At 43.5% G+C, this 72,089-nt stretch overlaps 2 protein-coding genes across 2 annotated transcripts; both read left to right on the forward strand.

The window, feature by feature from the left end:
- Positions 1 to 687: 687 nt before the first annotated feature.
- Positions 688 to 12,762, forward strand: LOC139416907 (tumor necrosis factor receptor superfamily member 14-like). The gene is made up of 12 exons (XM_071166082.1): positions 688 to 1,386; positions 1,974 to 2,073; positions 2,168 to 2,293; positions 2,403 to 2,558; positions 2,705 to 2,792; positions 2,926 to 3,157; positions 3,287 to 3,376; positions 3,536 to 3,578; positions 5,737 to 5,918; positions 6,615 to 6,694; positions 11,857 to 11,920; positions 12,572 to 12,762. The coding sequence occupies exons 1-7, from the start codon at positions 1,357 to 1,359 to the stop codon at positions 3,329 to 3,331; spliced, it is 777 nt and encodes a 258-aa protein (XP_071022183.1). The 5' UTR covers positions 688 to 1,356; the 3' UTR covers positions 3,332 to 3,376; positions 3,536 to 3,578; positions 5,737 to 5,918; positions 6,615 to 6,694; positions 11,857 to 11,920; positions 12,572 to 12,762.
- A 23,551-nt stretch (positions 12,763 to 36,313) lies between these two features.
- Positions 36,314 to 39,984, forward strand: LOC139416912 (tumor necrosis factor receptor superfamily member 14-like). The gene is made up of 6 exons (XM_071166092.1): positions 36,314 to 36,343; positions 36,609 to 36,708; positions 36,799 to 36,924; positions 37,061 to 37,216; positions 37,450 to 37,537; positions 37,664 to 39,984. Exons 1-6 carry the CDS (start codon positions 36,314 to 36,316, stop codon positions 37,860 to 37,862), a joined length of 699 nt encoding a protein of 232 aa, XP_071022193.1. The 3' UTR covers positions 37,863 to 39,984.
- The last annotated feature ends 32,105 nt before the right edge of the window (positions 39,985 to 72,089 follow it).

Consider the following 72,089-nt stretch of genomic DNA (forward strand, 5'->3'; position numbering starts at 1 on the left):
AAACCGGCCGATTAATCGGTATCGGCTTTTTTGGGTCCTCCAATAATCGGTATCGGCTTTTTTGGTCCTCCAATAATCGGTATCGGCTTTTTTTGGGTCCTCCAATAATCGGTATCGGCTTTTTTTGGGTCCTCCAATAATCGGTATCAGCTTTTTTGGGTCCTCCAATAATCGGTATCGGCTTTTTTGGGTCCTCCAATAATCGGTATCAGCTTTTTTGGGTCCTCCAATAATCGGTATCAGCTTTTTTGGGTCCTCCAATAATCGGTATCGGCTTTTTTGGGTCCTCCAATAATAAGAGTTGGGAAAAGAGGTCAACCGATTATGATTTTTCAACCCCGATACCGATTATTGGAGGACCCAAAAAGCCGGTACCGATTATTGGAGGACCCAAAAAGCCGGTACCGGGGTTGAAAAATCATAATCGGTTGACCTCTTTTCTCAACTCTCAAATTCATAAAACATCGACTCAAGAGCACCCTATCCTACGATCTCTTGGAAGCATTTATTCTGATGGCAACTGAAAAGGAAATCCTTATGGTCCTGGATACAGATGATGTCATTGACAGGGTGACAGAGAAGAACTGCTGTGACACCTGCTGACAAAAGGGTAGGGAGGGCAGAGTGACAGCAGAAGAGAACAAGAAGAGACAGGCTGACAGACTGACAACAAAGTTACAGACAAGGAGAATCACAGACAGACAGACAACTGAGGAGAATCACAGACAGGCTGACAGACTGTGACAGATCAGAACAAGGTGAATCACAGACAGAGGGACAGTGACAGCAGAGATGCAGAGACAGACAGCACAACAGGGATAAAACAGACTCAGAGGCCCAGTTATAGTGATGAGTTGTATCTCCAGACTCCAGTGGTGTTTTAACATGTATTGTTTTAAACATGAGCTGGTTAAAAAAAAGAGGAAGACCATGTTTCTTCACTCACTGGTACAGTAAAGGTTCTCTGTACTATAGTGTACTACTGATGTTATATAATGCAGGTTAGGAGAGTTAGGTTAAGGTTAGGAAAGGCGTTGGCGGAAAGGCTCTCCTCACCTGCTACAAAAATCACTTCCAGTCGTAGCTTTATCAAGTGTCAAAGATGGCAACATTCTCTGATAACTACATGCCTATTTCTGTTTCATACTTCTCAAAGTTGATAACTAGCTTGTTCATTTTTTCTTCAGTGATTCAATTCAGTAAGATATCATCATTTACTAATTGAAAGAATTATATTGACACGTACTAAAATACATTAAGTCTGCAGGTCAGTTCATCTGGATACTTCAAAACTCCTAAGAACTTCACAAATCCAGTGTGTGGGTCTTTCAGTGAGTTGGAGAGGATTGAGGAACAATGGCACCGTTTGAAACCTTGACATGGACTGTGAGTGAAACTTTTCTGTTTTATTTGGCATGTTTAAAAAACTATTATCAATGTAAATATTTCCCCTATGAAATATAAATCAGAGTTATTATTAGCCTAATCGTTCTGTCCATTTTAATGAAACCCTTTAGAAAAAAACGTGGTGGAGAGATGTACATTTTCACTAGGTCAGCGTTTCCCAAACTCAGTCCTGGGAACCCTAAGGGTCCTGGGAACCCTAACATTTCGTTTTTTGCCCTAGCACTACACAGCTGATTCAAATAATGAACTCCTCACCAAGCTTTGATTATTTGAGTCAGCTGTGTAGTGCTAGGGCGACAACCAAAACCTTCACCCATTTGGGTCCCCAAAACCGAGTTAGGGAATTGCTGACCTAGATTATCTTGGGGTTTTTGTCACACATTTAAAGACAAATTAAAAACACGCCAGTTGGCGCCACCACACACACTCACAAAATACTCTTTAAAATGGTCCCACATAATTACTATCATTGTTTTTGAAATGTGAATATTTCTGTAAGTTTTATAAATACACACCATCAGTTTACATTTTTGTGATTTGTTTTGTGACATTTTCTCTACTTCCAGATAACTATTATATTGGTGTTTGTAAGCATTGGATCCTGTATTGCATGTGGTAGAGCTGAGTACAAAATAGGGGATGAATGTTGTCCCATGTGTTCACCAGGTAAGGACCGTCTCTTTACATCGTATGAATCACCAGACGTCAATACATCATCAACACTAACAGAAAAACATGACATTGTGATTCTCTTCCCCAGGAAATCATGTACATAGGCATTGTACTGAATTCACCAGTACCAGCTGTGTGCCCTGTGTTGATTCTACGTTCCTTGATGAGCCCAATGGTCTCATAAAATGCAAAGTGTGTATCAACTGTGATCCAGGTAAGAGTGGTCCTGTGTCTGTACTGAAACCCAGACACAAACACTGATATGTTCTATGCTGTTAGGCTTTTATCTGCATCAGATAATACATGCCATGTTTTCTCTCTAGGTTTGGGTTTGAAGGTAAAGCAGCCATGTAGACCTTCATCAGACACTGTCTGTGGGACACTGGAGGGGTTCTACTGTCTAGACCCAACTAAGGATGGTTGTAGAGCAGCCCAGAGACACAGCAGCTGTAAACCTGGTCAATACATCAACCACACAGGTTGGTCTTCTGTCTCATCATAATACTTATCGTGTTGTCATAATTCAATTTAGTCAAGTTGGTAACTTCAGTGTGAATAATCATTAACAGTTAATGGAATTAAATTAGTAGGGGAAAAAACAAAATGCAATCATATTTTTCTGCAGGAACAATATCTACAGATACTGTGTGTTCTGACTGTACTGGTGATACCTATTCAGATGGATCATTTACATCCTGCCAGCCACACACACAGTAAGTTCACATATGTTTACATACATCAAAAGTGTAGGATAAATAATACAATATACTACAGTAAAAATATACAATATCATGGAAAGTTGAATGATCAAATTGCTGTCTCAGACTGTTATATTATGTGTTACAGGTGTAAATCCTTAGGTCTTCAAGAACTTAGACCAGGAACTCATTGGTCCAATTCTGAATGTGGACCACAATCCTCAAGAATAGAACCTAGAATCATAATTGGTGTTGTGGCATCAGTCCTAATAGCTCTTGCAACAATAACAATAATAAGAAGAAGGATAATTGTAATTCTAAGGAAGAAAAGAAGTCCAACAACAGTGACTTTTTCTCCAGTGACAGTAAATGCTGTAGAGGTATGTTGATATAATCTACATGTTGAACAGTCACTGTGCTAAGGTTAGCTGAGCAGATGATATTATTGCTCTACTTCCTCTGGGCTGAACTAGAAATGTTTCATTGAGTAATATGTTTCCTTCTATTAGGCATCGTCAGATTTAGAGGAAACACCAAGCAATGTAGTACAATGAAACAGAAGAAAGTACAGCATCTTGCAGGTGTTAGTTTTGGAACTGGTGAGTTGTCAAGAACTTCAGCCGTATGACTAAAAGTGTATGCTCTATTACTGCACGTTATCAATACAATGATGACAACTAAGATATGGTCAAAGTGCTATGAAACTATAGCTTCACTTTCACACGGTCCTTGTTCATTACTGGTTTATTCTCCCACAGATTCAAGCTCTGACTGCACTCATCATTACAAATGCTACCTGAGGTACGTCCAGACTCTGCACACTGTGGTAAATGTGATCTACATTCAATTATTTCTTGAAGTTGGTTTCTGGCATATTACTGTTGCTAAGTAAGATTTTATGAGGGTTGCCAAATTGGAGTAAAACACTGTATTTGTCAGTGTTTTTTGTGCACTAGTATCCCAAAGTATTAAGTGAAATCAAACATAGAAAACAGTATTGGCAGCAATGACATTTTTTTTAAAGGTAAGGCTACTATTATATTATAATTATTTCGGTGACAACCTGGTTGACTTGGCGCTCGGGTACAGCTTGCTATGTGGTAGCAGAGAGAACAGTCAATGACTGGGGTGGCTGGAGTCCTTTTTAGGGCCTTCCTCTGACACCGGTTAACCAATGCAAATGAATAGGGAAACATTGAAAGCTTATTAATAGGACAACGTTTAGCGTAATTGGGAACACATATGGCGCGGGGAGGAGTCAAAGGATCCTAGTCAGGCTATTGTTTCAGAGAACCTCTAGGGCTTCATGTGTATCAAATCTGTAGGCGCTAGTGGGCTAAATCAATGACAAATATAGCTGAAATGTGCAGGCGTTTGTCATGATCTGTGATCAAAATAGGCGGGGGTGTTTTTGGTTCTGTTTAGGCTATAGGTTACGCATAAGAACTCAGATGCACTGAAATTAATAGCCTGATTCAATGCGATTCTCCTGAATTAAAATCTGTTAAACTGTTTGGTCTATGAATACCGCTTCTATACCGATTCTATCTTTTTGGTCTCTTTCTATAGGCATATCGTACCACTACTATTCTAAATTGCGGAGATTTAGGATTACCAAGAACCCATGTTGAGTGTGAGCAAGACCTTCGATCGTCTAGTGGACTATGCAGAAATAATCGCGTAATTCATCATTGTTAAAGACTATATCGCTTTATATAATCTGGACTGTTGTTTTTACTAAGGCTTAGCAAACAAGGGGCAGCATATGCTTTTTACCCATTTCTATAACAATAGTTAGGCCTATATCCTCACATACCCACTCAATTCAAGCCCTACTTTTAACCATAAGACATCTCAGTGATTGTGTCTGTTAAACATGGCGCGTGCATGATACACTGAACCCACACATGGTGCCTGCATGATACACTGAACCCACACATGGTGCCTGCATGATACACTCAACCCACACATGGTGCCTGCATGATACACTCAACCCACACATGGTGCCTGCATGATACACTCAACCCACACATGGCACCTGCACGATACAACATTAGAATACAAGTAGTACTAATCATTAAGGTGGTTGTCAGCATGACTTTCAACTGCACAATATGCATGAGTTCAAAAACGTTCTGCTGAGTTTGCCCTAGAAAATGTAGCCTAGATAGTATCACTTCTTTATGTCCCTTGTGAAACAGGTTCTACTACCAGCAAGTAAATACACTTCTCTCCACAGTTCTGAGGGAAATACATTCACCCAAAACAACTTTTTACTGAATTACCTTAGACATATAATTTACAATTGATAGTCTTTTAACATCCCCCACAAACCAAATAGTTGTAACCTACAACTAGATGCGAACTCATCGAACTGAACAAATCGAACTGAACAAATAAAAGAGCAATGGACTTTTAAAAACGTCCCTAACATTCCCTGTATACAACTGAACATGTTGGTTTCACTCTAAGGAAGGTTTCCTTCCTCATAAAACCCCTTTCTTCATGTTTTATGTCTCTACAATCAATGGACAAATGGGTTTAGTTAAATACATCTAACACCAATACAACTATTTGCAGTTTAGCAGTATTATCATGATGAATTTGTCAGACTACTCAGACAGATGGTCAACAGAATGTAAATCTAAACCTGCAAGCCTTGGCTACTTTCAATTCTCTGCCTGTTTCATTAAATAAACTGCTAAAATACTGCAGGGACTTTCCTAGTCATATAACACATGCAGAACATGCTCTACCTGTCCCACCATGCCTTCCTGCCCTCCTGATCTAACAGAACTGGACAGGGGAAAACAAATACCATAATGCTTTCACCTGTCTCCTGTTTAGATCAATGACAATGAAAGAAAGGAGATAGAGGAAGCCACTGTAGACTATTGAGGTGTACCTCTACAGTAGGCTGTGGCTGCCTTGTTATCAGTCTTGTGTTTCTCTCCCTCAGGAATGGCAGACCAAGGAGCTGCTCTCACTTATGACTCCACTGTCTGATGAAGGAACAAAGCCGCTTGATGACAATGGATCCTCCTCAAGAGGTCAAAGGGCAGACTAATCTCTCAGGCAGTAACATCCCAGTCTGCTTCAGTGGTCCAGAAATCAGGAGCAAACCCAGACTCAGCCCGATAGGTAAGAGATAGCAGTATCATAATCAAACCCAGACTCAGATATGGATAGGTAAGAGATAGCATTATCATAATCAAACCCAGACTCAGAGCTGGATAGGTAAGAGATAGCATTATCATAATCAAACCCAGACTCAGAGCTGGCACCTCTTGTTACACACTACAAATATGAACGTAAGGTTCTGTGTGAGACTGAAGTTTTATATTTAATTAAAATCCTCACCTTAATTCAGTTTAATAGGGCATGTTATAGAGCTCACCAGATTGTAGTCCTAAAAAACTCTGGTTTGTTCAGACATTCCTATGGGGAAGGAATAGGGTTTTAGGATAAACGCTTAAAATAAGGTCTGAGGTTAAAACAGGCTTAGGAAATCTTATACGTTTTGTTCTATGGGATAATTTGATTAATTATTAAGCATTTATGTGCTTTTTATGGTGACATAAATACTTAGAAATTCACAAAAAGTGACTTTAGCTGATGATTATCTCATAGACAAAACTCCTAAGCCTGTGTTTACCACAGACCTTACTTTCTACACTCATCCAAAAACCCTACCAAAACGCCATTAATTTCCCCAGAGGCTTCGTCCAACGAACCATGGTGGAGTTAATGCCTACAAAAAGACGCCATTGCTATTTCTCTATAGTAGTGTTGTATTAACTAGGCTTATTGTCCTTGTCCTGTGTGTGTATGAACCAGTGATGATTCGCTCACCCCCTGCCATGTCAGCTGACCAGGAATGAGGCAAGCCGCCTCGTTACCCCGAGACTGTCTGGAGGGTAAGATACAGAATATAGGTCTCTCCATGGGTGGGAGATTGATATTTAAGCTAATCAACACTCCCTGTCATGTACTGTCATGTTGTGTCTTGTCTCTGTCCTTTCCCTTCATCCTGTCTCCCTCTGCTGGTCGTTGTTAGGTTACCTTTTCTCCCCCTCTTTCCCCCAGCTGTGCCTTGTCTCCTCCTAACCACCTCGTCACCCCTTTTCCCACCTGTTCCCTTTTTCCCTCTGATTAGGTCCCTATATCTCTCTCTGTTCCTGCTCCTGTCCTTGTCGGATTCTTGTTTGTTGTGTTTCATGCCTGAGCCACTATCGTCATGTTTGCTGTAACCTTGTCCTGTCCTGTCGGAATCTGCCGGTCTATCTGAGCCTACCTATGTTTGGTTATTAAAGAAGCTCTGTTTAAGTTAGTTCGCTTTTGGGTCCTCATTCACTCACCATAACAGAAGAATCCGACCAAGAATGGACCCAGCGACTTCGGATCCTCTCCACTCAGCCGTCGGGATCCAGGGAGCGATGCTAGGCAGACACGAGCAGGAAGTGTCTGCTGCTCGACATGCCGTTGAGACCCTGGCCACCCAAGTCTCCAACCTCACAGAACAGGTTCACCATCTCCGCCTCGATCCACCGGCCACTTCCAGGGCTTTCGAATCTCCGGAGCCCAGAATCAATAACCCGCCGTGTTACTCTGGGGAGCCCACTGAATGCCGCTCGTTCCTCACCCAGTGTGATATTGTGTTTTCTCTCCAGCCCAACACTTACTCCAGGAGCACTGCTCGTGTCGCCTACGTCATATCTCTCCTTATTGGACGGGCTCGTGAGTGGGGCACGGCAATCTGGGAGGCAAGGGCTGAGTGTACTAACCAGTATCAGGACTTTAAGGAGGAGATGATACGGGTTTTTGATCGATCTGTTTTTGGGGAGGAGGCTTCCAGGGCCCTGTCTTCCCTGTGTCAAGGCAATCGATCCATAACAGACTACTCTATTGAGTTTCGCACTCTTGCTGTCTCCAGTGGCTGGAACGAGCCGGCCTTGCTCGCTCGTCTTCTGGAGGGTTTCCGCGCAGAGGTAAAGGATGAGATTCTCTCCCGGGAGGTTCCTTCCAGCGTGGATTCCTTGATTGAACTCGCTATTCGCATTGAGCGACGGGTTGATCTTCGTCACCGAGCTCGTGGAAAGGAGCTCGCGCTCTCCGTCGCCTCCCTCTCCGCATCACTACCATCTTCCTCTGCCGGCTCGGGTGCTGAGCCCATGCAGCTGGGAGGTATCCACATCTCGACTAAGGAGAGGGAACGGAGAATCACCAACCGCCTCTGTCTCTATTGCGGTTCCGCTGGTCATTTTGTCACTTCATGTCCAGTAAAAGGCCAGAGCTCGTCAGTAAGCGGAGGGCTACTGGTGAGCGCTACTACTCCTGTCTCTCCTTCAAGATCCTGCACTACCTTGTCGGTCCATCTACGCTGGACCGGTTCGTCAGCTTCCTGCAGTGCCTTAATAGACTCTGGGGCGGAGGGCTGTTTTATGGACGAGACCTGGGCTCGGGAACATGACATTCCTCTCAGACAGTTAAAGGAGCCCACGGCCTTGTTCGCCCTGGATGGTAGTCCTCTCCCCAGGATTCAGCGTGAGACGCTACCTTTAACCCTCACTGTTTCTGGTAATCATAGTGAAACCATTTCTTTTTTAATTTTTCGTTCACCTTTTACACCTGTTGTTTTGGGCCATCCCTGGCTAGTTTGTCATAATCCTTCCATTAATTGGTCTAGTAATTCTATCCTCTCCTGGAACGTCTCTTGTCATGTGAAATGTTTAATGTCTGCTATCCCTCCTGTTTCCTCTGTCTCTTCTTCACAGGAGGAGCCTGGTGATTTGACAGGGGTGCCGGAGGAATATCACGATCTGCGCACGGTGTTCAGTCGGTCCAGGGCCACCTCTCTTCCTCCACACCGGTCGTATGATTGTAGTATTGATCTCCTTCCGGGAACCACCCCCCCCCGGGGTAGACTATACTCTCTGTCGGCTCCCGAACGTAAGGCTCTCGAAGATTATTTGTCTGTAGCTCTTGACGCCGGTACCATAGTCCCCTCCTCCTCTCCCGCCGGAGCGGGGTTTTTTTTTGTCAAGAAGAAGGACGGGTCTCTGCGCCCCTGCATAGATTATCGAGGGCTGAATGACATAACAGTGAAGAATCGTTATCCGCTTCCTCTTATGTCTTCAGCCTTCGAGATCCTGCAGGGAGCCAGGTTTTTCACTAAGTTGGACCTTCGTAACGCTTACCATCTCGTGCGCATCAGGGAGGGGGACGAGTGGAAGACGGCGTTTAACACTCCGTTAGGGCACTTTGAATACCGGGTTCTTCCTTTCGGCCTCGCTAACGCTCCAGCTGTCTTTCAGGCATTAGTCAATGATGTCCTGAGAGACATGCTGAACATCTTTGTTTTCGTTTACCTTGACGATATCCTGATTTTTTCACCGTCACTCCAGATTCATGTTCAGCACGTTCGACGTGTCCTCCAGCGCCTTTTAGAGAATTGTCTTTTTGTGAAGGCTGAGAAGTGCACTTTTCATGCCTCCTCCGTCACATTTCTCGGTTCTGTTATTTCCGCTGAAGGCATTAAGATGGATCCCGCTAAGGTCCAAGCTGTCATTGATTGGCCCGTCCCTAAGTCACGCGTCGAGCTGCAGCGCTTTCTCGGCTTCGCGAACTTCTATCGTCGTTTCATCCGTAATTTCGGTCAGGTGGCAGCTCCTCTCACAGCCCTTACTTCTGTCAAGACGTGCTTTAAGTGGTCCGTTTCCGCCCAGGGAGCTTTTGATCTCCTCAAGAATCGTTTTACATCCGCTCCTATCCTTGTTACACCTGACGTCTCTAGACAGTTCGTTGTCGAGGTTGACGCGTCAGAGGTGGGCGTGGGAGCCATCCTTTCTCAGCGCTCCCTCTCTGACGACAAGGTCCACCCATGCGCGTATTTTTCTCATCGCCTGTCGCCGTCGGAACGTAACTATGATGTGGGTAACCGCAAACTGCTCGCCATCCGGTTAGCCCTAGGCGAATGGCGACAGTGGTTGGAGGGGGCGACCGTTCCTTTTGTCGTTTGGACTGACCATAGGAACCTTGAGTACATCCGTTCTGCCAAACGACTTAATGCGCGTCAGGCGCGTTGGGCGCTGTTTTTCGCTCGTTTCGAGTTCGTGATTTCTTATCGTCCGGGCTCTAAGAACACCAAGCCTGATGCTTTGTCTCGTCTCTTCAGTTCTTCAGTAGCCTCCACTGACCCCGAGGGGATTCTCCCTGAGGGGCGTGTTGTCGGGTTGACTGTCTGGGGAATTGAGAGGCAGGTAAAACAAGCGCTCACTCACACTCCGTCGCCGCGCGCTTGTCCTAGGAACCTTCTTTTCGTTCCCGTTCCTACTCGTCTGGCCGTTCTTCAGTGGGCTCACTCTGCCAAGTTAGCCGGCCACCCTGGCGTTCGGGGTACGCTTGCTTCCATTCGCCAGCGTTTTTGGTGGCCCACCCGGGAGCATGACACGCGTCGTTTCGTGGCTGCTTGTTCGGTCTGCGCGCAGACTAAGTCCGGTAACTCTCCTCCTGCCGGCCGTCTCAGGCCGCTTCCTATTCCCTCTCGACCGTGGTCTCACATCGCCTTAGATTTTGTCACCGGACTGCCTTCGTCAGCGGGGAAGACTGTTATTCTTACGGTTGTCGATAGGTTCTCTAAGGCGGCTCATTTCATTCCCCTTGCTAAGCTTCCTTCTGCTAAAGAGACGGCACAAATCATCATCGAGAATGTTTTCAGAATTCATGGCCTTCCGTCAGACGTCGTTTCGGACAGAGGTCCGCAATTCACGTCTCAATTTTGGAGGGAGTTTTGCCGTTTGATTGGGGCTTCCGTCAGTCTCTCTTCCGGCTTTCACCCCCAGTCTAACGGTCAAGCAGAACGGGCCAATCAGACTATTGGTCGCATCTTACGCAGTCTTTCTTTTCGTAACCCTGCGTCTTGGTCAGAACAGCTCCCCTGGGCAGAATACGCCCACAACTCGCTTCCTTCGTCTGCGACCGGGCTATCTCCTTTTCAGAGTAGCCTCGGGTACCAGCCTCCGCTGTTCTCATCTCAGTTCGCCGAGTCCAGCGTCCCCTCCGCTCAGGCTTTTGTCCAACGTTGCGAGCGCACCTGGAAGAGGGTCAGGTCTGCACTTTGCCGTTATAGGACGCAGACTGTGAGGGCTGCTAATAAGCGTAGAACTAAGAGTCCTAGATATTGTCGCGGTCAGAGAGTTTGGCTCTCCACTCAGAACCTTCCCCTTAAGACGGCTTCTCGCAAGTTGACCCCGCGGTTCATTGGTCCGTTCCGTATTTCTCGGGTCATTAATCCTGTCGCAGTTCGACTTCTTCTTCCGCGATACCTTCGTCGCGTCCACCCGGTCTTCCATGTCTCCTGCATCAAGCCCGTCCTTCGCGCCCCCGCTCGTCTTCCCCCCCCCCCCCCATCCTTGTCGAGGGCGCACCCATCTACAGGGTCCGTAGAATTTTGGACATGCGTCCTCGGGGCCGTGGTCACCAGTACCTCGTAGATTGGGAGGGGTACGGTCCTGAGGAGAGGAGTTGGGTTCCCTCTCGGGACGTGCTGGACCGTGCGCTGATCGAGGATTTCCTCCGTTGCCGCCAGGTTTCCTCCTCGAGTGCGCCAGGAGGCGCTCGGTGAGTGGGGGGGTACTGTCATGTACTGTCATGTTGTGTCTTGTCTCTGTCCTTTCCCTTCATCCTGTCTCCCTCTGCTGGTCGTTGTTAGGTTACCTTTTCTCCCCCTCTTTCCCCCAGCTGTGCCTTGTCTCCTCCTAACCACCTCGTCACCCCTTTTCCCACCTGTTCCCTTTTTCCCTCTGATTAGGTCCCTATATCTCTCTCTGTTCCTGCTCCTGTCCTTGTCGGATTCTTGTTTGTTGTGTTTCATGCCTGAGCCACTATCGTCATGTTTGCTGTAACCTTGTCCTGTCCTGTCGGAATCTGCCGGTCTATCTGAGCCTACCTATGTTTGGTTATTAAAGAAGCTCTGTTTAAGTTAGTTCGCTTTTGGGTCCTCATTCACTCACCATAACACTCCCTTTATTTTACTGACTTGTTGAATGATTGATCCATTCATCCTTCCATCCCTTCCCAGCCTTCCTCTCCTCTGAGGACCCAGCGAGGGTGGAGCACAGTGAGACACTTCTACAGCCAGAGAGGTGAGAGGTCACATGGTTTAAATGGTAAATAGTTATATCACGTAAGCAAAAGCATGTATGTTTCATCATCTACAGTACCAGTCAAAAGTTTGGACACCCCTACTCATTCAAGGGTTTTTCTTAATTTTTTAAAACGATTTTCTACATTGTAGAATAATAGTGAAGACATCAAAACTATGAAATAACACATATGGAATCATGTAGTAACCAAAAAAGTGTTAAATATTAATTTACATTAGTGAGAAATTGTCCACTGATTCATGTAGTTTCTCTCCCCTTTTGACAGTTGATTTCCTCTCAGGAACCCACATTTGTTCTTTGTTATTCTGAAAGTAATTTGTGTAGCGTGTACATTTCCCCACTCATTCACCCCATCTCTTTACATAGCTTATACATATTTGGTGGCCTGATTGCATCCAGACTATGTCAAATTCTGAACACAATGCCCATCCTGGCAGATCTGAACCTAATGCGAGCACAATGTGACTTTCGTGAATCCAGACTTAATGCAGCTTGGAGTGATCGGATGACAGGAGTCACCTTTAAGTGCCTTCAAAGTAATAGATATGTAAGATGCTACATATCTATTACATTGAGTGTTGTATATACATAACATGACTAAATATGTTTATTTCTGTGTTGCACTGGCAGTCAAGAAATGGAACAGCAAGGCCACAGAACATGGCATACGCAGAGCTGTGGGAGACCACCTGAAGCATTCCCCTGGTAGAGCCAGAGGATGGTGTTTACCAAACCACCACCAAACATCTTCAACAGGCTTGAAAAGTGGGATTGATCTGTTTGATCAATTTTTTTGTTTGTTTCAGTTTTCATTAGTTGAAACAATATAATTGTAAAAAAAAAAAAAATGTCAGTTGGTTGCATAAATAATGACGATTACTACATGTTATATGAAATATCAAAACGGAATTGTTCAAATGTAATGGCTATAATTCACTTAATGTTAAGGTATGGAATAATAAATGTATCCTTTTTCACGCTGGATGTTTGAAATATGAGTAGATGATGATTTGAGTCAGTCTTCTTCATAAGTGGAATAAAGACAATTAGCACTAATGTTGTACAGAAATACTGTGTGTAAATACTGGAGTGATGTGTGATGTTAATAAAATGTCCATAGACCAAAAATTGTTATACTGCGTTCATGTGTATAGGCTGCAAGTACGTTGAAATTAAGTTGTTTTCAAGTCGTTGAAACTTTCAACCAAAACCAAACGGAGATTGGACGTCGGGCATAGTCGTCTTTTCAACTACATTTTGCTAGGTGGGTATAGCCTGCCACATCTTCCATCCTCTCAGGCCAGAGAAAGAATGAATGAATTAATGGTTGGATCAGAATCACAGTTATAATCATTGGCCATTACAGAGAATTAGGTAAAACCACAAGTCTAAATCCTTATCTCCATCCATGACTAATTTAGGAAAGGGCTGATTTTAACTAGCTATCCACCGAAGGCCAAATCCAAACAGGCTTCCCTTCATATTTTTTGGGGGTTCCGCCAGAGTCACATCAAATCTAAGTTTCTTTGTCACGTGTGCCGAATACAGACCTTAGAGTGAAATGCTTACTTACAGGCCCTAACCAACAGTGTGAGTTTTATGTAAAAAAATAGGTATTAGGTGAACAATAGATAAGTAAAGAAATAGATACAACAGTAAAAAGACAGTGAAAAATAACAGTAGCGAGGCTATATACAGGAACGGTTAGTCGGGCTAATTGAGGTAGTATGTACATGTAGGTATGGTTAAAGTGGCTATGCATATATGATGAACAGAGAGTAGCAGCAGTGTAAAAGAGGGGTTGTGGGGGAGGGGGGACAATACAAATAGTCCGGGTAGGCATTTGATTACTTGTTTAGGAGTCTTATGGCTTGGGGGTAAAAACTGTTGAGAAGCCTCTTGGAACTAGACTTGGCCCTCCGGTACCGCTTGCCATGCTGTAGCAGTGATAACAGTCTATGACTAGGATGGCTGGAGTCTTTGACTATTGGAGGCCGAGCAATTGCCTTACCAGGCAGTGATGCAGCCAGTCAGGATTATCTCAATGGTGCAACTGTAGAACCTTTTGAGGATCTGAGGACCCAAGCCAAACCTTTTCAGTCTCCTGAGGGGGAATATGTTTTGTCGTGCCCTCTTCATGACTGTCTTGGTGTGCTTGGACCATTATAGTTTGTTGGTGATGTGGATACCAAGGAACTTGAAGCTCTCAACCTGCTCCATTCCACTCACCCTGTCGACGAGAATCGGGGCGTGCTCGGTCCTCTTTTTCCTGTAGTTCACAATCATCTCCTTTGTCTTGGTCATGTTGAGGGATAGGTTGTTATCCTGGCACTACACGGCCAGGTCTCTGACCTCCTCCCCATAGGCTGTCTCGTCGTTGTCGGTGTTCAGACCTACCACTGTTGTGTCATCGGCAAATTAAATGATGGTGTTGGAGTCGTGCCTGGCCATGCAGGCATGAGTGAACAGGGAGAACAGGAGTGGGCTGAGCACGTACCCCTGAGGGGCCCCTGTGTTGAGGATCAGCGTGGCAATCCTACCCTCACAACCTCGCGGACGGCACGTCAGAAAGTCCAGAGGGAGCTGTTTAGTCCCAGGGACCTTACCTTATTGATGAGCTTTGAGGGCACAATGGTGTTGAAAGCTGAGCTGTAGTCAATGAATAGCATTCTCACATGGGTGTTCCTTTTGTCCAGGTGTGAAAGGGCAATGTGGAGGGAAATAGAGATTACATCATCTTTGAATCTTTTGGGGCAGTATGCAAATAGGAGTGGGTCTATGGTTTCTGGGATGAAGCTGTTAATGTGAGCCATGACCAACCTTTCAAAGCACTTCATTGCTACAGACGTGAGTGCCATTGGTTGGGAGTCATTTAGGTAGGTTACCTTCGTGTTCTTGGGCACAGGCACAATGATGGTCTGCTTAAAACATGTTGGTATTACAGACTCGGACAGGGAGAGGTTGAAAATGTCAGTGAAGACACTTGCCAGTTGGTCAGCTCATGCTCGCAGTACACGTCCTGGTAATCCGTCTGGCCCTGCGGCATTGTGAATGTTGACCTGTTTAAAGGTCTTACTCAGATTGGCTGCGGAGAGCGTGATCACACAGTCGTCCAGAACAGCTGGTGCTCTCGTGCATGTTTCAGTGTTATTTGCCCCGAAACCATCATATAAGTGGTTTAGCTCGTTTGGTAGGCTCGTGTCACTGGGCAGCTCTCGGCTTTGCTTCCCTTTGTAGTCTGTAATGGTTTGCAAGCCCTGCCACATCCGACGAGCATCAGAACTGGTGTAGTACAATTTGATCTTAGTCCTGTATTGACGCTTTGCCTTTTTGGTGGTTCGTTGGTTGGCGTAGAACGATTCCTTATGAGCTTTCGGGTTAGAGTCCCGCTCCTTGAATGCAGCAGCTCTAGCCTTTAGCTCAGTTTCGACGCTGCCTGTAATCAATGGCTTCTGGTTGGGGTATGTACGTACGGTCACTGTGGGGACGACGTCATCGATGCACTTATTGATGAAGCTCATACCTGATGTGATGTACTCCTCAATGTCAATTGAGGAATAACGGAAAATGTATTCCAGTCTGTACTAGCAAAACATTCCTGTAGCTTAGCATCTGCTTCATGTGACCACTTTTTTATTGATCTGGTCACTGGTGCTGCCTGCTTTAATTTTTGCTTGTAAGCAGGAATCAGGAGGATATAATTATGGTCAGATTTGCCAAATTGAGAGTGAGTGAGAGCTATGTGTGGAGTATAGGTGGTCCAGCGTTTTCTTTTCCTCTGGTTGCACATTTGTCATGCTAATAGAAATTTGGTAAAAAGGATTTAAGTTTCCATGCATTAATGTTCCCGGTTACTAGGAGCACAGCCTCTGGGTTAGCGTTTTCTTGTTTGCTTATGGTGGAATATTGCTCATTTAATGTTGTCTTAGTGCCAGCCTCTGACTGTGGTGGTATGTACACAGCTACGAAAAATACAGGTGAAAACTCTATAGGTAGATAGTGTGGTCTACAGCTTATAATGAGAAAGTCTACCTCTTGCAAGCAATAATTCAAGACTTCCTTAAATATTGTGCACCAGCTGTTATTTGCAAAAATACATAGCCCGCCTCCCCTTGTCTTACCAGACGCCGCTGTTCTATCCTGCTGGTACAGTGTATAACCAGCCAGCTGTATGTTGATATTGTCGTTGTTCAGCCACGACTCTGTGAAGCATAAAATGTTACAGTTTTTAATGTCTCGTTGGTAGTGTAATCTTCTGCGTAGCTCGTCGATTTTATTCTCAAAAGCTTGCACGTTTAAGAGCAGAATGGATTGAAGTGGTGGTTTATTTGATCGCCTACGAATTCTCAGCAGGCAGCCCGCTCTTTGGGACATCTTTCTCCGCCTCCTCTTCCCGAGAAAGCAGTATATCCTTAGCATCGTGCTGGTCAGAGTCGTGAAAGGAAAAGAAGGATTATGCTAGTCCGTGGTGAGTAGTTGCAGTCCTGATGTCTAGAAGTTATTTTCAGGCATAAGAGATGGTAGCGGCAACATAATGAGTAAAAAAATGAATTACAAACAATGCAAATAAACAAACAAAAAGCACAATTGGTTGGAGGAACATAAAACGTCTACCTTCTTCTCCGGCATAATCTTGTAGCCTATAGAGAATGTGCCCATTCTGGCACGTGCGCTCTGCACAATACATTTTGCAGTGTTAAATCAACACTTAGAGTTCATTGTAATACTGCCCCGGAAAACATATGGTCCCACTCTACAGAGTTTAAAAAGTACTCTGATCATAGTGTTACATTTTTTGATTTAATTCACCCCTCATAAATGTAACGGACATATACCAGGAGCTGTGCCAGGCCCGCCATGTCTGTTGACTCATCCAGCTGTAACGCATGTAATTCCCTGGCTTGTATGCAAAGCAGTAATTGTTTCAAAACATCTCCTGCCATGTCACGGATGCGTTGTGAAACAGTGTTGTTTGATGAAGGCATTGTCTGTATAGTTTTTTTGGCCTTTTCCCCCAGCATTGTCCCAGCCATATCCGTGGCAGCAGGAAGAATTAAGTCCTCCACAATAGTATGGGGCTTGCCTGTCCTAGCCACTCAGTAGGTCACCATATAAGATGCTTCTAGCCCCTTCTTATTAATGGTATCTGTTGCTTTTACTACTCAAAAGTAATCTTTAATCTCACTTAAACTCCTGTGGTTTATTTTTCTAACTGTCATGTTTTGTTTCTAAATGTCCCTGGGCACAGGCTGGGGAACATCGCCGACCCAAGGAAGAACTGGAGGCAGCGAAAGCTGAGCGGAGGCGATATGAGGTAAGGCAGCGCAACAGGCACGAGAGGCAGGGTGACACACGGGGAGATTGGCGGAGTCAGGAGATAGACCTGAGCCAACTCCCCGTGCTTACCGGAAGAAGCACAGTACTGGTCAGGCACCCTGTTATAAGGTTAAGCGCACGGTGTCGCCAGTACGCGCTCATAGCCCGGTGCGCTATAGCTGGGAGGGTGCAGTGCGTCCTATGTCTGCGCTCCGCCCGTGCCTGGCAAATGTGGGTATTGAGCCTAAGGGAGAGGTGCGAGTGGTATGCACCAGATCTCCAGTGCTCACCCACAGCCCGGTTCAACCTGTGCCTGCACTCTGGAAGGTCCGGGCTAAAGTGGCCATCCAGCCTGGAGGAGTGGTGCCAAGGCTGCGCACCAGAGCTCCAGTGCTCCCTCACAGCCCGGTCCATCCGGTGCCTTCTCCACACACCAGGCCTCCTGTAGGTCTTCCCAGCCTGGTGGGTCCTGTGGCAGTCCCACGCACCAGGCTGTCTCTCCGTCTCCTCTCTCCAGGTACGCCCGTCTGTAAGGAGCTGCCAGAGCCACCCGTCTGTCAGGAGCTGCCCGTCTGTCAAGAGCTGCCAGAGCCGCCCGTCTGTCAGAAGCTGCCATAGACGCCCGTCAGACAGGAGCTGCCAGAGCCGCCCGTCAGATAGGAGCTGCCTGAGCCGCCCGTCAGACAGGAGCTGCCAGAGCCGCCCGTCAGACAGGAGCTGCTAGAGCCGCCCGTCAGTCAGGAGCTGCCAGAGCCGCCCTTCAGTCAGGAGCTGCCCGTCAGTCAGGAGCTGCCAGAGCCGCCCGTCAGTCAGGAGCTGCCAGAGCCACCCTTCACTCCCGCCTGTCCGGCGCTGCTGGAGTCTCCCGTCTATTCGGGGCCCGCTGCAAGGGTCCCCAGTCCGAGGTCGGCGGCGAGGGTCACCGCTCCAAAGGCACCACTTAAGTGGGCCAAGACTATGGTGGAGTGGGGTCTACGTCCCGCGCCAGAGCCGCCACCGCGGACAGATGCTATGTATATTTGCAAGATGCTCACCCAGACCCTCCCATATGGGTTTAGGTTTTGCTGCCGGAGTCCGCACCTTTGGGGGCAGGTACTGTCACGTCCTGACCTTAGTTCCTTTTTTATGTCTCTGTTTTAGTTTGGTCAGGTTGTGAGTTGGGGTGGGCATTTTATGTTGTGTATTCTAGGTTTTCTATTTCTATGTGTTTAGCCTGGTATGGTTCCCAATCAGAGGCAGCTGGCAATCGTTGTCTCTGATTGAGAACCATACTTGGGCAGCCTGTTTTCCCACTAGTTATTTTCTGGTTAGTGTTTGTTGCACCTGTTATAACTGTTCATTTATCGTTTTGTTGTTTTTGTCCGTGTATTCATTCTGGATTAAAAGTATTATGAATACGTACCATGCTGCACTTTGGTCCTCCTCTCCTTCTCCCTACAACGACAATCGTTACACTACCTGTATTTGACATTGTGTTGTTACTTCGCTGAACACGAGATGGTTTAATTTTATTTTTGGCAGTGAAACGAGGTTACTCGGGCGATAAAAAAAACTCTCCCAAATGCATAGCCCCTTTGGAAAATATTAATGTACTGTTTGAAAATGTGAATTTAAAAAATGACAGCATTGCACATACGCACCCCTGGGGGTACGTGTACCTCAATTTGGGAATACCTGCTCTAGAAGGTATCCCATAGGCTACAGAAATATTGAGTTAGACTGGTACTTTATAAATCAACTGGTTTTACTCAAAAAGTGTTTAACAGTTTTTATTTTGTAAAAAAAATGACTTCAACATCACCAATAAATCTGTCTACAGAAAAAAGACAATGGAAATTTGAGACTATTGTAAATCTCTGTGTTACATAGTAAAGGAATGTAATGGGTGTACATCTTGTTAGTGAAGAACTGGATAAAACAAAGTACAGTTGCTTTGTTAATTATTTGAAATGCATGGAGGATGCCTGCTTCAAAAATATTCATTTTTTAGAAATATATCCTTACCTCTGCCTAAACAATATAATGTAGAGCACTTCGCTTTATAACAGGTGACAGTTTTAATACTCATCTATTTACAATATCTTAAGGAACCTATAAAATGGGACATTGGTACTTTCTCGCTTGGACATTAAACTATTTATCTTAGTTGGAAGTGTACCTTACCTATCATAGTTTGTGAAGGTGAAAATATGAAGAGGAAGTGCAGAGTATGAACAAAGTTATCAGATGATGATGATCACGAGTTCCATTCTCCTCCTCCAGCATTCTCACCAATCCCTCACTCCTTCACGTAAACAAGAGAACTGAAAGTAAAGGATGTTCACAGATTGTTTTGTTTTTTTACCTTTTAACCTTTTATTCAACTAGGCAAGTCAGTTAAGAACAAATTCTTATTTACAATGACGGCCTACACCGGCCAAACCCAGATGACGCTGGGCCAATTGTGCACCGCGCTACGGAATCCCAATCACGGCCGGTTGTGATACAGCCTGGATTCAAACGAGGGTTTCTGTAGTGACACCTCTAGCACTGAGATGCAGTGCCTTAGACCGCTGCACACCTTGGGGGCCCCAGAAAGCTACATTCACAGTGTATTTGAAAGGACTTCAGGTGTGCTCGATCTAGGCACAATGGAAACAACCGAAGTGTCCCAAAAGTGTAAACTCTGCCTGTCAGTTAAGCTAAATCATGAGCACCTGAAGTATTTATATAATTTCAAATATTTGATCCAGGTCTGATTCACATAGATAGCTATATAGTCTAATCTATACACTCAAAGCATGTTCATACCTTCCTAGACAATATCTTTAGCTGGGCCAACCTGTCCTTCACTACCTTCCTGGACATGGCCTGTAGCTGGGCCAACCTGTTCTTCACTATCTTCCTGGACATGACTTGTAGCTGGACCAACCTGTCCTTCACTATCTTCCTGGACATGGCCTATAGCTGGACCAACCTGTCCTTCACTACCTTCCTGGACATTGCCTGTAGCTTGACCAACCTGTCCTCTGCTGTTGTCTCAACTCATCCTGCTGGCCTTTAGCAGTGATCAGCTCTCCTTCCTTTATGGACAGAGTTCTACACAAGGAACTCACTGTACCTTCAGAGTACAGTATTGATTGGGATAACATACAATAAGAGTTTAAGCTTTAATTGACCGGATTGTTCACACCTATCCAAACCTTTCAGATCTCAGGGGGTGAGGGCTAAGGGTTGATTTGGGATTTGAGGCTCATCCTCCCCCAGTTTAGACTCTAAAGCTGTGTTTGATACTGTATCTCCATGTGAACACAGCAAAAGAGATCACATGATAATTCCTGGCCTCCTCAAACTCCCTCATCGGTGGTTCGTTGGTTCTCTCCACTTCTCTCATCTGTTCGGTAAGTGATACTCGATTGTCTTCCTCCTCACTATCCAGAGCATTATCTGTATATCTGAAGATCTCTGCTTGTGGCCATATTCCATGACACAGACATGGCCACCATGCAAGATTAGATTAGTTTTAGGTCAAATTTATGAACATAACATTACATGCAGCCTGTATATCATTTTCAAATGATAACAAATTATTAATTCCTAACTCTGACCAAGTTAACTAAGGGTTAACCTCATTCTGCATGGCTTGGTGTCTATCTCTGATTGAGTTCCTATCTGTCCAACAGGGCTGGGAACCCTCCATGTTCAGGACCCCACCCAGAGCTGGCCACTCTCAGCCTGTGGATCTTCTCTTCTATCCTGGCTGTATGCTGGCTCTTCTCCTGCACGTCCTTCTCCAGCTCCCTCTGATTCCTGACCTCCTCTGCTAGACGCACTATCAACTCCACCTTTAATACAAAGAAACACACAGAAAAGTATGAGGTGACCAAGGTTACTTCAGCGCCGCATTTTCACTATTTTATTATATAAATGTGGCTTTTCATTAGTTTCACTTTAGTTTGACAGGTTTTTATATTATATATATATAATATATATATATATATTATATATTTTATAATATATTATTATATATATATATTCTAGATGTGTGTTGTGCTCTGTTGGTTCTGGTTTCAGTTTTAGTTTGAACATTCTAATTCTGGATCTCTGTTGGTTCTGGTATCAGTTTTAGTTTGAACATTCTAATTCTAGATCTCTGTTGGTTCTGGTATCAGTTTTAATTTGAACAGTCTAATTCTAGATCTCTGTTGGTTCTGGTGTCAGTTTTAGTTTGAACATTCTAATTCTAGATCTCTGTTGGTTCTGGTATCAGTTTGTTTGAACAGTCTAATTCTAGATCTCTGTTGGTTCTGGTATCAGTTTTAGTTTGAACATTCTAATTCTAGATCTCTGTTGGTTCTGGTATCAGTTTTAGTTTGAACAATCTAATTCTAGATCTCTGTTGGTTCTGGTATCAGTTTTAGTTTGAACATTCTAATTCTGGATCTCTGTTGGTTCTGGTATCAGTTTTAGTTTGAACAGTCTAATTCTAGATCTCTGGTTCTGGTATCAGTTTTAGTTTGAACAATCTAATTCTAGATCTCTGTTGGTTCTGGTATCAGTTTTAGTTTGAACATTCTAATTCTAGATCTCTGTTGGTTCTGGTATCAGTTTTAATTTGAACAGTCTAATTCTAGATCTCTGTTGGTTCTGGTATCAGTTTTAGTTTGAACATTCTAATTCTAGATCTCTGTTGGTTCTGGTATCAGTTTTAGTTTGAACATTCTAATTCTAGATCTCTGTTGGTTCTGGTATCAGTTTTAGTTTGAACATTCTAATTCTGGATCTCTGTTGGTTCTGGTATCAGTTTTAGTTTGAACATTCTAATTCTGGATCTCTGTTGGTTCTGGTATCAGTTTTAGTTTGAACATTCTAATTCTGGATCTCTGTTGGTTCTGGTATCAGTTTGTTTGAACAGTCTAATTCTAGATCTCTGTTGGTTCTGGTATCAGTTTTAGTTTGAACAATCTAATTCTGGATCTCTGTTGGTTCTGGTATCAGTTTTAGTTTGAACAGTCTAATTCTAGATCTCTGTTGGTTCTGGTATCAGTTTTAGTTTGAACATTCTAATTCTAGATCTCTGTTGGTTCTGGTATCAGTTTTAGTTTGAACATTCTAATTCTAGATCTCTGTTGGTTCTGGTATCAGTTTTAGTTTGAACAGTCTAATTCTAGATCTCTGTTGGTTCTGGTATCAGTTTTAGTTTGAACATTCTAATTCTAGATCTCTGTTGGTTCTGGTATCAGTTTTAGTTTGAACAGTCTAATTCTAGATCTCTGTTGGTTCTGGTATCAGTTTTAGTTTGAACAGTCTAATTCTAGATCTCTGTTGGTTCTGGTATCAGTTTTAGTTTGAACATTCTAATTCTAGATCTCTGTTGGTTCTGGTATCAGTTTTAATTTGAACATTCTAATTATAGATCTCTGTTGGTTCTGGTATCAGTTTTAGTTTGAACATTCTGATTCTGGATCTCTGTTGGTTCTGGTGTCAGTTTTAGTTTGAACATTCTAATTCTAGATCTCTGTTGGTTCTGGTGTCAGTTTTAGTTTGAACATTCTAATTCTAGATCTCTGTTGGTTCTGGTATCAGTTTTAGTTTGAACATTCTAATTCTAGATCTATGTTGGTTCTGGTATCAGTTTTAGTTTGAACAGTCTAATTCTGGATCTCTGTTGGTTCTGGTGTCAGTTTTAGTTTGAACATTCTAATTCTAGATCTATGTTGGTTCTGGTATCAGTTTTAGTTTGAACATTCTGATTCTGGATCTCTGTTGGTTCTGGTGTCAGTTTTAGTTTGAACATTCTAATTCTAGATCTCTGTTGGTTCTGGTGTCAGTTTTAGTTTGAACATTCTAATTCTAGATCTCTGTTGGTTCTGGTGTCAGTTTTAGTTTGAACATTCTAATTCTAGATCTCTGTTGGTTCTGGTATCAGTTTTAGTTTGAACATTCTAATTCTAGATCTATGTTGGTTCTGGTATCAGTTTTAGTTTGAACAGTCTAATTCTGGATCTCTGTTGGTTCTGGTGTCAGTTTTAGTTTGAACATTCTAATTCTAGATCTCTGTTGGTTCTGGTGTCAGTTTTAGTTTGAACATTCTAATTCTAGATCTATGTTGGTTCTGGTATCAGTTTTAGTTTGAACATTCTGATTCTGGATCTCTGTTGGTTCTGGTGTCAGTTTTAGTTTGAACATTCTAATTCTAGATCTCTGTTGGTTCTGGTGTCAGTTTTAGTTTGAACATTCTAATTCTAGATCTCTGTTGGTTCTGGTGTCAGTTTTAGTTTGAACATTCTAATTCTAGATCTCTGTTGGTTCTGGTGTCAGTTTTAGTTTGAACATTCTAATTCTAGATCTCTGTTGGTTCTGGTGTCAGTTTTAGTTTGAACAGTCTTTTAAACTGAAGTTTCAAGGTTTTACTTTGTTTTTTGTTTCTTTTTCATTTCATTTTGTTTTAGTTGAAATGTTAGTCAACCTTTATGGTTCAAAGGTAGAAGGATAGATGGCAATGTTAAAGTTATAGCTCTTTTACACTGTAGTTAGTGTCAGGAATAGAGGGATAGATGACACTTAAAGTTAGAACAATGCTGTGGTAATCAGTAAATAGCTGTATACCCATCAAACCTTATCAAATTAACACATGTCACAACTTGTTATTCAGTACATAAGCTACAATACTCTCACAGAACTCTGAAATATACAGTACAGAGAAGTGCAAACTTCCTACCTGACCTCTGGCCACATCCTCATTATGACAAATGGTCAGTTCTGTCAGCTCCTCCTGAAGCACAGAGATCTCTTGGTCTTTCTTCACCTCTTCAAACTGACAGATGAGTGATGTCCTCACTTAGCATCACTATGTTCTGCTCCTGTAAAGAGAGGGATTACAATACTACAACTACAGTCAACCTCCAATATGGTGCACACCCCACTGAGCCAAACATTGTGCTAACAACCGAGAACAATCAGAAGTGTCTTTGTGCCAGAGCATCAGCAGATCATCCCAAAGTCATCCCTAAATCTGCCCCCTTCCTCCAGTGTAAGGTGACAGGCCTTCTTATGTCGCTAGCTTACTGAATGTATGATAATGAATGTAACCCTTCCAATTTCCATTAATAAAGCATATCCCCATAGGTAATAACATGTCAAAACAAAACATTGAAATAAACATTTGTTTAGTGCCGGAGAAGTAAAACAAACAGTTTGGTTAAAAATAAAATAATATGTGAATAAAGTGAAAGGTATTGAATGTTTCTTGCATGTAACTGAAGCGTGCAGGTGAATGGCGCCACAAAAGGAAATGGCAGGTTGAGCCTGCTTGGACCCAGGAGCAGCTAGAGAGGGTCATCAGAACAAGTCTAACTTCACCTCTACCACCATGGCTGAGGACACAGGGGGGAAGGTACCATGGTACATGACCCTACTACATGAGAAGGTTCATCATGTTATACAGATTGGTGTGGCCCAGTCTGAAAACCTCCCTGTAGACACTTTAAATGGCCCCTAGTAGATCTAGAAGGATCTGCTTAACTAAAGGCAGGTGGATCTTCTCTCTCTGACCGTTGACTGGATTCCTGGTCATTTCGGACTGTAAAACAAAGCATTATTATCAAATAAGAGTGAATAAATGTGAATTAAAAATGTAAGTCACAGTTTATGAACTGAATTCAAAGTGGGGTTCCCACCAGACAAGAAAGGTTGAGTTTGACAGTCTGTGATGCCGCTACAGACCGTTTCAACATTATAGAACATCTCTGGTAGGTCTGGGTACCTGGTTTTCCTGGGAGTGTGGAGGGGTCCAGCAAGTCCTTCACAGGAGCAGACTTACATAGTATTACATAAACCACCATCAAGGAAATGTTTACTAAGTGTATTTTTGGATGTTAAGAAAGTTCATGTCGCATATTATTGTAGAGAGCAGTGATATTTTTTTATTTCACCTTTCTTTAACCAGGTAGGCTAGTTGAGAACACCTTTATTTAACCAGGTAGGCAAGTTGAGAACAAGTTCTCATTTACAACTGTGACCTGGCCAAGATAAAGCAAAGCAGTGTGACACATACAACGACACAGAGTTACACATGGAATAAACAAACATACAGTCAATAATACAGTACAAAAATAAGTCTATATACAATGTGAGCAAATAAGGTGAGATAAGGGAGGTAAAGGCAATAAATAGGGCATGGTGGCGAAGTAAATACAATATAGCAAGTAAAACACTGGAATGGTAGATTTGACAGTAGATGAGTGTGCAAAGTAGAAATACAGGGGTGCAAAGGAGCAAAATAAATATCTATAAATAAATACAGTAGGGGAAGAGGTAGTTGTTTGGGCTATTTATTGATGGGCTATGTACAGGTGCAGTGATCTGTGAGCTGCTCTGACAGCTGGTGCTTAAAGCTAGTGAGGGAGATAAGTGTTTCCAGTTTCAGAGATGTTTGTAGTTTGTTCCAGTCATTGGCAGCAGAGAACTGGAAGGAGAGGCGGCCAAAAGAGGAATTGGCTTTAGGGGTGACAAGTGAGATATACCTGGTGGAACGCGTGCTACGGTAATATAAGTCGCCTATGTTAATAATAATTTAGATGTTAGATGACCCGTACTTATGTTTACATTTTACCAAGATCAAATGAGAGAAAGTCTATAGTACAGTTATTTTTTTAATCATATAGTTTACAATATCTCTATGGTTATTACATAGAAGGTTTAAACATTCTATCTCAAAGAAACACGTTCTATCTTTATGGATGCTGATGTCATAGAGTGGTTTGAGGGGGCCAATCAGAGTGAATGAGAATAAACATGCATTTCATCATTCTAAGATCAGTCCTAAACGTGTATGCCTTACTGCGACATTGCAGCATTATTGTTTGTATTTCCTGTTTTATTTTACTACAGTTATGTAACGGATGTGAAATAGCTAGCTAGTTAGCGGTGGTGTGCGCTAAATAGCGTTTCAATCGGTGACGGCGAGACATTGAAGTCGTGGTTCCCTTTGCGCTGCGGCTTTTGTGGAGCGATGGGTAACGATGATTCGTGGGTGACTGTTGATGTGTGCAGAGAGTCCCTGGTTCGCGCCCGGGTATGGGCGAGGGGACGGTCTAAAGTTATACTGTTACATTGATGCTGTTGACCCGGATCACTGGTTGCTGCGGAAAAGGAGGAGGTCAAAAGGGGGGTGAGTGAAACGGCTAGCTTAGTTAGCGGCGGTGGCGCGCTAAATAGCGTTTCAATCGGTGACGTCACTTGCTCTGAGACCTTGAAGTAAGTGCCTTGCTCTGCAATGGCTGCGGCTTTTGTGGAGCGATGGGTAACGATGCTTCGAGGGTGACTGTTGTTGATGTGTGCAGAGGGGCCCGGGTATGGGCGAGGGGACGGTCTAAAGTTACACTGTTACAAGTACATGAAAACAGTGGGGATTACAGAAACAATTATCAAATTAAATTGCAGGCTAAATGTTCTTTAAAAACAAGAAAACATACATTTAATATGGATTCAAATATAATTATTGTAATTATGTGTGACCATTTTAAACAGGTTTTTGTGAGTGTGTTGGCGCCCCCTGGTGTTTTATTTTGTCTTTAAAGGTGTGGCACCAAACCCAAGATTATCTAGGTTATTTGCAAATTCAGTCAATAAATGTGAAAATGTACATCTCTACACCAGGTTTTTTCTAAATGGGTTCAGTACAATGAACAGAACTTGTAGGCTAATAATAACTCTGATTTATATTTCAGAGAGGAAATACATTATTTACATAAATCCTTTGTTTTTGAAAAAACTGTTCATAAAACTTAGAGGCAGTTAGCAAAATTCTAACCAGTATTCACATTTCAAATATCTAATTAAGTAGGACTGTTTCAAACAGGCTTTTGTGAGTGTGGTGGCGCCCCCTGGTGTGAATGAATTGAGAGTACTGTGTAGTGTCAGGAATTTATGTTGCATGAAACATGCCAAGCCACAAAATGTGCAAATCAGAAATGTTTCACTTACAGTCCTTATAAAGCGTTCACATTGTGCCATGGTTCCTCAATCCTCACCAACTCACAGGATTTGTTCTTAGGAGTTTGAAAGTATTGAGATGAACTGGTCTGTAGACTTGATGTATTGTAGTACATGTACTGTATAGTAAGAATAGCTCAATTATATTCTGCTTAAATATTGCTTACACTGCCCAGTTAATGAATATAATATAGTAATGTATGTTGGCTGTCCACCCTTGATATACAGTGGGGAGAACAAGTATTTGATACACTGCCGATTTTGCAGGTTTTCCTACTTACAAAGCATGTAGAGGTCTGTAATTTTTATCATAGGTACACTTCAACTGTGAGAGACCTGGTTCCAATCCTATCAATTACATGTTGTGTATTTAACCCTCTGTTTCCCATCATGTCCTTGTCAGAGACTTTGTTTTGTGTGTTCGTGTATTATGTATTGGTGTGCGACGGGTTCTTGTACCCACTTTTATTTATTATGCAACTTTGGTTTTGGAGTTTTGTTAAGTCTATTACACTACTCCATTTATACCAAGTTTGATTCTCCTGCGCCTGACTTCCCTGCCACCTACACACACAACATTACAGCGAGGGATCCAGAATTTTCCCAGCTCGGGTCGCGCATTTGATATGCTGATAAAATTTAGGGAGCCTTGTTTTCAGTTTAGCCTTGTTAAAATCCCCAGCTACAATAAATGCATCCTCAGGATATGTGGTTTCCAGTTTACATGATGCTATTTCAGGGCTGTCGGTGTCTGCTTGGAGGTGGAGACATGTTGCCTGAGGGGGAGGTTGGGGTGGAGACATGTTAGCTGTGTGGGGTTGGGGGAATGGGATGGGAGGTTGGGGGTGGAGACATGTTGGCTGGGTGGGGTTGGGGGAATGGGATGGGAGGTTGGGGGTGGAGACATGTTGGCTGAGGGGGAGGTTGGTGGTGGAGACATGTTGGCTGAGGGGGAGGTTGGTGGTGGAGACATGTTAGCTGGTTGGGAGAATGGGATGGGAGGTTGGGGGTGGAGACATGTTAGCTGGTTGGGGGAATGGGATGGGAGGTTGGGGGTGGAGACATGTTGGCTGGGTGGGGTTGGGGGAGGTTGGGGGTGAAGACATGTTAGCTGGTTGGGGTTGGGGGAATGGGATGGGAGGTTAGGGTGGAGACATGTTAGCTGGTTGGGGTTGGGGGAATGGGATGGGAGGTTAGGGTGGAGATATGTTAGCTGGTTGGAGTTGGGGGAATGGGATGGGAGGTTAGGGTGGAGACATGTTAGCTGGTTGGGGTTGGGGGAATGGGATGGGAGGTTAGGGTGGAGACATGATAGCTGGTTGGGGTTGGGGGATTGGGATGGGAGGTTAGGGTGGAGACATGTTAGCTGGTTGGGGTTGGGGGAATGGGATGGGAGGTTAGGGTGGAGACATGTTAGCTGGTTGGGGTTGGCGGAATGGGATGGGAGGTTAGGGTGGAGACATGTTAGCTGGTTGGGGTTGGGGGAATGGGATGGGAGGTTAGGGTGGAGACATGTTAGCTGGGTGGGGTTGGGGGAATGGGATGGGAGGTTGGGGTGGAGACATGTTAGCTGGTTGGGGTTGGGGTAATGGGATAGGAGGTTAGGGTGGAGACATGTTAGCTGGGTGGGGTTGGAGGAATGGATGGGAGGTTAGGATGGAGACATGTTAGCTGGGTGGGGTTGGAGGAATGGGGTGGGAGGTTAGGGTGGAGACATGTTAGCTGGGTGGGGTTGGGGGAATGGGATGGGAGGTTAGGGTGGAGACATGTTAGCTGGGTGGGGTTGGAGGAATGGATGGGAGGTTAGGGTGGAGACATGTTAGCTGGGTGGGGTTGGAGGAATGGGATGGGAGGTTAGGGTGGAGACATGTTAGCTGGGTGGGGTTGGGGGAATGGGATGGGAGGTTAGGGTGGAGACATGTTAGCTGGGTGGGGTTGGGGGAATGGGATGGGAGGTTAGGGTGGAGACATGTTAGCTGGTTGGGGTTGGGGGAATGGGATGGGAGGTTAGGGTGGAGACATGTTAGCTGGGTGGGGTTGGAGGAATGGATGGGAGGTTAGGGTGGAGACATGTTAGCTGGTTGGGGTTGGAGGAATGGGATGGGAGGTTAGGGTGGAGACATGTTAGCTGGGTGGGGTTGGGGGAATGGGATGGGAGGTTAGGGTGGAGACATGTTAGCTGGGTGGGGTTGGGGGAATGGGATGGGAGGTTAGGGTGGAGACATGTTAGCTGGGTGGGGTTGGAGGAATGGGATGGGAGGTTAGGGTGGAGACATGTTAGCTGGGTTGGGTTGGAGGAATGGGATGGGAGGTTAGGGTGGAGACATGTTAGCTGGGTGGGGTTGGGGGAATGGGATGGGAGGTTAGGGTGGAGACATGTTAGCTGGGTGGGGTTGGGGGAATGGGATGGGAGGTTAGGGTGGAGACATGTTAGCTGGTTGGGGTTGGGGGAATGGGATGGGAGGTTAGGGGGGAGACATGTTAGCTGGGTGGGGTTGGAGGAATGGATGGGAGGTTAGGTTGGAGACATGTTAGCTGGGTGGGGTTGGAGGAATGGGATGGGAGGTTAGGGTGGAGACATGTTAGCTGGGTGGGGTTGGGGGAATGGGATGGGAGGTTAGGGTGGCGACATGTTAGCTGGGTGGGGTTGGGGGAATGGGATGGGAGGTTAGGGTGGAGACATGTTAGCTGGGTGGGGTTGGGGGAATGGGATGGGAGGTTAGGGTGGAGACATGTTAGCTGGGTGGGTTGGGGGAATGGGATGGGAGGTTAGGGTGGAGACATGTTAGCTGGGTGGGGTTGGAGGAATGGGATGGGAGGTTAGGGTGGAGACATGTTAGCTGGGTGGGGTTGGGGGAATGGGATGGGAGGTTAGGATGGAGACATGTGGGGTTGGGGGAATGGGATGGGAGGTTAGGGTGGAGACATGTGGGGTTGGGGGAATGGGATGGGAGGTTAGGGTGGAGTCATGTTAGCTGGGTGGGGTAGGGGGAATGGGATGGGAGGTTAGGATGGAGACATGTGGGGTTGGGGGAATGGGATGGGAGGTTAGGGTGGAAACATGTTAGCTGGTTGGGGTTGGGGGAATGGAATGGGAGGTTAGGGTGGAGACATGTTAGCTGGTTGGGGTTGGGGGAATGGGATGGAAGGTTAGGTTGGAGATATGTTAGCTGGGTGGGGTTGGGGGAATGGGATGGGAGGTTAGGGTGGAGACATGTTAGCTGGTTGGGGTTGGGGGAATGGGATGGGAGGTTAGGGTGGAGACATGTTAGCTGGGTGGGGTTGGGGGAATGGGATGGGAGGTTAGGGTGGAGACATGTGAGGTTGGGGGAATGGGATGGGAGGTTAGGGTGGAGACATGTTAGCTGGGTGGGGTTAGGGGAATGGGATGGGAGGTTAGGGTGGAGACATGTGGGGTTGGAGGAATGGGATGGGAGGTTAGGGTGGAGACATGTGGAGGTTAGGGTGGAGACATGGGATGGGAGGTTAGGGTGGAGACATGTTAGCTGGTTGGGGTTGGGGGAATGGGATGGTAGGTTACGGTGGAGTCATGTTAGCTGGGTGGGGTTGGGGGAATGGGATGGGAGGTTAGGGTGGAGACATGTGGGGTTGGGGGAATGGGATGGGAGGTTAGGGTGGAGACATGTTAGCTGGGTGGGGTTGGAGGAATGGGATGGGAGGTTGGGGTGGAGACATGTGGGGTTGGAGGAATGGGATGGGAGGTTAGGGTGGAGACATGTGGGGTTTAGGGAATGGGATGGGAAGTTAGGGTGGAGACATGTGGGGTTGGGGGAATGGGATGGGAGGTTAGGGTGGAGACATGTTAGCTGGGTGGGGTTGGGGGAATGGGATGGGAGGTTAGGGTGGAGACATGTTAGCTGGGTGGGGTTGGAGGAATGGGATGGGAGGTTGGGGTGGAGTCATGTTAGCTGTGTGGGGTTGGGGGAATGGGATGGGAGGTTAGGGTGGAGACATGTTAGCTGTGTGGGGTTGGGGGAATGGGATGGGAGGTTAGGGTGGAGACATGTTAGCTGTGTGGGGTTGGGGGAATGGGATGGGAGGTTAGGGTGGAGACATGTTAGCTGGGTGGGGTTGGAGGAATGGATGGGAGGTTGGGTTGGAGACATGTTAGCTGGGTGGGGTTGGAGGAATGGATGGGAGGTTGGGTTGGAGACATGTTAGCTGGGTGGGGTTGGAGGAATGGATGTGAGGTTGGGGTTCTTTACTCTTCTTTTAGTTTGTTTTCTTCTGAGTGGCAGACCGTGGGTAAAATGTATGTATATACATTATGGAATATCATTTTATATGAATTTAAATATTGTACCTGTAACCCCCTCCGCCCCCTCCCCCAATGAAGAAAATGTCAAATAAATATAAGGTTGGTAAGAAGAAAACAGTTGTCATGATATTAGCTGGAGCTGTTTTCTAATTAATAATAGTTAGAAAAAGAAAACTAGGAATTGTATCTTTTTCTATTGCACCGGTAAATTATTGTTTAGTGAGTCAATTTGTATTTTTGTGTATGTGTTTGTGAGTCAGAGAGAGGAGCGTCAGGTAACCTAGCGGGATAAGAGTGTTAGGCCAGTAACCCGAAAGGTTGCTGGTTCAAATCCCTGAGATGACTAGGTGGCGAAGGTCGCTGGTTCGAATCCTTAAACAGACAAGGTGGAAGGAAAAAAACATTCTGCCGATGTGCCCTTCAACAAGGTCATTAATCCTAAGAATATTTGCTAAATGTAAAATCGAATTAATTGCCAGGTTTAGAGGTTTCAAGCCTGTTATATTTATATGGGCGTTAGCATACCACAGAGATCCTCTAAAAGTATGTACATCTAAACAATGGCTTTTGAGGGACACAATCAGAATGAATGAACATGCTCTGCATCATGCTAAGAACAGTCCTTATGCCTCACTTCTTCACTGCAGCATTATTGTTTGTATTTGGGTATTTTTATGCAATAAAAGTAGAGTTACAATTACATGAAAACAGTGGGGATTACAGAAACTAATTCGTCAAATTAAATTGCAGGTTAAATGTTCTTTTAAGAAAACATACATTTAATATGGATTCACAATGGGGCTAATATCCACTCGGAATAAACATCCCTTTTGATGACCTTTGGTATTTAAATCAAATTGTAGCTTGAAGTCTGTTTGGTTATCCTACTGACACAGCGCATTGTGACATGGTACTTGAAGGAGAAATGGAGGTTAATAAATTAGTACACTGTTTAGATTATAGCATTCATTTAGATGTGCTCACTTTGTCATTTATTTATATAAATGAATGCTATAATCTAATCAGTGTACTAATTTAGTACTGACTTGGCTAGTTAAATAAAGGTTAAATAAAGGTTACACATATATATACATATATACACATATATATATAGCCAAGTCAGTTCTGCGGGGACAGGGGCTGGGATAAATATATATATAGCCAAGTCAGTTCTGCGGGGACAGGGGCTGGGATAAATATATATATAGCCAAGTCAGTTCTGCGGGGACAGGGGCTGGGATAAATATATATATAGCCAAGTCAGTTCTGCGGGGACAGGGGCTGGGATAAATATATATATCATATAAGACAAAACACACATCACGACAAGAGAGACACCACAACACTACATATAGAAAGACCTAAGATAACAACATAGCATTGCAGCAACACATAAAAACACAGCATGGTAGTAACACAACATGGCAGCAGCACAAAACATGGTACAAACATTATTGGGCACAGACAACAGCACAAGGGCAAGAAGGTAGACAACAATACATCACACGAAGCAGCCACAACTGTCAGTAAGAGTGTCCATGATTCTTTGAATGAAGAGACGGAAATAAAACGGTCCAGTTTGAGTGTTTTTTGCAGCTCGTTCCAGTCGCGAGCTGCAGCGAACTGAAAAGAGGAGCGACCCAGGGATGTGTGTGCTTTAGGGACCTTTAACAGAATGTGACTGGCAGAACGGGTGTTGTATGTGGAGGATGAGGGCTGCAGTAGATATCTCAGATAGGGGGGAGTGAGGTTTAACCTGTTGCGACGACCAAACCCGGATCCGGGATTCTATTTATAGGCTCATTACCATAACGGGAGTGAGGTTTAAGCCTTTTGTTAACAACACTGTCATCTCAGATTTTCAAAATATGCTTTTCAACCATAGGAAAACAATCATTTGTGTAACAGTAGCTAGCTAGCGTAGCATTTAGCGTTAGCATTAGCGTTAGCATTAGCGTTAGCATTTAGCAGGCAACTATCACAAAAACAAGTAAAGCCTTCAAATAAAATAACTTACCTTTGAAGAACTTCTGATGTTTTATGAGGAGACAGAGATAGCAGATGCTCCGTTTTTCCAAAAAGACAGAAGCTCCGTTTTGTACATCACATTTGGCTACCAAAAAAAAAAAAAAAAAAAAAAAAAAAAAACGAAAATTCAGCCCTCAAAAGTGTATGTGAAACATGGCAAACGTGGTTTAGAATCAATCCTAAGTGTTTTTCCACATATCTCTTCAATGATATATCCTTCGTGGAATTGGTGGCAAATCTGATGGCCGAATGATATGCCTACAAATACGTCACAATGCTGCTAACACCCAGAAAGTGTAGGCTACCTCACAGCCATATAAGGAGATCTATAAATGCATCATCTTGGTTTTGCCGTCTGGGGCACTTACGTAATCTAGCTGAAACTTGGGTCAAAAACTGGATGGTCATCTGAACCAGGAACGTTAGTTCAAAGAGGTTAATAGGGCAGCTGTGTTGAAAGAGGAGCTGGAGGAAACCAAGTCTAGATTTAACCTTAACCTGCAGTTTTGATGTGCTGAGAGGACAGTGTACGTCTAGCCATACTCCCAAGTACTTGTATGACGATAAACGCAGTATGGCCATAGCATCCATCTATTGGCTGGTTTGGCAATTTGAAGTGTAGGACATTGTTTTAAAAGCGTTATGAAATGTGTTAGAGGATTACACACCATCTCAAGTGACAATAATTATATACTGTGGCTATGATGCGTTCCTACACGATTTCATGATTTTCCTAGGCAGACCGCTTTGAAGTTAATTAATGGGGGGAAATGTATTTTACCCACTGATAAAATATAGGCTTTTACCAAATTGATTTTTATTTCTGGGGTGGATTATCCATTTAAACTGTATAGTGGATTATCAGTAGGTTGCCTCCCACTTTTCGCAAACTTTATCTGGAAAGTCAGAGTGAAAGTAAAATAGTTCAACTGCGAACCAAGACGGGGTAAGACATAGATTATGTGTGTATATGTAGAAATAGCCTACTTAACATGTACCGTGCCGTAACTGAAAAGATTATGACATCTTAATCTTGATGAATGACTGTATTTGTAATTTTACAAGGCTGTTCTCTCCATTTTATTCCATGTCTGTTCTGCCTCTGGTGACTCAACTGCATTCTGATTAGGAAGTGCGCTGCTGAACTCCATCGATTTTTTTCCCTGTTCTTGAAAAATGGAAAACTTTGGCCAAGTCATTTTTTTAACAAAAATATTTAAAAGCTTGCTTGTTTGTAACAAGAAAACGGACAAAGTACTATTGTGAATGTGAGCAGCCCTGACTTGGCTGTAGGCCTGGTTGTAGGCTTTCGTAGTTATTTTTTGCCTGCTCCCATTGTAGGACATTGCTTCATGCTTCATGCATGGGCATTTGATTTTTATAGGCGGACCGCTTGCAAATGTTGTTAATGGGTGTTATAATACAGACCATAGGCAGCTGTTGAGTTTCAAGTTTGGAGAAGTTTACAATTTATTTACCTTTTCTATCGATGCCAGTTATGATTATTTATAAATGCCCATTTTCATGGAACAATTTCATTTCAATAATAACGTTTTTGTTTCTCAAAATTATTGTCACTTGTTTAATCATACAAATCTGAATTAAAATTAAACTAATGCAAGAGTACCAGCCTCTGCATAGTGGGGCACGATTTAAAAAATGGCAGAGTAATAAAAAATGTGTATTAAAAAATGGTAGTGTTACATTTTTTTAAAATTCAGGAGCAGTCCAAATGACTGCTTTAGCAGATCTCTTGTGGGTTTTATAGTAACGACATGTAATTGAACAGTAAAAATGTATTAGCGTGGCATAAACACAACCAGTAGTGATAAATTTATTAATACAATGATTCAATTTGTGCATTACAAATAATTCATTATCCTATTACACATTCTAAATTCTGCAATTCAAATACAATCTCTGTTGGAACTGACATCGCTCCATAGTTACCAAAGGAACTCTCTAGTGTAGAATATCTAAGCCTTCACAAATAGGCTAAACTTCTTAAACGTGTGTCCTCCATTACCCTTCTTCGAGAAATGACTAATTTGATAGGATGGATAAAGCAGGACTCCCCTTCATGTAAACCCACTCATACTATACATGGATATTCACATGCTATGTGCCACTATCATAGAGAAGAGAGAAGTAGCAGGCAGTACTGTGTTCAAGGGTTAGAATAGAGGACAGTGACACCTGCTTTGTTCAGTCTCAAATTCAACTTCATATCGTTAGTGAAAAAATATTTTTCTATGGTTGTTTTCAATCAAGAAAAACTCCAACACACTGGAAATCTTGATGCTTCCAACAACTGAGTGGATCAATACATCAATAACATTGTGATCCATTCAATTGTTGGAAGCATCAAGATTGCGAGTGTGCTGGAGTTCATATTAATTTTAAACTTGGAGATTTTTATTTGAGTTCCCTTTTTTCCATGAACCTGGTAGCACATGGTGAGTATTCTAGTTGTCCAGCTGTCCAGGTAATAATTAAATAAGGGTATTTTATAAATCTGCCAGACACCAGTTTTAACTTGCAAACAGAGTTTTTGATGAGGCACAATCTATTATTCTTGTTAACCAGTTTATCCACCTCGCATGTCTATTTTACTAGAACTTTTTGACAATTTCTGTTAAGCACTCATAGATCCACTAATATTCCAATTAGTTTTGATTAAGTCTTCAGGTCAGTTCATCATACTCCGTAACTCTTAAGAATTTAACAAATCCGTTGTGTGTGTTTTCCAGTGACTTGGTGAGGATTGAGGAACCATGGAACAGTTTGAAAGCTTGATATGGACTGTAAGTGAAACATTTCTGTTTTGCACATTTTGTGGCTTGGCATGTTTCACACAGCATAAATTCCTGGCACTACACAGTATGCTCAATTCTTACACACCATGGGGGGTGCCACCTCACTGACGGAAGCTCCACCTGGTCCTACATAATTATATTATGTTTGAAATTAGATTATATAGGTTAGAATTGTGCTAACTAGTTCTGTACGTTTTATAAATACACATCAGTTTTGATTTTGGTAATTTGTTGAAACGTTTTCTATTTCCAGAGAACTATTATATTGGTGCTTGGAAGCATTGGATCCTGTATTGCATGTGGTAGAGCTGAGTACAGAATAGGGGAGGAATGTTGTCCCATGTGTTCACCAGGTGAGGAACCTGTCGTTACATCATCACCAGAGGTTCATAAATGATCAACACCAATAGAAAAACATGACATTGTGATTCTCTCTTCCCCAGGAAATCGTGTACATAAGCATTGTACAAAATTCACCACTACCTCCTGTGTGTCCTGTGTTGCTTTTACATTCCTTGATGAGCCCAATAGGCTCGTGAAATGTGCACCATGTTCCAGCTGTGATTCAGGTGAGTTCTACATTTATAACAGCCAGACATTAATACTGACGTCATGTGCTACAGGCTGTCAGATGTGATTTAGGATTGACATTTGACTGGCTTAATATGTTTGCTTAAGATATTGAATGAAATGTGTTCTCCATAGATTTGGGTTTGAGGGTGAAACAGCCATGCACATCACAATCAGATGATTTTTGTGAGCCACAGGAGGGGTTCTTTTGTTGGTTCTCAAACAAAAATGGTTGTAAAATAGCCCAGAAACACAGAAGCTGTAAACCTGGTCAATACATCCATCACACAGGTTGGTCTCCTTTCAAGTATTCAACATGATTTTGTCATGATTTCTAGTGTGCCAAGTTATTCTACTGAATTAAAAGTAGCTGATTGTTTGATTGAAATCATTAGACAATTAAAATCCAGAGTCAAGATTAGTACATGGGGAAAGTTTAAGTACGATGGTCACAAGTTTGTTTTGGGAAGACAATTTTTATATATTTTTATTTAAACTTATATTTTAAACCTCCATTTGTGCAGGAACAACATCTACAGATACTGTGTGTTCTGACTGTACCGGTGACACCTATTCAGATGGATCATTAACAGCCTGCCAGTCACACACTGGGTAAGTGTGGCTTACACAAATAGTTTTTACCCTAAATACAAATTTACCGAACACAAATCTAAAACTGAAAGATGTATCACCAAGTTATAAATTAATCATTCATGGCCAGTATTGATCTGTTTATAGATGTGAATCGTTGGGACTTCAGGAAATTAAACCAGGAACTCATTGGTCGGATTCAGAGTGTGGATCACTACTATCCCATTCCACAGCTAGAAGCAGAATTGGTGCCTTGGCAGTTGTCATTATATTAGCTGGAGGGGCTTTCTTTTTAATAATGGTCAGAAGAAGGTCCAGAAGGAACCTTAACAGCTTCTGCTGTTAAGACTGCTGAACAATTAATGAAATTGCCACCCGGACTATTTACATCCCCCCCCCCCCTTTGTTTTTACACTGCTGCTACTCTTTGTTTATTATCTATGCATAGTCACTTTACCCCTACCTACATGTACAAATTACCTCGAATAACCTGTACCCCCACACATCGACTTGGTACTGGTACCCCCTGCATATATTGGGGTGGCAGCGTAGCCTAGTGGTTAGAGCATTGGACTAGTAACCAAAAGGTTCAAAGTTCAAGTCCCCGAGCTGACAAGGTACAAATCTGTCGTTCTGCCCCTGAACAAGGCTGATAGAATTTAGGCTGTCATTGAATATAATAATTTGTTCTTTACTGACTTCCCTAGCTCAATAAAGAAAATAATTATTGTTATTTTATTGTTACTTTTTATTTAAAAAATTATATTCAGTGAATATTTTCTTAACTATTTCTTGAACTGCATTGTTGGTTAGGTTGTATTCGGCGCATGTGACCAATACAAAAGTGTGCATTATTTTTTGCTGTTTGACAAATAAAAATGTGTTGCTCAATTTAAAAAAAGACCTAGGCCACTAGTGAATTCATTCCAGCAGTAGCCTAAATTAATTGACATGTCATTCCATGAGATGGCGTGCAAGTGTAACAGTTACAGCCACACTCAAGGACTTTACTCTGTTCTAGGTTAACCCTGGAGGTGAGATTAAATAGGCAGGTCAGTCTGTTTGGTTGTAGCATTCTGATTGGCGATTACAACAGTATGTCCAATTGCCGTAAGTGTTTATTATTTGAAATGCATGGAGGATGCCCACTTCAAAAATATCCCTTCCAGTTTCAGCTGTCAGGAGTTCCTCCACTTGTGTGTGACATTAGATCTTCTTCTGTGGTGTTGGAGCTGCTGCTTATACTCCCCCAGCTCCCTGTACATCACTGAGAGTAACAGGGGGGATTCTCTTTCCTTTCTGCGGCAGTTCTTGTAGAACTTTGAACGGTCATCAATGATTTTCTAAAACAAACAAACATTCAGTATTTTATGCAATGTTCTAAAGCTTCCAAATGTTCATGGGCATATTTCATAGGTAAACTAGCATTACTATGGGAATGGCTGATACAGGCGTATCCGTTCTGGTTATCCCATGTTATTATTTGGAATCTGTCAGAATATAGGGCAAGTTGGGAGGTTATTATGACTCGCTTCGCTTGACTCAACCACTTTCAGGTTCTCTTATTGAAGTTTAGTAGTGGAGCAGGTTGAGAGCTTCACGTTCCTTGGTGTCCACATCACCAACAAACTAACATGGTCCAAGCACACCAAGACAGTCGTGAAGAGGTCAAGACAAAACCTATTCCCCCTCAGGAGACTGAAAAGACTTGGCATGGGTCCTCAGATCCTCAAAAGGTTTTACAGCTGCACCACCAAGAGCATCCTGACGGGTTACATCACTGCCTGCTATGGCAACCGCTCGGCCTCCGACCGCAAGGCACTACAGAGGGTAGTGCGTACGCCCCAGTACATCACTGGGGCCAAGCTTCCTGCCATCCAGGACCTCTATACCAGGCGGTGTCAGAGGAAGGCCCTAAAAATTGTCAAAGACTCCTACCACACTAGTCATAGACTGTTCTCTCTAGTCATAGACTGTTCTCTCTGATACCGCACGGAAAGCGGTACCGGAGCACCAAGTCTAGGTCCAAGAGGCTCCTAAACAGCTTCTACCCCAAGCCATAAGACTCCTGAACAGCTAATCTAATGGTTACCAAACTATTTGCATTTGCCCCCCCCCCCCCCCCCCCCCGCACCCGCACCCGCACCCCACCCCACTCCGGGACGCTTCTGCTACTCTCTTATTATCTATGCATAGTCACTTTAATAACTCTTCCTACATGTACATATTACCTCAATTATTGGTGCCCCCGCACATTGACTCTGTACCGGTACCCACTGTATATAGCCCCGCTATTGTTATTTACTGCTGCTCTTTAATTTTTTGTTATTCTTATCTCATACTTGTTTTTGTGGGTATTTTCTTAACACTGCATTGTTGGTTACGGGCTTTTAAGTCAGCATTTCACTGTAATTTCACTGTTGTTGTATTCGGCCGACAGGAATAAACATTTCTCCGGGAAGAGGAAAGGCGGGGGTGTATGTTTCAATATTAATGACTCATGGTTTAATTGTAAGAACATACAGGAATTCAAGTCCTTTTGTTCACCTGACCTAGAATATCTCACAATCAAATGCCGACCGTATTATCTCCCAATAGAATTTCTCTTCGGTTATTGTCACAGCAGTGTATATCCCCCCTCATGCCAATACCATAAACCAAAAACGCTACCTAAATTCAATCAGCATATCGACTGTAATTTCTCACGCTGGAAAAACACTGGACCATTGTTACTCCAACTTCCGGGATGCATACAATACCCTCCCTGCCCTCCTTTCGGAAAATCTGACCATGACACTATTTTGCTCCTCCCTTCCTATAGGCAGAAACTCAAACAGGAAGTACCCGTGCTAAGGACTATTAAACGCTGGACTGACCAATCGGAATACCCGCTTCAAGGTGGTTTTGATCACGCGGACTGGGATATGTTCCGGGTAGCTTCTGAGAATCATATTGACGTGTACACTGAGACGGTTACTGAGTTCACCAAGAAGTGTATAGGAGATGTTGTACCCATTGTGACTATTTAAACCTACCCTAACCACAAACCGTGGATAGATGGCAACACTCTGTGTTGTCTGTTCACACTGCTATGCTTTATCTTGGCCAGGTCGCAGTTGTAAATGAGAACTTGTTCTCAACTAGCCTACCTGGTTAAATAAAGGTGAAATAAAAATAATAAAAATTCGCACAAAACTGAAAGCATGAACCACCGCATTTAACCATAACAAGGTGAAGAGGAATATGGCAGAATACAAACAGATTAGCCATTCTCTCTGCAAGGCAATCAAACAGGCAAAGCGTCAGTATCGAGACAAAGGGGAGTTGCAATTCAACGCCTCAGACATGATACATATGTGGCAGGGTCTACAGACAATCATGGACTACAAAATGAAAACCAGCCGCGTCTCGGACACCGATGTCTTGCTACTAGACAAATGAAACACCTTCTTTGCCTTCTATGAGGACAATACAGTGCCACTGACACGGCCCGCTACCAAAGCCTGTGGGCTCTCCTGCTCCGTGGCCGACGTGAGTAAGACATTTAAAACGTGTTAACCCTCGCAAGGCTGCCAGCCCAGACGGCATCCCTAGCCGCGTCATCAGAGCATGCACAGACCAGCTGGCTGGTGTGTTTACGGATATATTCAATTTCTCCCTATCCCAGTCTGCTGTCCCCACATGCTTCAAGATGACCACCATTGTTCCTGTACCCAAGAATGCAAATTTAACTGAACTCAATGAGTATCGCCCGTAGCACTCACTTCTGTTATCATGAAGTGCTTTGAGAGACTAGTCAAGGATCATATCACCTCCACCTTACCTGTCACCCTAGACCCACTTCAATTTGCTTACCGCCCCTATAAGTCCACAGACGATATAATCACCATCACACTGCACTATCCCACCTGGACAAGAGGAATACCTACATTATTTAAGAATGCTGTTCATTGAATATAGCTCAGCATTTAACACCATAGTACCCTCCAAGCTCATCGATAATCTTGAGGCCCTGGGTCTGAACATCGCCCTGTACAATTGAGTCCAGGACTTCCTGACGGGCCGCCCCCAGGTGGGGAAGGTATGAAACAACATCTCCACTTTGCTGATCCTCAACACTGGGGCCCGGTGTTGACGGAAGCGTCCCACCTGGCCAACATCCAGTGAAATTGCAGAGCGCGAAATTCAAACTACCGTATTATAAATATTTAACTTTCATAAAATCACAAGTGTATAAATCAAAATAAAGCTTAACTTCTTGTTAATCCAGCCGCTGTGTCAGATTTCAAAAAGGCTTTACAGTGGAAGCAAACCACGCGATTATCTGAAGACAGCGCCGGCATACAAACACATGAAAAACATATTTCAACCAGGCAGGTGCGACACGAAAGTCAGAAATAGCGATATAAAAAATGCCTTACCTTTGATGATCTTCTTCTGTTGGCACTCCAAAAGGTCCCAGTTACATCACAAATGGTCCTTTTGTTCGATAATGTCCTTCTTTATATCCATAAAAACTCAGTTTAGCTGGCGCGCTTCAGTCAATAATCCACCCAGTTTCCCTCCATCAAAATTAATACAAAACTAATCCCAAACGTTAAACTTTTCCAAACAAGTCAAACAACGTTTATAATCAAACCTTAGGTACCCTAATACATAAATAAATGATAAAATCGCTATTGTCTTTACCAGAGAAAAATACCAAAGAACGCGCTCTCTTCCCCGCTCTTGGAAACACTACAGCCAAAATGGGAGCCACCAAGAAAAACTACAATTTCTGAACAATTTTTCCTGAAACTCTTTCTAAAGACTGTTGACATCTAGTGGAAGCCCTAGGAACTGCAATATGGGAGGAATTGGCCTTATAATAAAAGTGATAGCCATTGAAAATAGTGGTAGGCTGAATTTTTGGGGGGGAGGATGGTTTGTCCTTGGGGTTTCGCCTGCCATATCAGTTCTGTTATACTCACAGACATAATTTGAACAGTTTTCGAAACTTTAGAGTGTTTTCTATCCAAATCTACATATCCTAACTTCTGGGCCTGAGTAACAGGCAGTTTACTTTGGACACGCTTTTCATCTGGACGTCAAAATACTGCCCCCTACCCAAGAGAGCACACATCCCTGGGTTGCTCCTCTTTTCAGTTCGCTGCAGCTAGTGACTGGAACGAGCTGCAACAAACACTCAAACTGGACAGTTTTATCTCAATCGCCTTAATTCAAAGACTCAATCATGGACACTCTTACTGACAGTTGTGGCTGCTTTGTGTGATGTATTGTTGTCTCTACCTTCTTGCCCTTTGTCTGTGTCCAATAATGTTTTTACCATGTCTTGTTCTGCTACCATGTTGTGTTGCTACCATGCTGTTTTGTCATGTGTTGCTGCCTTGCTATGTTGTTATCTTAGGTCTCTCTTTATGTAGTGTTATGTTGTCTTTCTTGTTGTGATGTGTTTTTTGTCCTATATTTATAATGTACTTTTAGTTTTTTTTCAATCCCAGGCTCCCGTCCCCGCAGGAGGCCTTTTGGTAGGCTGTCATACACTGCTCCAAAAAATAAAGGGAACACTAAAATAACACATCCTAGATCTGAATGAATGAAATATTCTTATTAAATACTTTTTTCTTTACATAGTTGAATGTGCTGACAACAAAATCACACAAAAATTATCAATGGAAATCAAATTTATCAACCCATGGAGGTCTGGATTTGGAGTCACACTCAAAATTAAAGTGGAAAACCACACTACAGGCTGATCCAACTTTGATGTAATGTCCTTAAAACAAGTCAAAATTAGGCTCAGTAGTGTGTGTGGCCTCCACGTGCCTGTATGACCTCCTTACAACGCCTGGGCATGCTCCTGATGAGGTGGCGGATGGTCTCCTGAGGGATCTCCTCCCAGACCTGGACTAAAGCATCCGCCAACTCCTGGACAGTCTGTTGGTGGATGGAGCGAGACATGATGTCCCAGATGTGCTCAATTGGATTCAGGTTTGGGGAATGGGTGGGCCAGTCCATAGCATCAATGCCTTCCTCTTGCAGGAACTGCTGACACACTCCAGCCACATGAGGTCTAGCATTGTCTTGCATTAGGAGGAACCCAGGGCCAACCGCACCAGCATATGGTCTCACAAGGAGTCTGAGGATCTCATCTCGGTACCTAATGGCAGTCAGGCTACCTCTGGCGAGCACATGGAGGGCTGTGCGGCCCCCCAAAGAAATGCCACGCCACACCATGACTGACCCATCACCAAACCGGTCATGCTGGAGGATGTTGCAGGCAGCAGAACGTTCTCCACGGCATCTCCAGACTCTGTCACGTCTGTCACATGTGCTCAGTGTGAACCTGCTTTCATCTGTGAAGAGCACAGTGCGCCAGTGACGAATTTGCCAATCTTGGTGTTCTCTGGCAAATGCCAAACGTCCTGCACGGTGTTGGGCTGTAAGCACAACCCCCACCTGTGGACGTCGTGCCCTCATACCACCCTCATGGAGTCTGTTTCTGACCGTTTGAGCAGACATGCACATTTTTGGCCTGCTGGAGGTCATTTTGCAGGGCTCTGGCAGTGCTCCTCCTGATCTTCCATGCACAAAGGCGGAGGTAGCGGTCCTGCTGCTGGGTTGTTGCCCTCCTATGGCCTCCTCCACGTCTCCTGATGTACTGGCCTGTCTCCTGGTAGCGCCTCCATGCTCTGGACACTACGCTGACAGACACAGCAAACCTTCTTGCCATAGCACGCATTGATGTGCCATCCTGGATGAGCTGCAATACCTGAGCCACTTGTGTTGGTTGTAGACTCCGTCTCATGCTACCACTAGAGTGAAAGCACCGCCAGCATTCAAAAGTGACCAAAACATCAGCCAGGAAGCATAGGAACTGAGAAGTGGTCTGTAGTCACCACCGGCATAACCACTCCTTTATTGGGGGTGTCTTGCTAATTGCCTATAATTTCCACCTGTTGTCTATTCCATTTGCACAACAGCATGTGAAATTTATTGTCAATCAGTGTTGCTTCCTAAGTGGACATTTTGATTTTACAGAAGTGTGATTGACTTGGAGTTACATTGTGTTGTTTAAGTGTTCCCTTTATTTTTTTGAGCAGTGTAGTTAAGAACAAACTTGCCTAGTTAAAGGTTAAAGATGTATTTTTAAATGTGACCTATAAAATTTGATTTGAAGTTATCTGATGAAGTAACAGCATTATCATTAGTTCCTCATACCGTCACATGTAGGAGAACTGAAAATAAAGCCATGTTACTGAGAAGTCACATTCACAGTATATTTTAAAAGACTTTAGCTGTACTTGATCGAGGAACAATGGAAACAACTAAGTAGTCCCAAAGACGCTGATCATAAAGCAAGTCAAATTAGTCCAGGGCCCTACGCTACTGGGATCAAGGCTGGGGTAAGATGAATATGACGTGTTTACGTAGAAATAACCTACTTTACATGTTTCCGCGCTGTAGCCTAACTTTAAGAATGACATACGTATTTTCATATTGATGAATGATTGTGTAATTTCACTACAACAAATAGGCAGGCCAACTGTACGCTCCGCTGTTCTTTCCCTTTTGTTTTCCATGTCTGTTCTGCATCATTTATGAACCATGTGAAAAATAGACCCCAACAGGTTTATGCATTCCATTTGCAGTTATTTTAATTTTGGTGAATGTAATAGGCAACAACAACACACCATATTATTCAGAAACCCATGAAATTACACCATTTATACAACAGGTGGGTCTAATGCTGATTGGTTAAAACCGCATTCCAGCAGGTGTCTATTCCAAAGTTACTACAGGCTACATTTATTATGTTAAAATGCCTATTTACTCTGTTCCATCTGTCTCATAAAAATCATCTAGACATTATTTCACATTTCTTTTAGACTAACATTTCGTTTTCAACAGCCGAGATGTGTATAAATCTTTCTGTCTCTCCGACATTTGCAACATTGTTTCAATCTCCAGCTGTCCCATAGTAATGAACGTGTCGGGTGTGAAAGAAATGTCAATTGAAAAAAGGTCAAACTAAACGAAGTGCAGATAGTTTGCAGTCTTTCCAGCTTCAGTTTGAAGTGATTGTGTTAGCTGTGCTGTTGGCTAGCTCCTCTGAACAACAGTGTCCTGATGAGAGAGCACATAGTGACATTTATTTGGCACATTTCTATGCCAGGGGAAATCGCGCCTCATTAGCTCATTGTTATGGATGTGTTCAAATAGACTGCTAAAACAAATGCAAATGCTGCTACTTTGGTGTTATTCTGGCTACACTTTATGATGTGACACTAAGTTAGCTGTAGTTGGCTAGCTTGCAAGCAAGGGATAAGAACGTTGCCAGCCAGTATGGTATGAAACATTTAGAACGAATGACTGGATCGCGTCCATAGATACAGAACAAAAAGAACGACTGGGTTGCGTCTTTAGCAACCGAACCAGCCAGCTTGGGTAGCAACCATTAGATTTGTGTCGGGACTATATCTTGTGGAAGGATGAAATAGTTTGAATGAATTTGGGGTGGCAGGGTAGCCTAGTGGTTAGAATGTTGGACCGGAAGGTTGCAAGTTCAAATCCACGAGCTGACAAGGTCAAATGTCGTTCTACCCCCGAACAGGCATTTCTTTCTAAATAAAATTTAAATAACCCAAATTCGGAGTAATGCACTGTTCCTAGGCCGTCATTGTTCGTAACTGACTTGCCTAGTTAAATAAAGGTTAAAAAGGTTAAAAAAAAAAAGACCAGTCAAGCTGTCAATATTATCCAGTAAGTTCTTTACAGAAAAAGAGTTTGCATTACTGCATTACACTGCATTACTCCGAATTTGAGTCATTTAAATTTTATTTAGAAATAAATGTTTTCTAATGATGAGGGATTTGTACAAAGACTGAGTCAATTTTACAAAGTTGTCCTTGAAATGAACACGACAAAAAATTGTTGGAAAATGGTAATATGATCTACTAAATGTTTATGTAACTTGAAGGTTATATACTGCACAATATGTTGCTACTGCCACTAGAGGTCAGTACAACCTAGCCAGTGACACGATGTATGCTCTTTCTAAATATGTATTTTGTGACAATGGACTCACTAGTGTGCAGACTCACCAAAACAGATCTATTATATTCCAGCACATGCTGACATGGTGATAAGGACATGGACAGAGTCAGCTGATAATATGATTATATTTGTGACAATCCTCGTGGTTCTGTAAAATAATATGATTGGAGCTGTAGCGTTCTATGGCATCAGTCAGAATAAAGGATCAGTTGGAAGATTGTTATGACTCGCTTCACTTGACTCAACCACTTTCAGGATCTCTCATTGAAGACACGTTTATTATGATCCCCAGTAGCTACTGTTCCTGGGGAAGCAGGGATTCTGACTCTCCATACATCTATCTACAAGGTCTAACGATCAAATCATATTTGATTTTGATAATGATCACATTTGATGATGAACACTGAATGATTCCCTTCACAAATCAGAGTTAAGACAGACCTGTATTGCTGGAGATACATGATCTAAACCAATGGAGGCTGCTGAGGGGAGGATGGCTCATAATAATGTCTGGAATGGAGCAAATGGAATGACATCAAACACATGGAAACCTTGTGTTTGATACCATTCCACCTATTCCGCTCCAGCTGTTACCAATTAAAGTGCCACCAACCTCCTGTGATCTAAACCCTTTCTTTTACATTACCTGCCAATCTTAGAGGTTTCTCATTGAAGCATTGTTTGACATAATCACTTGCCCTAGTCTATTTTCTAAGACATCCATGAGCAAAAGTTGCGTATTTATTATCTATTTTGTTATCATTAAGAGCTTTTCAAGACTTTCACTAAGAACCACAAAAAAACCTGAAAGCAGAAAGAGGCGTAACCGTGTTCCACTTTCAAGAGGCGGGTGTTGGAACACTTTAATTCTGCGGTTATAAAGAGGCTGGTTTTTCAGGTTTGACTTCAACTAACACATACAGCTTGCTCTTATTGTAAAAGTCGCAAACATACGTTTCCAACAGCACACACAGTAGATATTTTTATTTTATTTATTTAACTAGGCAAGTCAGTTAAGAACAAATTCTTGTTTACAATGACGGCCTACTCAGGCCAAACCCAGACAATGCTGGGCCAATTATGTGCCGCCCTATGGGACTCCCAATCACTGCCGGATGTGATACAGCCTGGAATCAAACCAGGGACTGTAGTGACTCCTCTTGCACTGAGATGCAGTGCCTTAGACCGCAGCGCCACTATTCTATTCTAGTGCACATTACATAGACACACAGGTATTTAGGCTTCCTAACTGTGATTCAGGTTTTCTACCTTTGTCTCTTTAAGTGGAAGTGTAGCGTATTAACAAAGTTATCTGATGAAGTAACTGGAAAGGTGTGTCGCAACCTGCATCAGGGTGTCATTCTCCTCCTCCATACCATGAGTTAGTTCCTCATACCGTCATGTAAACAGGTGAACTGAAAAGAAAGTGTTTTGCTATATTTAGACAACGGAAACAACTGAATATTCCCAAAAGGTGTGTCCCTACCTGCTCAGCTTGTCTTTCTCATCCTCCAGTATCACAATGAGTTAGTTCCTCATACCCTCATGTAAGCAGGGTAACTGAAAATAAGCTTACTGAGAAGTAACATTCTATGTATTTTAATGGAATTTAGATGTGCTTGATCTGGGAACAATGGAAACAACTAAATTGTCCCAAAAGTGCAAACTCTGTGTTACGAAAAACTAGGAGTGGTGGGTGGAATCAGGCGCAGAGAGCAGGGTTCAGTCGTTTGTCAATTTATTCACCAGCGCAACAAAACAGTCAAGCCAACACACAAGTTGCCAGTCCAAACAACAGGACAAAAATAGTCCGGAGAATAAAGACACGAACAAAATAACACCATCCAACACAGAGTAACAAGAAACAAGCCCGCACAAATACCCAGCGGGCCTAGTGCCCTTAAATAACCTACAAACAAACTCTAACACAAAACAGGTGTACCCAATTACCCAATAACCAGAAACAAACGGAAAGGGAATCGATGGCAGCTAATAGGCCGGCGACGACGACCGCCGAGCGCCGCCCGAACAGGAAGAGGCACCATCTTCGGCGAGGTTCGTGACACTCTGTCTGCCGGTTAAGCTAAATAATGAAGAGCTGTAGTATTTCAATAATTTGAAATACATATTTGACCCAGGTCTGATTCACAGTAATAGATATATAACCTAATCTACAAATCTACACACTCAAAGCATGCTCATACCTTCCTGGACATGGCCTGTAGCTGAACCAACCTATCCTTCACTATCTTCCTGGACATGGCTTGTAGCTGGGCCAGGTGGTGATAAACTCTCCTTTCTTTATGGACAAAGTTCTACACAAGGGACTCACTGTACCTGCAGAGTACAAATACAGTATTGATTGGGATAATATATAATAAGAGTGTCACCTTTTATTGACAGGATTGCTCACACCTTTTCAAACCTTTCAGATCTCAGAGGTGGGGGCTAAGCGTGGATTTAGGATTGGGGGCTCATCCTCCCACAGTTTAGGCTGGGATCTAAAGCTGTGTTTGATAATGTTTCTCCTTGCATACAAACCAGAAGAGATCATATGATTCTGCCTGGCCTCTAACTCCTGCATTACTGGTTTGTTGGTTCTCTTCACTTCTCTCATTCGTTCAGTAAGTGATACTGTGTTGTCTTCCTCCTCACGGTCCACAGCATTCTCTGTATCTCTGATTTGTGGCCATGTTCCAAGACTCAGACAAGGCCACCAAGCAAGATTAGATCAGTTTTAGGTCTTATACCAGACGGTAACATTACATGCAGCCTTTTATATAGATTTAAAATATTAACTACTGAGGAATTCCTAACTCTGACCACGGTGACTAAGGGTTAACATCATGCTGTATTGTTTGCTGCTCTGTCTGTGAGTGAGTTGATTCTCTTTCCAACCTTCAATACAAAGAAACACAGGGTGAAACAGGGAGAAGTTTTTCCTCATGTCTTCTATCATTCGTCCTGTTCCCGACAACTTTTCAAAATGCCATAAGGATGCGAGGAGGAGAAGAATCTGTTGATTGAATGTGGAAATGATTTTGTTCACTTCAATTTGTCTAGTTTTGTTAATATATTCTTTATTTAATTTAAGTTAATGCATGCCAGTTTCAGTATACATTTTACAGCAGGTTGTCTTTCAATCAGAGATGTTCTATTTTAGTTGACATTTTAGACAAAGTAAGTGAATTGGATGAGGACATCGTTCAAGACAAAGAAACAAAGATGAGAGTTTTAAGTTTCATTTTCATTTTAGTTTGAACAGTCTTGTAACATGAAGTTGTTTCTTTTTTGTTTATTTTCCTTTCGTTTGAATGCAGAGGGATAGATGACACTATTATACTGTAGTTAGGGTCAGGGATAGAGGGATAGATGACACTATTATACTGTAGTTAGGGTCAGGGATAGAGGGATAGATGACACTATTATACTGTAGTTAGGGTCAGGGATAGAGGGATAGATGACACTATTATACTGTAGTTAGGGTCAGGGATAGAGGGATAGATGACACTATTATACTGTAGTTAGGGTCAGGGATAGAGAGATAGATGACACTATTATACTGTAGTTAGGGTCAGGGATAGAGAGATAGATGACACTATTATACTGTAGTTAGGGTCAGGGATAGAGGGATAGATGACACTATTATACTGTAGTTAGGGTCAGGGATAGAGGGATAGATGACACTATTATACTGTAGTTAGGGTCAGGGATAGAGAGATAGATGACACTATTATACTGTAGTTAGGGTCAGGGATAGAGGGATAGATGACACTATTATACTGTAGTTAGGGTCAGGGATAGAGGGATAGATGACACTATTATAGTTAGATCACTTTTATACTGTAGTTAGGGTCAGGGATAGAGGGATAGATGACACTATTATAATACTTTTATACTGTAGTTAGTGTCAGGGACAGATGACACTATTATAGTTAGATCACTTTTATACTGTAGTTAGGGTCAGGTATAGAGGGATAGATGACACCATTATAGTTATATCACTTTTATACTGTAGTTAGGGTCAGGGATAGAGGGATGGATGACACTGTTATCCTTTTGCGTGTAGGGGGCAGTATTTTCATTTTTGGCTAAAAAACGTACCCATTTGAAACTGCTTATTTCTCAGCCCCAGAAACTAGAATATGCATATAATTGTCGGATTCGGATAGAAAACACTCTAAAGTTTCCAAAACTGTAAAAATATTGTCTGTGAGTATAACAGAACTGATATTGCAGGCGAAAACCTGAGGAAAATCCAATCAGGAAGTGCCTCTTATTTTGAAACCTCTCTGTTCCTATGCATGCCTATCCTCCATTTAAAGGTATATCAACCAGATTCCTTTTTCTATGGCTTCCCTAAGGTGTCAACAGTCTTTAGACATAGTTTCAGGCTTTTATTTTGAAAAATGAGCGTGAAAGATCACATTGCTTAAGTGGATAGGTGGGGGCTCTCAGAGTGAGTTTTGCGCTACAGAGTTGATATATTATCGAATATATATTTTAAAAACAACCTGAGGATGGATTACAAAAAACATTTGACATGTTTCTGTGGACATTATGGAAGCTATTTGGAATTTCCGTCTGCGTTGTCGTGACCGCTCTTTCCTGTGGATTTCTGAACATAAAACGACAAACAAATGGAGGTATTTTGGGTATAAAAATAATCTTTATGGAACAAAGGGAACATTTGTTCGGTAACTGGGAGTCTCGTAAGTGAAAACATCCGAAGATCTTCAAAGGTAAACGGTTAATTTGATTGCTTTTCTGATTTTTGTGACCAAGCTTCCTGATGCTAAGTATGCATAATGCTATGCTATGCTATCGATAAACTTACACAAATGCTTGGATTGCTTTCGCTGTAAAGCATAATTTCAAAATCTGAGACAACAGGTGGATTAACAAAAGGCTAAACTGTGTTTTGCAATATTGCACTTGTGATTTCATGAATATGAATATTTTTTTGTAATATTATTTGACTGTGGCACTATGCTATTCAGCGGTTGCTGATGAAAATGATCCCGCTAACGGGATGGGTAGCGCCAAGATGATTTATAGTACTTTTATACTGTAGTTAGGGTCAGGGATAGAGGGATAGACACTATTATAGTTAGATCACTTTTATACTGTAGTTAGGGTCAGGGATAGAGGGATAGACACTATTATAGTTAGATCACTTTTATACTGTAGTTAGGGTCAGGGATAGAGGGATAGACACTATTATAGTTAGATCACTTTTATACTGTAGTTAGTGTCAGGGATAGAGGGATAGACACTATTATAGTTAGATCACTTTTATACTGTAGTTAGGGTCAGGGATAGAGGGATAGACACTATTATAGTTAGATCACTTTTATACTGTAGTTAGGGTCAGGGATAGAGGGATATACACTATTATAGTTAGATCACTTTTATACTGTAGTTAGGGTCAGGGATAGAGGGATAGACACTATTATAGTTAGATCACTTTTATACTGTAGTTAGGGTCAAGGATAGAGAGATAGACACTATTATAGTTAGATCACTTTTATACTGTAGTTAGGGTCAGGGATAGAGGGATAGACACTATTATAGTTAGATCACTTTTATACTGTAGTTAGGGTCAGGGATAGAGGGATGGACACTATTATAGTTAGATCACTTTTATACTGTAGTTAGGGTCAGGGATAGAGGGATGGATGACACTATTATAGTTAGATCACTTTTATACTGTAGTTAGGGTCAGGGATAGAGGGATAGATGGCACTATTATAGTTAGATCACTTTTATACTGTAGTTAGTGTCAGGGATAGAGGGATGGATGACACTATTATATTTATAGCACTTTATACTGTAGTTCAATCAAATCACAAACAAACTTGATTAGTCACATGCGCCAAATACAACAAGTGTAGACATTACCGTGAAATGCTTACTTACAAGCCCTTAACCAACAGTGCAGTTCAAGAAGAGTTTAGAAAATGTTTACCAAATAAACAAAAGTAAAAAATAATACAAAAATAACACAATAACATAACAATAACGAGGCTATATACAGGGGGGTATGGGTACCGAGTCAGTGTGTGGGGGTACAGGTTAGAGGTCATTTGTACATGTAGGTCGGGGTGAAGTAACTATGCATTGATAATAAACAGTGAGTAGCAGCAGTGTACAAAACAAATGGGGGTGGGGGGAGTCAATGTAATAGTCCGGTGGCCATTTAATTAATTGTTCAGCAGTCTTATGGCTTGGGGGTAGAAGCTGTTAAGGAGGCTTTTGGTAATAAACTTTGCGCTCCGGTACAGCTTGCGGTGCGGTAGCAGAGAAAACAGTTTATGACTTGGGTGACAGGAGTCTCTGACAATTTTATGGGCTTTCCTCTGACACCGCCTATTATATAGGTCCTGGATTGCAGGAAGCTTGGCCCCAGTGATGTACTGGGCCGCACGCACTACCCTCTGTAGCACCTAAAGGTCAGATGCTGAGCAGTTGCCATGCCAGGCGGTGATACAACCGGTCAGGATGCTCTCAATGGTGCAGCTATATAACTTTTTGAGGATCTGGGGACCCATGCCAAATCTTTTCAGTCTCCTGAGGGGGGAAAGGGTTTGTCGTCCCCTCTTCATGACTTCATCCCACCTCCCACACACGCGGTGACCTCACCCATTATAACCAGCATATCCAGAGATACAACCTCTCTTAACATCACTCAGTGCCTGGGCTTACTCCGCTGTACCCGCACCCCACCATACCCCTGTCTGCACATTATGCCCTGAATCTATTCTGCCATGCCCAGAAATCTGCTCCTTTTATTCTTTGTCCCCAACACTCTAGGCGACCAGTTTTGATAGCCTTTAGCCGTACCCTCATCCTACTCCTCCTCTGTTCCTCGGGTGATGTAGAGATAAACCCAGGCCCTGCGTGTCCCCAGGCACCCTCATTTGTTGACTTCTTTGATCAAAAAAGCCTTGGTTTCATGCATGTCAACATCAGAAGCCTCCTCCCCAAGTTTGTTTTACTCACTGCGTTAGCACACTCCGCCAACCCTGATGTTGGCGGAGTGTGCTAACGCAGTGAGCTGCTACTCACAACCCTGATGTTGGCGGAGTGTGCTAACGCAGTGAGTAAAACAAACTTGGGGAGTAGGCTTCTGATGTTGACATGCATGAAACCAAGGCATGAAACCAAGGCTTTATAGTGCTTAGGAAGGCCACCAAAAATTGTGAGATTTCCATACCCAACTACAACATTTTCTGTCAAGATTAAACTGCCAAAGGGGGAGGAGTTGCAATCTACTGCCGAGATAGCCTGCAAAGTTCTGTCAAAGTTCTGTCATATCCAGGTCTATACCCAAACAGTTTGTAGGAATCCACCAGGTACAACCCTAAATCCGTAAATATGGGCACCCTCATAGACATTATCCTGACCAACTTGCCCTCCAATTACACCTCCGCTGTTTTCAATCAGGATCTCAGCATTTCTCAACGGCTGGCCATGCCTTCCTCCTGGCTACTCCAAACTCGGCCAACAGCTCCGCTCCCCCCGCAGCTACTCGCCCAAGCCTCCGCAGCTTCTCCTTCACCCAAATCCAGACAGCAGATGTTCTGAAAGAGCTGCAGAACCTGGACCCGTACAAATAACCTGGGCTAGACAATCTGGACCCTCTCTTTCTAAAACTATCCGCCGCCATTGTTGCAACCCCTATAACCAGCCTGTTCAACCTCTCTTTCGTATCGTCTGAGATCCCTAAAGATTGGAAAGCTGCCACGGTCATCCCCCTCTTCAAATGGGGTGACACCCTAGACCCAAATTGTTACAGACCTATATCCATCCTGCCCTGCCTATCTAAAGTCTCCAAAAGACAAGTTAATATACAGATCACTGACCATTTCGAATCCCACCGTACCTTCTCCGCTGTGCAATCTGGCTTCTGAGCCGGTCACGGGTGCACCTCAGCCACGCTCAAGGTACTAAACGATATCATAACCGCCATCGATAAAATACAGTACTGTGCAGCCTTCTTCATCGACCTGGCCAAGGCTTTTGACTCTGTCAATCACCGTATTCTTATTTGCAGACTCAATAGCCTTGGTTTTTCTAATGACTGCCTCGCCTGGTTCACCAACTACTTTGCAGACAGAGTTCAGCGTGTCAAATCCGAGGGCATGTTGTCCGGACCTCTGGCAGTCTCTATGGGGGTACCACAGGGTTCAATTCTCGGGCCGACTCTTTTCTCTGTATATATCAATGATGTCGCTCTTGCAGCGGGCGATTCCTTGATCCACCTCTACGCAGACGACACCATTCTGTATACTTCTGGCCCTTCCTTGGACACTGTGCTAACTAACCTCCAAACGAGCTTCAATGCCATACAACAGTCATTCCATGGCCTCCAACTGCTCTTAAACTCTAGTAAAACCAAAGGCATGCTTTTCAACCATTCGCTGCCCGCACCCGCCCACCCGACTAGCATCACCACCCTGGACGGTTCCGACCTAGAATATGTGGACAACTATAAATACCTAGGTGTCTGGCTAGACTGTAAACTCTCCTTCCAGACTCATATTAAACATCTCCAATCCAAAATTAAATCTAGAATCAGCTTTCTATTTCACAACAAAGCCTCCTTCACTCACGCCGCCAAACTTACCCAAGCAAAACTGACTATCCTACCGATCCTCGACTTCAGCGATGTCGTCTACAAAATAGCTTCCAATACTCTACTCAGCAAACTGGATGCAGTCTATCACAGTGCCATCCGTTTTGTTACCAAATCACCTTATACCACCCACCACTGCGACCTGTATGCTCTAGTCGGCTGGTGTTGGTAAAATTATGATTAAATGACTGAACAAATCATTTTAAATGGAACTGTAACTAAGTAAAACTTATACTCTGTTTTATTATATCTGATTAACAATATGAGTTCATTAGAAGGGATTGTGTGACACGGACAAGGAGTAATTAAAGTTAATGAACACCACTCCAACTAGGAAGAAACGAATGGGTTGGGGACTGTGTAAACACATAAGGTCGTTAACCTAGCGTTGAACCTACAGAAACTTAGCTCTGGGGTTTTTAGATAAGACAGTGAGTGCATTCCTAGGTTTTCTGTTAATTAGAACTGTCAGCTCAGTGGTGATTTCTAATGTTGAGGGGTCAAAAGTTACCTGGGAGTGTGGTAGTAAGTTAGAATGAACTTTTCACCTCACTTTGTCCCGGTCGAGAGGAGGGGATTCTGTTAAAGCAATGAAATGATGTCATGATCTGTATATAAACTGTTGCTCGTGGTTAAGTGTCAGCGCGCTCCGAGAATAAATTCTGTTACCTATTATTTAAAGACTGGTCTGCGTCTATTTTATGCAAACAAGAATATTATAAATTCTCATAAATTAGATTAAGGGTTTTCAATTGATGAAAGCACATTGGCATAATTAAATTACAGTAACAGCTGGCCCTCGCTACATATTCATCGCCAGACCCACTGGCGCCAGGTTATCTATAAGTCTATGCTAGGTAAAGCCTTGCCTTATCTCAGTTCACTGGTCACGATAACAACACCCACCCGTAGCACACGTTCCAGTAGGTATATCCCGCTAGTCATCCCCAAAGCTAACACCTCATTTGGCCGCCTTTCCTTCCAGTTCTCTGCTGCCAGTGACTGGAACGAATTCCAAAATCGCTGAAGTTGGAGACTTTTATTTTCCTCACCAACTTTAAACATCAACTATCTGAGCAGCTAACCGATCGCTGCAGCTGTACATAGTCCATCGGTAAATAGCCCACCTAATCTGTCTACCTCACCCCCATACTGTTTTCTTCTTTTCTTTTCTCTGCTCTTTTGCACACCAGTATCTCTACTTGCACGTCATCATCTGCTCGTTTATCACTCCATTGTTAATCTGCTAAATTGTAATTATTCGCTCCTATGGCCTATTTATTGCCTACCTCCTCATGCCTTTTGAGCACACTGTATATAGACTTTCTTTTTTCTACTGTGTCATTGACTTGTTTTTTGCGTTATTGGCTTGTTTATTGTTTACTCCATGTGTAACTCTGTGTTGTTGTCTGTGTCACACTGCTTTTCTTTATCTTGGCCAGGTCGCAGTTGTAAATGAGAACTTGTTCTCAACTAGCCTACCTGGTTAAATAAAGGTGAAATAAAAATGTAAAAAATAATACTGTCTTGGTGTGTTTGTGTAACAGATGTATATCGTACTCTCCTTGCGTTGTGTTTTCTCCAAGTAAATCAGTGGTCCCAGTTGAGCATCATTTAAATGGGAAACAGCACGTTAGTTGTGCAGGGCTTAACGATATTGATGGCTGCCGATGGCAAAATCCCTTGCATCACATTTTCATACTGGGGTGAACAAAATACAAAAATACAATACAAAATAGAACATGTGTAAATACCTGTTGTTAAATGGGAAACAGCACATTAGTTGTGCAGGGCTTAACGGTATTGATGGCTGTCGATGGCAAAATCTGTAGCATGAAGACAACTGTGTTAGCAGTGGGCTTATGTGAACATTCCATCGGTGCATGCTAGCTAACACACTTATCTACATCAATCATATGCCAAAGCACATCCCAGAAAGCCCCTCAATCCTTAACAAGTACCATATACCCACACGTATAAATCAGTAACGTACAGCAAACTTGTACACATTGTAAAATAGAAAATAGAAAACAGTATTCAGAACGTGACCTACCCCTTGCATCACATTTTCATACTGGGAAGAACTGACGTTTGCGATCTCCCCCTATCTGCAAGCGGGGCCAATCACAACACACCTTATTGTCATCGGAGTTGAACTAACCAATAAGAATGCTTGAACATTAAATACACATTTCTTTACAGGCAAGTGGAAACATAACCAACCCTGTTACATTTGGACCATGATAGATCATTGATGATGTGGACACAAAGGAACTTGAAAAACTCTCGACCCGCTCCACTACAGCCCAGTTGATGTTAATGGGGGCCTGTTCGGCCCGCCTGTTCCTGTAGTCCACGATCAGCTCCTTTATCTTGCTCACATTGAGGGAGAGGTTGTTGTCCTGGCACCACACTTCCAGTTCTCTGACCTCCTCCCTATAGGCTGTCTCATTGTTGTCGGTTATCACGCCTACCATTGTTGTGTCGTCAGCAAACTTAATGATGGTGTTGGAGTTGTGTTTAGCCACGCAGTGATGGGTGAACAGGGAGTACAGGAGAGGACTAAGTACACACCTCTGAGGGCCCCCAGTGTTGAGGATCAGCGTGGCAGACGTTTTGTTGCCTACCCTTACCACCTGGGGCGGCCCGTCAGGAAGTCCAGGATCCAGTTGCAGAGGGAAGTGTTTAGTCCCAGGGTCCTTAGCTTAATGATGAGCTTCGAGGGCACTATGGTGTTACACTCTGAGCTGTAGTCAATGAACAGCATTCTCACATAGGTGTTCCTTTTGTCCAGGTGGGAATGGGCAGTGTGGAGGGCGATTGAGATTGTGTCATCTGTGGATCTGTTGGGGCGGTATGCGAATTGGAGTGGGTCTAGGTTATCCGGGATGATGCTGTTAATGTGAACCATGACCAGCCTTTCAGAGCACTTCATGGCTACCGATGTGAGTGCTATGGGGTGGTAATCAGTTAGGCAGGTTACCTTTGCTTCCTTGTCCACAGGGACTATGGTGGTCTGATTGAAACATGTAGATATTACAGAGTCGGTCAGGGAGAGGTTGAAAATGTCAGCGAAGACACTTGCCAGCTGGTCCGTGCCTTCCACAGTATTCAATCTTAATCCTGTATTGATGATTTGCTTGTTTGACGGTTCGTCTGAGGGCATAGCGGGATTTCTTGTAGGAGTCCGGAATAGTCTCCCGCTCCTTGAAAAGAGCAGCAGCTCTAGCCTTTAGCTTGAGGCAGATGTTGCCTGTAATCCATGGCTTCTGATTGGGGTATGTACGTACAGTCACTGTGGTCAACGATGCACTTATTGATGAAGCCGATGACTGAGGTAGTATACTCCTCAATGCCATTGGATGAACCCCGGAACATATTCCAGTCTGTGCTAGCAAAACAGTCTTGTAGCGTAGCGTCCGCGTTATCTGACCACTTCCGACCACAGCTCCTGTGTGCTGGTAAGGGCATAGATGACAGACAGGTAGGATTTCAGTTGAGGTGGTTTAATAATGCTGAAGATGCACAGGCATGGAACAGCACGGAACAGTGTATGTAGTATGGATGGGCTAAGGCACTTAGTGGTCTAGCAACTTGCTTCAACCAAAGTGTGTGTGTGTGTGTGTGTGTGTATGTGTGTGTGTGTGTGTGTGTGTGTGTGTGTGTGTGTGTGTGTGTGTGTGTGTGTGTGTGTGTGTGTATATCAACAAGGACGCACACGTGCCTTGGCTAACACAATGAAAGCACAAGGATGGCTGGAACTTTCTCTCACTTGACTTCTCTCGTGCTGATCTTCTTCTCTGAGATGGAGATCGCCCAGCATGCTCTGCTCCACTTTACCGGTGGGCGGAGCTACAGATCTGAAATGATAAACTAACATTACTGATATGATTAACTACAAGTACGTCACAGCCTCTTGTATAGAGTTATTATTAGCCTACTAGTTCTGTCAATTTTACTGAAACCTTGTAGAAAAAACATGGAGGAGAAAAGTACATTTCATTAACATTTATTGACTGAATTTTCAGATAACAGGTTATCTTGGGTTTGGTGTCACATCTTTAAATGTAATGTATGCTGATGGTGGTGATTTATTTATTCTATATTTGCAGATACATTTTATACTTCTAAACATTGAACCCTGTTCCACATATGATGCCCCATCTATAAAATAGGTGACAGATATTGCAGAATGTGTTGGCCTGGTAAGGACCTTATGTATTTTTATGAGGGGTCGATTACAGGGCCGGCCCGCTTGTTAGGCAAAATTATGCAGCAGCCTATGTTGGCATATTGACGAGGGGGCATATTGCAAGGAGGCATGAGGACTGCAGATGTGGCCAGGGTAATAAATTGCAATGTCTGTACTGTGAGACGCCTAAGACAGTGCTACAGGGAGACAGGAGTCTGTCTGTCTGCAGTGGCAGACCACGTGTAACAACACCTGCACAGGATTGGTACATCCGAACATCACACCTGCCGGACAGATACAGGATGGCAACAACAACTGCCCGAGTTACACCAGGAACGCACAATCCCTCCATCAGTGCTCAAACTGTGCAGTTTCTGAGCTAAACGGACCAATATGCACCTCCAACAACACATAAAATCTCACAAAATTCTGCACAAAAACAATGACAATTTTCTCTCAACCAGTGACATATGGGCTTTTTAGGTGAGCGCTGATGCCACCCTGGTATACAGAAAATACCTGAGCTCTGAAGCTGATGGCTTTCACTTCAGCAGTAATACATTCATGAACTTCTTTGAGGAAAAGATCATGATCATGAGAAAGCAAATCTGCGTATTCCTCCAAAGCTCAGTTGTCCTGAGTCTGCACATCTCTGCCAGGACCTAGGATCAAGGGAGACACTCAAGTGTTTTAGTACTATACAGTGCCTTGCGAAAGTATTCGGCCCCCTTGAACTTTGCGACCTTTTGCCACATTTCAGGCTTCAAACATAAAGATATAATGATTGTGTCCCACTTGTTGTTGATTCCTCACAAAAAAATACAGTTTTATATCTTTATGTTTGAAGCCTTAAATGTGGCAAAAGGTCGCAAAGTTCAAGGGGGCCGAATACTTTCGCAAGGCACTGTATCTCTTGACACAATGATGAAAATAATCATGACCTCTAAACCTTCAAGCTGCATACTGGACCCTATTCCAACTAAACTACTGAAAGAGCTGCTTCCTGTGCTTGGCCCTCCTATGTTGAACATAATAAAAGGCTCTCTATCCACAGGATGTGTACCAAACTCACTAAAAGTGGCAGTAATAAAGCCTCTCTTGAAAAAGTCAAACCCTGACCCAGAAAATATAAAAAACTATCGGCCTATATCAAATCTCTCATTCCTCTCAAAACATTTTGAAAAAGCTGTTGGGCAGCAACTTACTGCCTTCCTGAAGACATACAATGTATACGAAACGCTTCAGTCTGGTTTTTGACCCTATCATAGCACTGAAACTGCACTTGTGAAGGTGGGAAATGACCTTTTAATGGCGTCTGACCGAGGCTCTGCATCTGTCCTCGTGTTCCTAGACTTTAGTGCTGGTTTTGATACCATTGATCACCACATTATTTTGGAGAGATTGGAAACCCAAATTGGTCTACACAGACAAGTTTTGGCCTGGTTTAGATCTTATCTGTCAGAAAGATATCAGTTTGTCTCTATGGATGGTTTGTCGTCTGACAAATCAACTGTAAATGTCGGTGTTCCTAAAGGCTCTGTTTTAGGACCACTATTGTTTTCACTATATATTTTACCTCTTGGTGATGTCATTCGGAAAGATAATGTTATCATTCACTGCTATGCGGATGTAACAGTATAGCTTCCGTCCCTCTCCTCGCCCCCAACCTGGGCTCGAACCAGGGACCCTCTGCACACATCAACAACAGTCACCTTCGAAGCATTGTTACCCATCACGCCACAAAAGCCACGGCCCTTGCAGAGCAAGGGGAACCACTACTTCAAGGTCTCAAAGCGAGTGACGTCACCGATTGAAACACTATTAACGCGCACCACCGCTAGCTAGCTAGCCATTTCACATCGGTTACACGGATGACACACAGCTGTACATTTCGATGAAACATGGTGAAGCCCCAAAATTTCCCTCCCTGGAAGCCTGTGTTTCAGACATAAGGAAGTGGATGGCGGCAAACGTTCTTCTTTTAAACCTGGACAAAACAGAGATGCTTGTTCTAGGTCCCAAGAAACAAATAGATCTTCTGTTGAATCTGACAATTCATCTTGATGGTTGTACAGTTGTCTCAAATAAAACTGTGAATGACCTCGGCGTTACTCTGGACCCTGATCTCTCTTTTGACGAACATATCAAGACTGTTTCAAGTACAGCTTTTTTCCATCTAGATAACATTGCAAATCTCTGAAACTTTCTGTCCAAAAATGATGCAGAAAAATTAATCCATGCTTTTGTCACTTCTAGGTTAGACTACTGCAATGCTCTACTTTCCGGCTTCCCGGAAAAAATCACTAAATAAAATTCAGTTAGTGCTAAACACGACTGCTAGAATCTTGACTAGAACTAAAAAATGTGATCATATTACTCCAGTGCTATTCTTTCTACATTGACTTCCTGTTAAGGCAAGGGTTGATTTCAAGGTTTTACTGCTGACCTACAAAGCATTACATTGGCTTGCTCCTACCTATCTTTCCGATTTGGTGCTGCCGTACATACCCACACGTACGCTACGGTCACAAGACGCAGGCCTCCTTAATGTCCCTAGAATTCATAAGCTCACAGCTGGAGGCTGTAGAGCTCCATTTTTATGGAATGGTCTGCCTATCCATGTGAGAGACTCTGTCTCAAACTTTAAGTCTTTATTGAAGACTCATCTCTTCAGTAGATCCTATGGTTGAGTGTAGTCTGGTCCAGGATTGTGAAGGTGAACGGAAAGGCACTGGCCGGTTCCCCTCTCTCCACTGGGATTCTCTGCCTCTAACCCTATTACAGGGGCTGAGTCACTGGCTTATTGGTTATCTTCCATGCCGTCCCTAGGAGGGGTGCGTCACTTGAGTGAGTTGAGTCACTGACGTGATCTTCCTATCCTGGTTGGCGTCCCCCCCTTGGGTTGTGCCGTGGCGGAGATCTTTGTGGGCTATACTCGGCTTTGTCTCAGGATGGTAAAAGATGGTTGGTGGTTGAAGATATCCCTCTAGTGGTGTGGGGGCTGTGCTTTGGCAAAGTGGGTGGGGTTATATCCTGCCTGTTTGGCCCTGTCCGTGGGTATCGTCGGACGTGGCCACAGTGTCTCCTGACCCCTCCTGTCTCACCCTCCAGTATTTATGCTGCAGTAGTTTATGTGTCGGGCGACTAGGGTCAGTCTGTTACATCTGGAGTATTTCTCCTGTCTTATCTGGTGTCCTGTGTGAATTCAAGTATGCTCTCTCTAATTCTCTCTTTTTCTCTCTTTCTTTCTCTCTCTCGGAGGACCTGAGCCCTTGCACCATGCCTCAGGACTACCTGGCCCGATGACTCTGTACTGTCCCCAGTCCACCTGGCCGTGCTGCTGCTCCAGTTTCACCCGTTCTGCCTGCGGCTATGGAACCCTGACCTGTTCACCGGACGTGCTACCCGTCCCAGACCTGCTGTTTTCAACTCTATAGAGAGAGCGGGAGAGGTAGAGACACTCTGAATGATCGGCTATGAAAGCCAACTGACATTTACTCCTGAGGTGCTGACCTGTTGCATCCTCGACAACCACTGTGATTATTATTATTTGACCATGCTGGTCATCTATGAACATTTGAACATCTTGGCCATGTTCTGTTATAATCTCTACCCGTCCCAGCCAGAAGAGGACTGGCCACCCCTCATAGTCTGGTTCCTCTCTAGGTTTCTTCCTAGGGTCTGGCCTTTCTATGGAGATTTTCCTGGCCACCGTCCTTCTACACCTGCATTGCTTGCTGTTTGGGGTTTTAGGCTGGGTTTCTGTACAGCACTTTTAGATATCAGCTGATGTAAGAAGGGCTTTATAAATACATTTGAATGTATTTGATTGATATCTCAGGCAAATGACATAATTAGAATACAGGAACAAGCTGGGCACTATGAGCAAACCATGTGGCACCAAAGGGGGCCAACCAAAGATGGCAAGAGACTATGGATATCAGATGAAGGAACCATAATAGCACCCACTATGTTGCTTAATTGATGTGCATGGTTTTGACCATTGCACAAGTGGGAAGTGACAGAGTTTTTTTTAAAATTAAAAACAAGGATACTGGTCACCATATCTACAGGCAACGGTAGATAATGCACTAATGAGATGTGAAGTACGACAAGGGATAACCACACCCATAGGCCACATACTGGTCCCAGAAGGACCATTCCGGCATTTAGTAATAGACTATGTGGATATGATAAAGAAGATAAATGGTAAAAGATACATGTTGGTTATAATATATTGATTTAGCAGATGGGTAGAAGCAGTATAATCAGCAGATTAGGGATCAGGAACATTGATAAAAATGTAACCAGAGAAGTAATACCCAGAATCAATGGAACCCTCAAGGCTTAACTAAATCAAATCTGTGCTAGCGCAAAGCTTAATTGGGTGGATGCACTAACACTTTCTCTAATGAGTTACCGCATGCAAACTAACAGAAATACATATCTAACCCCGCATGAAATGCTTACAGATCGCTCATTAGAGCGATTAGAAATTAAGTTAAAAGCATACAGTGGGGCAAAAAAGTATTTAGTCAGCCACCAATTGTGCAAGTTCTCCCACTTAAAAAGATGAGAGAGGCCTGTAAATTTTCATCATAGGTACACTTCAACTATGATAGACAAAATGAGGAGAAAAAAAATCCAGAAAATCACATTGTAGGATTTTTAATGAATTTATTTGCAAATTATGGTGGAAAATAAGTATTTGGTCACCTACAAACAAGCAAGATTTCTGGCTCTCACAGACCTGTAACTTCTTCTTTAAGAGGCTCCTCTGTCCTCCACTCGTTACCTGTATTAATGGCACCAGTTTCAACTTGTAATCAGTATAAAAGACACCTGACCACAACCTCAAACAGTCACACTCCAAACTCCACTATGGCCAAGACCAAAGAGCTGTCAAAGGACACCAGAAACAAAATTGTAGACCTGCACCAGGCTGGGAAGACTGAATCTGCAATAGGTAAGCGGCTTGGTTTGAAGAAATCAACTGTGGGAGCAATTATTAGGAAATGGAAGACATACAAGACCACTGATAATCTCCCTCGATCTGGGGCTCCACGCAAGATCTCACCCCGTGGGGTCAAAATGATCACAAGAATGGTGAGCAAAAATCCCAGAACCACACGGGGGACCTAGTGAATGACCTGCAGAGAGCTGGGACCAAAGTAACAAAGCCTACCATCAGTAACACACTACGCCGCCAGGGACTCAAATCCTGCAGTGCCATACGTGTCCCCCTGCTTCTTGGATGATCCAGAAGAAGATTGGGAGAATGTCATATGGTCAGATGAAACCAAAATATAAATTCAAAATGCATCAAAGCTGGGACCGAGAGACTGAAAAACAGCTTCTATCTCAAGGCCATCAGACTGTTAAACAGCCACCACTAACATTGAGTGGCTGCTGCCAACATACTGACTCAACTCCAGCCACTTTAATAATGGAAATTGATGGGAATTGATGTAAAAATGTATCAGTAGCCACTTTAAACAATGCCACTTAATATAATGTTTACATACCCTACATTACTCATCTCATATGTATATACTGTACTCTATACCATCTACTGCATCTTGCCTATGCCGTTCTACCATCACTCATTCATATATCTTTATGTACATATTCTTTATTCCTTAAGGTAGTAGGTAGTAAGGTAGTATAAGGTAGTAGTTGTGAAATTGTTAGGTTAGATTACTCGTTGGTTATTACTGCATTGTCGGAACTAAAAGCACAAGCATTTCGCTACACTCGCATTAACATCTGCTAACCATGTGTATGTGGAAAATAAATTTGTATTTGATTTGATGTATGCGGGTATTTGTACTTACAACCAGCAATACCAAGAAAGGCCAGTAGGTGGCAATGGTACTGTACACTGGGTGCAGTTTCCATAAATACAATGATCATGGTGTGATCTCGTCTAAAATAATCTCCATTGAGAACCATCACAAAGCTGGTCTCCGTATTGAATTGACCTTTTAATTGAACTTTTTCTGATACATTTATATAGTCATTAAATATGTGCCAGTAAGTGTACTGTCATGTACTAAAAACTGAAAACTACTAAACAAAAGAACAAATATCATATACACCACTTCTCAAACAGGGGTCCCTGGTGTAATTGCAAGGGGTCCGTGAAATAAAAAAGTGTAATGAACGTATTCCGTACCACAAGGTTTCCAGTAACTTTACATATAATATAGAGGGGGTGGAGGTCCCTGAGGACTGCTCAAAACCTTGCCTGCCTTGCCTCAAAATATGCAGGGGTTCCAGTACCCCCCAAAAGGTTGAGAACCACTGCTATACACACTACTGAACAAAAGAACTGAACATATGTTTGCGGGTTTCAATGGATCCAACACATTGCTGGCAAATATTTTCCCTCTTGAGACTGTCCAGCCTGTCTTTATGTACATTACAGACAACTACGCCGTGCAGTCTCTCTTGGCCCATGTTGACCAGTAGCCAAGTCTTTAACCTGCGTAGTGCACTGAATCTCCTCTCAGTCTCACATGAAGACACTGGCACCACAAACAAAATTCTGATCAGCAACTCAGCTTGGTCAAACAACACCCGCACCTCCACTGGAAGCCTCCTGAGGACCTCTGCTACCTCTCCACTGCTGCTACAGGGGTATTTGTTGTGAAAGCGAAGGATCTGCACTGAAAGAGAATCTATGTTCAGCTCAGGGTACTGATCTAGAGACTCATCCAACTCCCCCGTGAGAAGCGCTCTTTCCAACTTTTGCAGGACGTTTAGACTGTCCTGGTCAAAACGGTCGCCAAAATGAACCTCCAGACCATCCAACACTTTAAAACATTATGCTCTATATTGATCCACTGCTTTGCCAGCAAATCGTCTTGAGTGCGTCTCAATGGATTCAATGGATTCAATAGAGTCAATCAATGTTGTTGCTTTCTCATACAGTGCAAGGTAGCTTTCGTCATTTCTCTTGCCCCTAAGAGATGACTGCACACACTTGACTGTAGCCTGCATACCAGAGACAGTCTGAGTTTTCTTCTGCAGTGAAATGTTTAGACATTCAAGCTCTCCAAGAACAGCAGAGGCAAGTGTGAGGCCCAACACAGTCTTGCCTTTGCTAAAGTGCTCGAATAAGCCACTGGCATTTGAAGCTGTCTTGGATGCAGTTTTTGCCATCTCCTCTAGGCTGCTTAGTACCCGCTCATACTGCCCTAGCACAGCTCTAATAGCAGTACTCCGCACAGTCCACCTTGTTGGACATAGGGGTTCCAGGGTGGTCAGATTTGTATCTTTGGATGTGGCAATTGATTCAAACATGCCCTTAAACTTTCCTGACTTGCCATAGAGGACACCTAACTGATGGACCCAGGAAAGGGAATCCCGGATCAGTGGGGAGGCTGAGCAGCCAGCCTGTGTAATCAGATTTACACAGTGTGCTCCACAATGCACATAGAGGGCTGATGGCTGCTGCCTCCTCACAATTGCCTGTGCACCAGTGTATTTTCCTGTCATGTTTGAGGCACCATCGTAACTCTGCCCATGTAAGCCAGACATGGGCAAATTGAGCCTCAACAACACATCAGTTGCCACTTTCGCAATGCCCTCACCTGTTGTCTCCGACACCCTGTATAGCCCAATAAACTCCTCATGCGGGACAAGGTCATGGTCAACGTAACGCAGACAGACACTCTCCTTTTCAGCACCAGAGACATCTTGAGTACCATCAACAATTAGTGAAAACTGTACAATCTGAAGAGACCTGATCTCAGCTGCAATGCCTCTAATGACTGTATTGGCCATGATGTTCAGAATTTCATTCTGTGCTTTGGAGCCTGTGTACATTGTGGTACGCTCTGTTAACCACTTCAGTAAAATTGGATAATCCTCTTCTGCCCTACGTTTCAAAAGCTGGTACAAATTCCCACTGTCATCCGTGTAGCCTGTAAAGGCTTGTCCCTGTCTTACTTCATGCCGCACCGAACTAACAATTTTTATCAAGCAATGCCTTGCGTCCTCCTGCTGTTTACTCCACATGCTGGATAACTGAACACTGATTGGATTTAGCTGGTGTGCTGTTACAGTTTTCAAAGTGGCAGTGGGTTTGGCAGTTTTGATGTGCTGTGAATTTCTCAATGACTTTTCTCCAGTTCTTAAATCCTGCACTAATGAAGGCAGCATCTGCTCTTTGGCCAAAAGATGGCTGGCTTGAAAACCCTTGGCTACAGTGAAAACACAACACTCCTTTTATTGATGGATTATAATGTAGCCAGGGGAAATCGCCAAACCATCTCTCTTGAAACGTCAACACTCTGTTGGCAAGAGTTTGCGGTTCTATAAATTGTGGGTGTGGCTGATATAGTTTTGTGCCATCACTGAGGTAACTGGACAATGCTGTGCCACTGTCCCCTATACTGGTGCAGCTGGCAACAAGGTTGACACCTGGTCCTGCCGTGGCTGTGACACTGTCCTCTGAAGTCTCTCTCCCTGGCTCTTTCCCTTTCACCACCCTGTCGTGTCTTTACTATCATTAAATGAAGACATTTAGTTTTATCTAAGATTCTCTGTAATTAGTATTACGCAATCAAACTGATTAATCCTGTAACTGTAAATAACTAGGAAGTCGGGGCACCAAGGAAAATATTCAGATTACAAAGTTATCATTTCCTAAAATAACTTTTCAGATATTTTATATCTGATCAATTCGTCTTCAAATTAAGGAATTATTTATTTTACCTCACATTAGTCTCATTCCAAATGTCTAAATTGTTGGTTATCTGCACGAACCCAGTCTTCATTATGAGTCATCCATACATCAATTGTCTTAAATCAAAAGTCACTACAGAGTTGATAATTATAACAATTGAAATGCTAATCCTTTGCACATGAACGCACACTCATTCGGGAACAATTGCAATCAATATATATGTTTACGCTCAGTGTGTCGTCTTGATCGCTGTTGAAAAGTTAGTTTCTGTTGGAGAGTTTCCGTCCTCTCTCTGAGGGATCTCCTCCCAGACCTGGACTAAAGCTGTAAGCACAACCCCCACCTGTGGACGTCGGGCCCTCATACCACCCTCGTGGAGTCTGTTTCTGACCGTTTGAACAGACACATGCACATTTGTGGCCTGCTGGAGGTCATTTTGCAGGTAGCGGTCCTGCTGCCCTCCTACGGCCTCCTCCACGTCTCCTGATGTACTGGCCTGTCTCCTGGTAGTGCCTCCATGCTCTGGACACTACGCTGACAGACACAGCAAACCTTCTTGCCACAGCTCGCATTGATGTGCCATCCTGGATGAGCTGCACTACCTGAGCCACTTGTGTGGGTTGTAGACTCCGTCTCATGCTACCGCTAGAGTGAAAGCACCGCCAGCATTCAAAAGTGACCAAAAAAGTGACCAAGGAAGCTTAGGAACTGAGAAGTGGTCTGTGGTCACCCCCTGCAGAACCACTCCTTTATTGGGGGTGTCTTGCTAATTGCCTATCATTTCTACCTGTTGTCTATTCCATTTGCACAACAGCATGTGAAATTTATTGTCAATCAGTGTTGCTTCCTAAGTGGACAGTTTGATTTCACAGAAGTGTGATTGACTTGGAGTTACATTGTGTTGTTTAAGTGTTCCCTTTATTTTTTTGAGCAGTGTAGTTTGTTTCATATTGGCTGGCTTCCAACAATAGCTGAATAAGCAAAGCTAGCGAGCACCAATTCCGTTTCTGTGGTGTTTGATATAATCTTTGCTACCTGGTTAAATAAAGGTGAAATTATTTATTTTTTAAGTTCCCTAGCGACAATTTAGCTTTTGCAACGAGACCATTAAATATATTTAAGACAATGGTAAAAGAGAGTGTAGTTCTGTTCAGTTTGTAGTTCAGTTTATCGCTAACCTTATCAAAGGGACTTTGAAGCACTACAGCTGCATTCTGATCTTGGAATAAACTGACGATAGCAAAGATTCCATCTTTGACGATGCCACATAAATGGAATAAGCACTAGCTAGCTTGATAGTTAATGTTTGCTTTAGTTTGCGCACTAGCTCTGCAAATTCAGCTTGTGTGTGTGTGAACCCTGCCAACATAAAAAAAAAAACATTTCTATGGCGCGATTTCTACCTTACCTTGGGTTGAGTACGTGCAAAATTCCCTCTGCCAACTCCTCCACTAACCTGACTCCTTTCCAGTGTGTGTTGGGGTATCAGCTGGCCCTGGCACCTTGGCATCCAAGCCAGACCGAGGCTCCTACGGTGGAAGAGTGGTTTTGGCGTGCTGATGAGATCTGGAACTCTGCGCACACTTGTCTCCAGCACGCCGGGCGTTGGCACAAGGAACAGGCCGACCGCCACTGCAGTGAGGCGCCTGTTTTCTCCCCAGGTGACAGGGTCTGTCCCTCCGCCTGCCCTGCCAGAAGCTGAGCCGTTTAAAGTCCTGAGGAGGGTTAATGAGGTAAAGTACTGTTTATAACTCACTGTTGATTACCGCATTAACCCAACCTTTCATGTGTCTCTCCTCTCTCCTGTGCCTGGTCCCCTCACTGAGGCTGGACCCAGCGATTCCCCACCTCCTCTGGACATCAAAGGAGGTCTGGCGTACTCGGTCCAGGAGGTCCTGGATTCGAGGTGTCGGGGGCGGGGTGTCTCCAGTACTTCATTGACTTGGAGGGGTACAGCCCAGAGGAGCGGTGCTGGGTTCCTGCGGTGGACATCCTGGATGCTTCGCTGTCCAGGGATTTTCACAGTTGCTGCCCAGACCGACCGACCTGCACCGCACCCCTGTGGTCGTCCCCGAGGCCGGTGTCGTCCCGCTGCTGGTGCAGTGTGTCGTGTGTCGGGGGGTTACTGTCACAGATCCCTCCGGTACCGTGGCTCATTCTGTTCACCAATTCTGGAGGTCTACTTCACCAGCTTTCTAGGCTTCACTGAACAGGATTCATTATCATCAACCCCGGACTGTCTTGTCTGATTACACACACCTGGTTGCTATTTCCCCTGATTAGTATGTTATAGAACCAAGATGGCGCCAAAGAACATGGCTGACGTTTTACATTCTCCCAACCAATTGTGCTATTTTTTTAACATTTTTGCGTTTTGTGTAACTTATTTTTTTACTTATTGTGTAGATAATGTTGCTGCTACCGTCTCTTATGACCGAAAATAACTTCTGGACATCAGAAAGCGATTACTCACCGCGGACTGGAAGAAACGTTTTCCTTTAACGAGTCTGACGAGAAGGATATCCTGCTTTCACTAGAACAGGCCTAGATCCACTCCTTTTGCGCGAAGAAAATATGCCGGAAAAGGAGCCGCAGGTCGAGTATCCTTCTGAAAATCCGGAGGCGAGCGAGTAAACTCGCACTGCCTTCCATTCTTCTCGCTAAAGTGCAATCATTGGACAATAAAATGGATAAGATTCTTCTACCAACGGGACATTAAAAACTGACATTAATAACATCTTGTGTTTCACCGAGATGTGGTTGAACGAAGATACGGACAACATAGAGCTAGAGGAATTTTCCATGCACTAGCAGAACAGAGACGCTACCTCTAGTAAGACGAGGGGTGGGGATGTGTGTATTTTTTTCAATAAGAGCTGGTGTGCAATGTCTAATATTAAAGAAGTCTCAAGGTATTGCTCGCCTGAGGTAGAGTACCTTGTAATAAGATGTTGACCGCACTACCTACCAAGAGAGTTCTCATCTGTATTATTCGTAGCAGTCTATTTACCACCACAAAACAAAGCTGGCACCAAGACCGCTCTCAACCAACTCTATAAAAACAGTAGCAAAGAAGAAAATGCTCACACAGAAGCGCTGCTCCTAGTGGCCGGGGACTTTAATGCAGGCAAACTTTAATTTTTACCAGCATGTCACATGTGCAACCAGGGAAAGGAAAATCCTAGACCACTTTTACTCCACACACAGATATGCATACAAAGCTCTCCCTCGCCCTCCATTTGGCAAATCCGATCATAATTCTATCCTCCTGATTCCTCCTTACAAGCAAAAACTAACAGGAAGTACCAGTGACTCGCTCAATACGGAAGTGATCAGATGACGCGAATGCTACACTACAGGACTGTTTTGCTAGCACAGACTGGAATATGTTCCAGGATTCATCCAATGGCATTGAGGAGTACACCACCTCAGTCATCGGCTTCATCAATAAGTGCATCGTTGACGTCGTCCCCACAGTGACTGTACGTACATATCCCAACCAGAAGCCATGGATTGCTGGCAACATCCGCATCAAGCTAAAGGCTAGAGCTGCCGCTTTCAAGGAGCAGGAGACTAATCTGGACGCCTATAAGAAATCCCGCTATGCCCTCGGACGAACCATCAAACAAGCAAAGCATCAATACAGGATTAAGATTGGATCCTACTACACCGGCTCTGACGCTCGTCGGATGTGGCAGGGATTGAAAAGTACTATGGACTGCAAAGGGAAACCCAGACGCGAGCTGCCCAGTGATGCGAGCCTACCAGATGAGCTAAATGCCTTTTAATGCTCGCTTCGAGGCCAGCAACACTGAAGCATGCAAGAGAGCACCAGCTGTTCTGGATGACTGTGTGATGACGCTTTCAGTAACCGATGTGAACAAAACCTTTAAACAGGTCAACATTCACAAAGCCGCTGGGCCAGACAGATTACCAGGACCAACTGTCAAGTGTCTTCACTGACATTTTCAACCTCTCCCTGACCGAGTCTGTA

This window comes from Oncorhynchus clarkii, chromosome 9, assembly GCF_045791955.1.
Source record: "Oncorhynchus clarkii lewisi isolate Uvic-CL-2024 chromosome 9, UVic_Ocla_1.0, whole genome shotgun sequence".
NCBI lineage: Eukaryota > Metazoa > Chordata > Actinopteri > Salmoniformes > Salmonidae > Oncorhynchus > Oncorhynchus clarkii.

Coding starts and splice junctions, on each gene's coding strand:
- LOC139416907 (XM_071166082.1), top strand. CDS start 1,357: ATGGCACCGTTTGAAACCTTGACATGGACT. Junction 2,074..2,167: donor TTGTCCCATGTGTTCACCAG/GTAAGGACCGTC, acceptor TCTCTTCCCCAG/GAAATCATGTACATAGGCAT. Junction 2,793..2,925: donor TCCTGCCAGCCACACACACA/GTAAGTTCACAT, acceptor TATGTGTTACAG/GTGTAAATCCTTAGGTCTTC.
- LOC139416912 (XM_071166092.1), top strand. CDS start 36,314: ATGGAACAGTTTGAAAGCTTGATATGGACT. Junction 36,344..36,608: donor TTGAAAGCTTGATATGGACT/GTAAGTGAAACA, acceptor TTCTATTTCCAG/AGAACTATTATATTGGTGCT. Junction 37,217..37,449: donor TCAATACATCCATCACACAG/GTTGGTCTCCTT, acceptor CCATTTGTGCAG/GAACAACATCTACAGATACT.